The sequence below is a fragment of the Pan paniscus genome, chromosome 6 (assembly GCF_029289425.2).
Source record: "Pan paniscus chromosome 6, NHGRI_mPanPan1-v2.0_pri, whole genome shotgun sequence".
NCBI lineage: Eukaryota > Metazoa > Chordata > Mammalia > Primates > Hominidae > Pan > Pan paniscus.
Window position 1 is genome coordinate 50,265,638 of NC_073255.2, and position 72,089 is coordinate 50,337,726.

A 72,089-nucleotide genomic window follows, 5' to 3' on the forward strand; every position below is an offset into this window, starting at 1 on the left:
GACTTTTTTTGATAAACTAGATTTCATCATTTTGAAAAGCTTTGCATAGTAAAAGGCATTGTTAAGAAAAGGGAAAGGTAAGTAATAATTTGGGATAAAATGTTTACAAAACATATATAGTCATGTGTTGCTTAATGATGGGGATTCATTCTAAGAAATGCATTGTTAGGTGAATTTATTGTTGTGTAAACCTCATACAGTGTACTTACACAAACCTAGATGGTATATCCTACTACACACCTAGGCTATATGGTATAGCCTCTTGCTTCTATGCTACTAACCTATACAGCATGTTACTGTACTGAATACTGTAGGCAATTGTAACACAATGGTAAGTATTTGTATATCTAAACCTATCTAAACAGAGAAAAAGTATGGCAAATATGTAATATTATAATCTTATGAGACTACCCTTATATATGCATGCAGTCCAGCTTTGTCTGAGGTGTCATTATGCAGTTCACAACTGTACATAGAAACATCACTCAAATTAATAACAAGAAGACAAACCAATTTTAAAAAGAAGCAAAAGGCAGAATACACAATTCATCAAAGAAGATAAACAAATGGTAGATAATTTGTGTAAAACTGTTCAACATCTATAGTCAAAAGGGAAATGCAACCTAAGAAAACTGTGGGAAACTTCGTATTTCAACTCCAACATGTGAAAAGCTTGGATGCCATCATTCCTATACTTTCAACAAGACAAACCTGGACAAGCTGAAAGCTGATGACTTCTCTTTGGATCCATTGGAGAATCGAGGCTGCAGTACAAATTGCCACCTGAAATCTGGAGAGACAGGTAAATCTTGGGGTGAGAGTTGAGATCTGTTACCTGTAGCAGAAGAAGCTGGTGCCCTAAGCTGATGGTAACACATAAAAGATAATTTTGATAAATTGCTGGAGGCTGAGTATAGACCAGCATGAGAATGAAAAATTCCTGGAGGCCTGAGTCTTTCGGCAATTCCCCACTTCCATGAGTTCTACTTCCAGGAACCCCACCAGCTTCTCATGGTGAAAATCTGAGAAAGATCCCTTGGAGGAAGGGCTTCCTTTCTCTCATGCCAGCCTCTTCTAGCCTTCATGTCTAAGCAATTGGGAACACATAGTCATCAGAATTCAATACTTTAAGGAAATAGGTTGGGAATGCTGCAGTCAGGGGAGGGAAGAGGAGGAAGGGGGAAATTCTCTACCACTGGAGAAGCATTTGTGAAAGTCACCTCTAAGAGACGCACAGGCCTATTAACTGGCTGAGACTTAATTATGGTTATAGAATGCTTTCTTTCCTTATACCTTACTACCACACCAACAGACCTTCAATAAAGTCAGAGAGAATTATGGCTGAAAGAGATGTAAGACACAGACTCTTTCTGAGGAAGAGCATATAGAGAAGCCCAAGGTTACGAGGGAAGACACAAATAATGTCACTAGATGGGTTTATCCTCTGGCATCTGTAGATATATCAAGCATTAAACACAGTCCAGCTCCTAGCTAGATTAACATAAATCTTTACACTAAGAGCCTATTTACCAATTCCATTCCTAATACAAAATGTCTAGCTTTCAATGCAAAATTACAAGACATGCCAAAAGGCAAGACAAAAATGCAGTCTGAAGAGAAAAAGCAATCACCATAACCAGACTCAGATATGGAACACATGGTGGAATTATCAAACAGAGAATTTAAAATAACTATTATTAATATGTTATGGGCTCTAATGGAAAAAGCAGACAACATGCAAGAAGAGATGGACAATGTAAGCAGAGAGATAGAAATTCTAAGGGGAAAAAAGATAATGAGAAAATGGAAATTAAAAACACCATAAATGAAGAATGCCCTTGGTGGGTTCATCAATAGACTGCAAACAGCCAAGAAAATAATAAGTGAGCTTACAGACAGGTCAGTAGAAACTCTACAAACACAAAGAGGAAAAATTATGAAGAAATAAAACAAAATAAAGCAAAACCAAAACAGAACATCCTGTGGAGAAATTGCAAATAGTGTAGCATACACGTAATTGGAATACTAGTAGGAGAGGAAGAGATACAGAGCAGAAGAAATGCTTAAAGTAGTAACAGGAGAACTTTTTTGTTAAAAAAGTTAATTGCAGACCCCAAACCACATACATAGGAAATTCAAAGAGCGCCGAGCAGGATAAGTATAACGGACACCTACATACATCCACACACACCATATTCAAACTACAGAAATCTAAGACAAAGAGAAAATCTTGAAGTAAACCAGTCAGAAGAAAAACACCCATTCCTAGAAAGGAATGAGTACAAAAATTACAGTGTACTTCCCTTAAAGTGTTGACAGAAAAAAAACAAAACAAAACCCTAACCCAGAATTTATATTCAAGGAAATTATCTTTCAAATGTGGAAGAAAAATAGAAACATTTTCTCACAAATGAAAACTGAGGGAATTCATCTCAAGCAGGCCTGTCCTGCAAGAAATGTTAAGAATTTTTAAGGCGGTAGGAAAGTGACATAGGTCAGAAACTTGGACGTATAAGGAAAAGGATGTTGGAGAGGGCATAACTGAAGAAAAATATTTTATTTTTCTTATTCTTAATTTACGTGGAGATAATTATGTTTAACTCAATAATGATAATAATGTATTGGGTGACTGTAGCATATAGGTAAGGGAAATGAATGATAGCAATTCCATAAGGGATAGGAGGGAGGAATTGGAAATAATCTATTACAAAGTACTTGTACTATGTGTGAAGTGGTGTAGAGTTATTTGAAACTGGTCTTAGATTAGTTTAAAATTTGCATTGCAAACTCTAAAGTAATCAATTTTTTTAAAAAAACTGCAGTTGATATGCTAAGAGAAGCGATGAAATTCAGTAATATAAAATGCTCAAGAAATGCAAATAGAAAACAGTTACAAACATGGTAGATATTAATCCCGCTATATCAATAATCACTTTAAAAGTCAGTGGTGTATCTAAATACACTAATTAAAAGGCAGAGATTGGCAAACTGGATTTAAAAAAACCTGAAGTAACAAACCTAAATCTAAAATAAAAGTGATTAGTACCCACTGAATCTAAAATAAAAGTGAGAAAAAATGCTCAAGACTTTATGCTTTCTACTTTATGCTTTCTACAAGAAATCTACTTTAAACATAAAGACTGAGATAGGTTAAAAGAAAAGGAATGGAGAAGCTATGCCATCCTAAAACTAATCAAAAGAATGCTGGAGCAGCTATATTAACAAGACAAAATAGATTTCAGGATAAGGAAGATTATCAGGGATAAAGGAGGGAATTACATAATGTTAAAGGAGACCAATTCTCCATGGAGACATATGATCCTAAACATGTATGAGCCTAACAAAGTTTCAAAATTTATGAGGCAAAAATGGATAGAATTAAGAGAAAAGAGGCAAAAATTCATTATCATAGTTGGAAACTTCAACACCTCTTTGATATATGAAGCACACAGAAAAACAGGAAGGATATAGTTGGCATGAACTGTCAATCAAATTTATCGAATTGACATTTACAGAACACTGAATCCAACAATAGCAGTATACATATTTCTTTCAGTTCACATAGAACCTTCACCAAGATAGACCATATGGTAGGCCACAAAACACACTGTAATAAATTTAAAAAATTAGATATTAAATAAAGTATGTTCTCAGACCACAGTGGAATTAAACTAGAAATCAGTAACAGAAAGACAGCTGGAAAATTCCTAAATATTTGGAAATATTTGTTTAACATGTGTCTAGTGAAGAGATGGGTCAAAGGAGAGGTCTCAAAATAAATGAAAAATATTCTTAGTTAAATACAAATGAAAATACAACTTATAAAATTTGTGGAATGCAGCAACAACAATTGTTGAAGAGAAATTTATAACATTAAATGCATATATTAGAAAAGAAGATCTAAAATCAATAATCTAAGTTTTAACCTTCAAAAACTAGAGAAAGAAGAAAATGTTATGCATAAACAAGTAGAAGAAAAGGAATAACACAATTATAGCACAAATAGGTGAAACTAAAAATAAGAAAGCAATAAAGAGAAATCAACAAATTCAAAAGTTGTTCTTTGGAAAGATCAATAAAACAGATAAATCTCTAGCCAGGCTAACCAAGAAATAAGAGAAATGTAACAAATTACTAAACTCAGAAATTAAAGAGGGATCATTGCTACTGATCCCTTGGACTTGAAAATATAATGAAGGAATATTACAGACAAATCTATGCCAATAAATTTAATAACAGATGAAATGACTAATGCCTTGAGAGATATAAACTACAAAAATTCTACAAGTAGAAATAAGTAACTCAAGTAGACCTGTTTCTTTTAAAGTCATTGAATTGATAACAAATAACCTTCAGAGTAAAAAAAGTACCAGACCCAGATGGTTTCACTGGTGAATTCTACCTCAGATTTAAGGGAAAAAAAGTACCAATTCTACACAATCACCAAAAAATAGAAGCACAGAGAATACTTCCTAACTCATTCTATGAGGCCAATATTACCTTAATACTAAAACCACACAAAGATTGTAAAAGAAGAGACAACTACAGATTTATATCTCCACATCGACAGGCTAAAGAAGAAGAGTTATATTATCATATAAATATTGGCCTCATAGAATGTGTTAGAAAGTGTTCTCTCTGCTTCTGTTTTCTGGTGATTGTGTAGAATTGATACTTTTTAAATAATATAATATACATTGTTTTAGAAAAAGCATTTGACAAAATTCAAAACCTATTCATGATAAAAACACTCAGGAACCTAGGAATAAAGGGGGACTTCCTCAACTTGATAAATAACATCTAGAAAAATACTGTAGCAAACATTTATGTTTAATGGTGAGAAAATGAATGCTTTCCTCTTAAGACTGAGAAAAAGGCAATATCCTCTCCACCACTGCTATTCAATATCTTACTAGAAGTTCTAGCTGGTGCAATGAGAAAATAAAAAGAAATAAAAGGTACTAAGATTGGGAAAAAAACACAAAAAACATGTATTTATTCACAGGAAACATGATTGTCTGTGGAGAAATTTCCAAAGAATTGACCAAAAACCCTTCTGGAACTAATAAGCAGTTATAGTAAGGTCTCAGACTATAAGGTCAATATATAAAAGTCAATTGCTTCCCTATATATCAGCAAGGAACAACTGGAATTTGAAATTTAAAAATATCATTTACAACAGCATCAAAAAAGGAAATACTTAGGTATAAATCTAACAAAATATATACTGGATAAATATGTGGAAATGTACAAAACGCTAATGAAAGAAATAAACAAAGATGTAAATAAATGGAGAGATATTCTGTGTCATTGGGTTGAAGGACACCATGTTGCTGAGATGTCAATTCTTCCCAATTCAACTTATAGATTTAATATGCTCTCATTAAAAACTCTAGAGGATATGTTTTAGCTATTAACAGATATTGACAAATTGATTCTAAAGCTGATATGGAAAGGCAAAGGACATAGCATATTCAATACAACATACTGAAGAAGAAAAAAGTTGGAGAACCCACATTTCCCTATAGTAAACTTACTATAAAACTACATTAAGGAAGACAGTGGGTTTGACAAAAGAATACAGTGCAATGTAACAAAATAGAGTAAATATGGATCTACACAAATATAGTCAATCGTCTTTGACAAAGATGCAAAAGCAATTTAATGGAGAAGGAATAGGCTTTTAAACAAATTTTGCTGGATAAATTGGAAGTCCATATGCAAAAAAAAAAAAAAATCCTTGCTGCACGTTTTTCTCCTTTCACAAAAATTAACTCAAAGTGTAACATAAAGGTAAAATGCAAATGATAAGAAGAAAATGTAGGAAGAAATTTACATGACCTTGGACTTTGTGATGAGTTTTTAGATAAAACACCAAAACAAGATCAATGAAAAAAATAGATCTGAACTTTATTAAAGTATTTTCCTGGTAAAATACACTGTTAAGAGAATGAAAAGACAAAATATAATTTTGGAGAAAATATTTGTAAGTCACATATCTGATAAAGGACTTGTGTCCAAAATATGCAAAGAATTCTTAAAATTCAGCAACGAGAAACACCTAATTAAAAATCAGGCAAAAGATCTGAGCAGACATCACTCCAAAGATGATATACATATGGAAAATAAGCATATGTAAAGATACGTAACATCATTTGTCATTAGGCAGATGCAAATTAAAATCACAATGACAGTACAAACCTATTTGGATGGCAAAAACCCAAAGTCCTGACAGTACTAAATGCTGACAGTGATGTGGAACAGGAACACAACCACTGCTGGCGAGCACACAAAATGGTCCAGCCACTTTGAAAGACAGTTTGGCAGTTTCTTATAAAGCTAAACATAGACTCATCATGTGATCCGTCAATCATACTCCTAGGTATTTTCCCAATGAATTTGAAAACTTATGTCCACAAAAAGTCTGTATGCAAATGTTTATACAGCTTTATTCATAATCTTCAAAACCTAAAAGCAACCAAGATGTCCTTCAATAGTGTGAACAAACCGTGATATATCCATACAATGGAATACTATTTAGTGAATAAAAAGTGGACTAGCAAACTATGCAAAGACTTAAATGAATCTTAAATGAATATTGCTAAATTAAAGAAGCCAATCTGAAAAGGCTACGTACTGTGTGATTCCAATTGTACAACAATCTGGAAAAGGCAAAAAAAAAAAAAAAAAAGAGAGAGAGAGATGGTGGACAGATCACTGGCTGCCAGAACTTCTGGTAGGAATAGAAAGATCGGATAGGTGAAGCACAGAGGATTTTTTAGGGCAGTGTAACTATTTTATATGATGCCATATGCATTTGTCAAAACCCATAGTGAGCTTTAATGTATGCACATTTTAAAATGTCGTTGAAAAAGTCAGGTATCCCAGCATGGAATGCTGAATGTGACAGCAGAACCCAACTTTTACAAATGTATGAAACAACCTCACTGTAGAGGGTAGGATTAAAAAGTTGCCCAAGTAACTTCGGAAATTAATAGAGTCTGTAAGACTAAAAGGCAGTAGGAACTGTGCATAAGCACTGTGCCCTGGTTAGTAAAGTTGCTTCTCATCAGGGCACAGTTTAACAAGTCTGACATAACTGAACATATACACTGGAAATGAACAATGAAATGAATGGCTGTGGGTGATGGGAGCAGTTTTCTCATTGTTGGAATGGGAGGTGTCGACAAGCAAAGGGAGGAGATGTTCAGTGGATTGGATGAGGCCCACCACATTATGCAGAGTCATCAGCTTTACTCAAAGTCTACTGATTTAAATGTTAATCTCATCCAAAAAATACCTTTGCAGCAACATTTAGACTAGTGTTGGACCAAACTGGGCACCATGGCCTAGCCAAGTTGACACATATGATTAAGCAGCATGCTATTTTTCAGGAGAGAAGGAAGAGGGTTTAGAACAGGTGGAGTGGTTGCAGGTGTGGTGGGGGGGGAGTGGGTGTCTGTGAATGAACACAGGTACCAGAGGCAACAGATGCAGAGCCAAGGACAGGGCGGCCTGGGAGGGTCCTGGCTTGGGTGATTGGCAGGACATGAGTGCCTGAGGAAAGTTAGCTGCTGGGACTGCAGGGTGACAGCTAGCTCTCACTCAAAAACTTCCCCCTGACCAAAGAGCTGTTTGCTTTCTCAGACTAATTACAGGCACTGCCCTCAGGAAGAGTCCCATGCCGGCATTTGAAAATGAATCAATTTTCCAAGGAAGTGTTATGCAGAGAGTTCCCCTGTGGCCAGAGGAGCAGCTGCTCTCATTTAGAGGGCACAGGCTCCATCACCACCAGAATGTGTAAGCATGGCAAGTGGAGGCTGCTCACTGTGGCTCAGAGCAGGGCGTGAGCAGCTGCCCACGAAAGCAGTCTCTGGGCTGGTGCCCTGCCCATAATTGGTCCAATCATTTATGTTCTAAGTTTTATTTATCTGCAGAGAGACAGGGGCTTAGCTGGTCAAAGCAAATGAATCAGAAGCTGAGGGGACTGCCCCACCAGATACAGGAAAGAAGTTGCAGGCAGTATTCACGCTCACTCTGCCTTGCTGCTTGACCTTAGAGAAAACACACTGAGCCTGTCTTCCGCATGAAATGTACTTGCAGTGAGAGTTTGATTAGAGGCACCAATGCCTGGAAGTCACTGTTCATAAATTAATTTGATGCTCTTGGCTCCATTTCATAAATCTATGAAGTCACCTGCTTTGTCCCATCCCAATATTTATGTAACGAACATGCACTTTCTTCGGGGCTGAAGGAAGCACTGGTCATTTAGATGATGCAGACTATTCTTGTGCTTGTCTCTGAAGCTCAGTACTTATGTTTAGAAAATCCCCAGGATGTGGAAACCATTTGTAATAGCATTTACTATTTCCCAGATACATAGATCCTACATTTCATCCTTCCCTGAGGGGCGGTTGTTCTCGTCCTCGCTGTTATGCCATCGTCTCAGTGTGTAAAGGTGGTGGTTCTGGGGAGGCCATGCAGGGGTCCTGGTGACAATGCGGAAGCCACTGTCATTTCTATGGTGCTCCCTTGACCTGAACAGCAGCCTGTAGAAGAGGATCGCAATGATGCGTGTGCACAAACCCGACAGCATGGACAGAGCCCACCGAGCATGGTACTCAGTGTGGCGGTCAACCACAGGCCTGTCTCCACCATGTAAACAGTTAAGATGCTTCTCTGAAGTCGGGCAGCTAGAAAGTGGAGGTGTCAAGCTCTAACCCTGGAGATGGGGCCCAGGAGCCTCGGCTCACAACCACCTGGGGCCATCCCTCCAGGAAGGGACATCCTTAACCTGATAGCCACCTCTGCAGACGCCCTCCCTGCTGCCACAGGGAGAAACTGCCTTACAGTTCTTGTACTCATTAGGCTTTGAGACCCTCCTTGACAGGCAGGCAGGCAAGCTATAATCCTTGATTACTTTTTCTCTTAATTGGTGGGTAGACTAAGCTATAGTGGAGTAATGAATCAAAGCTTCTTTGGGGGAGAAGAGAGTTAATTTAAAAAAATTAGGTTATGCATGTAATTATGAATGCCCGGTAAAAATATGTGTCTGTATAAAAGTGAGTTTAGACCCAGACATGTTCCAAGAATGGTTGAGGCTACTGATGAGATAATATAAAATACGTAGAATCTGTATGTAAGACAGCAAAAGCAGAAGTAGAAGCCAAAGAAGGCAAAGCAATAAAGGCAAAACCCAGCAGTTTCTGGAACGAGACTAAAAATACCTACCTTATTTCCAAGCTTCCCAGTAGCCAAGGTGAAAAGAGGTGCAATCATGGACATAATTCACTTTCTATAAAACCATCACTAACTGCTCAGGAGATGCCCAGCTCTTCCTTGTTCTACGACAGAGTATTCAGGGTTTTCCTCAGCAGACCCCATCTACTACCACCCATGAGCTGACATTGACCTGGTTTTCAGGCTGTTTCTTGTCACTCCATGAGGGCAGTGCCCAGCCTGCTTATTCACTGCGTGTCACCAGCATCAGGAATGTGCCTGGTCCAGAGCAGACTCACAGCCCTTATTCATTGAATGAATGAATGAATGAACAAGTGGATGAACCGGACTCATTTGCAGGATTTTTTTACTTGACAGGGGGCCCTGGAGCTAAAATAAATAAATAAATAAATAAAATGCTTACAGTCTCTGGAGACAAGGTTTGTGTACATCAAAGGGGCCAATGACGAGAAACACAGGGAGTGATAGCACCCACAGGGCCACTGTGGGGTGTGGAGCTCACATCCCACGGATTTGGGCAAGGCCTACCTGGGGTGGTGGGGGCTGAGCCGAACCCAGATCATGGGCAGAGGGAGGGAAGACAGAATTTAGGGAGCAAAGACTCTTCATTCACAAGATCCAGAAGAGAGTTACGGAGGAACTTGAGGATGGCTGCCATAGAAAGAAAGATGATGTGATGATGGGATCAGAAGTTGGGATGATACACTTGGGCTTTCGTGGGGCAGGCCCCTCCCCATCCCCAGGCTTGGATGAACTGCCTGCCTGGGCTTCCGCTGCACCCTGCTCACTGCTGTTTATGCAGAGCCTTAGTAGGACAGCCTTCTTTATGGAACACCGGCTGTTTTTGTAAAATAAATAGGTAAGTGAGTTGCAAGCGTCTATGGCTGCACACTCAACATGGGCCAATACTGAGATGAGGCAGTGGTGAAGCATCTGGGCAGGCTTGGTGCGTCAGGCATGCTGGAGCATGGAACACATTTCTGGGTAGCAGCTTCAGGGAGCAGAGAAGGGTATAGACAGATGGGACCAGTTCCAAGAGGGAAAACAAGGATGCTGAACTGGATCGTGGGAAAACATGGAAAGAGCTGTAGATATTTAACCTGAAGAAGAAAAGCCTCTATGGGGTGGGAGTGGGGATGGGAATGGCAAGACAACTATTTCCAAATCTCTGAGGAAGTGAGAACCAACTTGCTTGGTGTGGCCTAGAGAAGCAGATGCTGCAAGGAGGAGACTGCAGACAAGAGAAACATTATTATTATTTTTTTAATGGTCAGAACTGCCTAGATGTGAGAAAGTCCTCCAGAAAGAAATTTATTTATTCATTCACTCATTCAATTCATCATTCACATATTCAGTGACTATTTACTGGCTGTGTTTCAGGTATTGGAAAGAGAGTGGTGAGCAAAACTGAGTGATGTCTGCTCTCATGGGGTTTAGTCACTAAGGAATAGTAGACCTTTCATAAGCGATAAAGTGTGAGGTGGGCAGAGGTGGTCTCCAGTGGGTGTTTCAAGCAGGCAGGGGTTGAGAAAGCTGAGACAGGGCTCTTCAGAGCTTCAGTTTCCCAGACAAATCCATTTTAAGTTATAAAAGTTTATGTAAGTGCTATGTCTACTTCTGGTCTTAACTACGAATCTCAAATTGAAATGCTCTCAAATTGCCTCCTGAAGGAGCCTCCCCTGAAAACACAAAGGTGGAAAAACAACTTCCATTGCTTGGTTCTGTGTGTCTTTGGGGACTCCAGTCTGGCTTATGTGCTAATGGAAGTTAATTAGACAAAGAGCCTTCCCCACTGCACAGGGCCTCTGAGCTCTGTTTGGGGTTGCTTAGTTCAAAAAGGGCCGGATGAAAGGATCCTGGGACCTGGATCACTTTCAAGATTTCCTGAGAGGAGTGACTTCCGACCCAGAGAAACAGACATGAGCCATGCCCACCTGGCTTCCCAGGTGGGTTGGAGCACCAGGGTGATTGGGCAGATTTATGCCGCGCTCCTGGGGAAGTCATCGTCCCTCGATTCTGTACCATTCCTTCCATAGTTCTTCTCTTTCCTCTCCTTCTCTTAACTTTGGGTGCTGAATTCTTTCTCCTCCTCAATGAACGCAACACCCTATGAGCTCCTACTTGGAGCAGACCATGGCCTAGGTTCTGAAAACTGGCAGGTCAATTTGGAGAGGTCTCTGCCGCAGCATTTGCCGTTGCTGGGGTTGTTCCTGCTTTCCTGTCTGTCCACTGATTACTCACACTCTACGTGTTTCAGAAGACACCATGGAAGAGCTCAGTGCATAAGCTCTGCAATGGGGCTCTCTCCATTCTGGCAGCTCTGGCAGAAAGAGGAAACCATGAAAACCCAGCTCTGTTACCTGACAATGGACATTCCTGCTGTCAAAGATAAACAGTGACAGACATTAGGCAGAGAGATGAAACAGGTTCTCTTCAGTAACTACTGACAGAAGGGGCCAGAGCCCAGCTTTACTCTGATTTGCACAGAGATGACTGGGCACGTTAAAGGGGGAGCGCGGGGTAGGGAGGAGGAGGGAACAGGGATCAAGCAGAGTTGGGGAAGTGAAAAGTTCCCAAAGGCAGTAAGAGGGTTGGTCAGTGTAAATGTGTCTGCCAGGTGGGAGTGATCAAAGTTAGGATTCTGTCCTCCCAGCTGGGAGACTGCACCCCTGAGTGGAGTGGGGTAGGGCCAGACCTTTGAGGGGTGCATGTGGAAACTCGGGACCCCTGGGCTGTTACCCTGGCTCTACCATTTACCTCCTATGTGGTCAGGGGTTGGTCACTCTGCTGCCTCCTGGCTCTGACCTGGGAGCTCTGGGGTCTCCAACCTTGGAATGTTCACCTTTGCATCATCCTATAATTCTTACTATCATTCTCCGAAGCCACAGAAAAATCACATTTGGATCTCAGTGGTTACTAGGCAGGGGGTCTGTGAAAGCCCTGAATAGTTGTGACAGGTGCCAGGGAGTTTGTTCTGGGAGCTTCCTGGAGAGGAAGGGTAATGGCGTACCTGAGAGAAGGGCCCTGGGCAGAGGCCTCTGCCCACAGCATTGAGGCTGTGGATGAGCCTAGTCAGTCCATGGGCACTTGCAAAGCTCCAGTCGGGTGTGCCTGGGCTAGTCCTTCTCTGGCCACCCTTTGGTCCCCTGAGTCCTTCTCAATGTCTCTTGCTACCAAATTGCTTTCATACATGGATCAATTTCTACTCCTCTTGAAGAGTGTGTCAGATCCTTTCTCACCCCCTGTGTTAACACTGGCATTATCCACACTTTTAATCCTTGCTAATTCCATAGGTCAAAAAGATAGCATCTCATTATTATAATCGGCAATGTTTTTGGCCTATGAGTGGAGGTCAAACAGTTGGTGGCGATTATCTTTTGAAGTCACCATTTAAAATGCCCATGTTTGAGGGTATTTTGTGTTATGATTTGTAACTGGAAGGTTTATAAAAGCTAATAGAAACTATTGACACACTGTAACTAATTTGGACTGGAAGGGAACTCTTGGAATAACTGCTCTTCCTTTCAGCATTGCTAGGGTAAAGCACTCCAACTTCATATTCTGTCAAAAGCAGTGTTAATATTAATAGATAAATACTGACCAGGCACACAGTTTAGGGGTATAGTGATCCCAAAACAGTGAGTGAGGAATTTGTTATTAAAAGATGCACACACGTCAAGAATATCCTCTAATGAATATGCAGTGTGTTAATTCTGTAATATCATTGTTCCAAGAAACTTGGTACTTCCTGGTGTCTAAAAGTTGATAAGTTTATTTAGCCTATTGTTTTGACTTTGCTATACTGTGAGTGATTTTACAGATCCCTAATTTCAGTGCCACACCAATGCCACAATCTCTAAGCAGGATGAAGTTGCTGTATTCTTCCAATCAATTAACCAACAAAATTAAATTTCACACTACAGAGCTCTGGAATAGCTACTGTTTACTGAAATTACCATTGCAAATAATGAAACTGAATGTTTAAAGAACCAGCGTTTAGTATTGTCAATTAAGTCTGGGCTAAATGTTAATAAATATAACACAGTGTGGAAAACCATCTGTGGAGCTTCAGCTTCATGAGGGAATGTGCCAGGAACAGCCTGGTTTAGACAGTTTGTTGATGTGACTCTTGTCCCCCAGAAGCCAATGGTCAGTTAGCAACTTGTGAAGCAGCCACTTCCATCTGGGGACCCTATCACTAAACTCACACAAAAAAAGTCGCTAGGGTATTTCAGATTTTAAACAGTTAGTCTATTGAATAATCAGCAATGTGACAACCATCTCATTTAAAAAACTTTGCATATGATTTTGCCATGTGTTTGTCTCTCAGGTACCTTTCCAGCTTTTGTCCCTGGGTGTACACATGTCACATGTGTGCAAATGGCACATATGCAATTTTCTGTCATTGCATCAGATGTATATTTGTTAATTGTGACTTGGTCTCTAAATTGCCATTTTGAATTACTATGATAATTTGTATAGTGAATGAGATATGATTTGCCTCACCAACCTTCTATTGTTGCCATTTAAATTGAGCCTTAATGCTGATGATTATCAGCTATGAAGCATGTGGATTTTTCACAGTTTGGTATTATTTTCTTAGAACAAATTCCCAGCAGTTGGAACATCAAAGGAAAAGGGAATTAACATTTTAATGGCTTTATGCTTCTCACCAACACAGTCCTGTCCTGCTTATCCTCTTTTGGACACCCTTCCCATTTATTTCTTTGGATACAAAGATATCTAAAATAAAGAGGGCTTTTGTTTTTGTTCTGTTTCTTTTCCAGGTTCTATTCTATCCCTTCTATCTGCTGCATTGCTCTACTTTCTCTAGTTTTCTGTTTTGCCTGCTGATCTTTCCCGTGGAGGCTGTCCTCCCATTTAAGAGTGGGGAGCTCTAAAGCTGGTGGGATTACTTACCGGTGATTGGCCACTGGCAAGTCTTCCTCCTATCACCATCAGAAATCTTCATCTCTGGTGATGTCAGTTCTAAAAAAGGCAGTATTCCAAGGGTGCCTTGCTGGTGCTCAGGGAACAGGCAGTGTTTGTACAAAAGGCTGCGGATATGAGGGTGCTTGTGTGTGTTCATGCATGAGACTTTGTGGGTACATATGTGCAGGTACATGTTTGTGCATGTGCATGCATGTGTGTGCATGAGGCTGTGTGCATACACATTTGTGCATGTATATGCATGTGCATATGTGCACATGTATATGAGGCTGTGTGCATGAAACTGTGTGTGTGCATAAGGCTATGTGTGCCTGTGTATATGCGTGTGTGTGTACACATGTGCATGAGGCCGTGCATGGCCATGCGTGGTGGGTGTTTGGGCTTCTCTGCAGCCCTGGCGAGGCAGCCTGGAGAACACCGTTGTTAGCAGCAGGACAACAAGCCCTGTGATTCCTGCATGATACCCATGGTGCTCTGAATTTGCAGTGATCCCAAAGGCCAGCTTCAGCCAGTCTGTGCCTACCAAATAAACTCATGTGTTTAAATTTCCAGGTTTGTGGATTCTAGGAGCCCCAGTAATTTTCTTTGTTTCATTTTGTTCATAACAAAAATTTCAAATGCAGAAAAGCAAAGAATATATTCATTTGTTTAAAATGAATAATTATTTAAAAGTACATAATTTATTTGTTTATTTTCCCATTGTTGGGCAATTAACTTGTTTAAGAAATTTTACTTCTATAAATCATGCCAGAAAAACACCTCTGCTGTGCGTTTTTCTCCCAATCGTGTGGCTGCTTGTGCACACGATCCTCTGAGTTGGAGTGTGTTGCCTAGTGACATTGCTAGATCACAGAATGTTTACCACTAATATGGCCAAGATGCTCTCCAAAGATTGTAGCACGTTAGACTCCCACAGCAATCCTGCGAGTTCTGTTTTTCTTATATTTGTGCCATTGCTTGGTATCATCAGATTCTCTGTGCTGGCCCCTGCCCAGTCTCAACTGGAATTTTCTTGATTATTTGCTCACTCTAAGTATTGCTTTTTTGTATATTGCCTATTTATTTCCTTGACTCATTTTTTTTTCTTTTGAAGGTTGAAATTTTCCTTATTAAGTTGTTATTCTTTATATATTTTGTCAGCAGTTTTTATTGTAACTATCTTTTCCCTGGATTGCACATCTTTCCACTTAAAAAAAATTTATTGTATATTTGTAAATTATAACTGTATGTATTTATGGGGTGCAAATGGTTTTGTGAAATCAGTGTACAATGTGGAGTGACTGAATCAAGCTAACTAACATATCCATCACCTCAAATACTTATCACTTATTCCTCCTGTCTTAACTGAAACTTTGTACCTTTTGACCAATATCTCCCCATTTCTCCCACCCACCCCCAGCCTCTGGTAACCACCCTTCTACTCTCTGCTTCTATGAGATCAATTGTTTTAGATTCCACATATGAGAACATACAATGTTTGTCTTTCTGTACCTGGCTTAATTCACTTAGAATACCGTCCAGTTTCATCCACGTTGTCACAAATGACAGAATCTTCTTCTTTTTAAAGGCTAACTAGTATTCTGTTGTGTATATTCACCAGATTTTCTTTATCCATTCATTCACTGATGGACACAGGTTAATTCCATGTCTTGGCTATTGTGAATAGTGCTGCAATGAACATGGAAGTGCAGGTATCCCTCCAATGTATCAATTTCATTTTTCTTTGGATATATACCCAGAAGTGGAATTGTTGGATCCTATGGTAATTCTATTTTTAGTTTTGAGGAGTTTCCATAGATTTTTTTTTCCAAAATGGCTATACTAATTTACATTCCTACCAACAGAGTGCAAAGATTCTCTTTTTCCCCACAACCTCACCAACATTTATGTTTCATCTTTTTGCTAATAGCAGTTCTGACAGGTGTGAAGTGATATCTCATTGTGGTTTTAATTTGCATTTTCCTAATGGCTAGTGATACTGAGCATTTTTTTCATATATCTGCTGGCTGTTTCTGTGCCTTCTTTTGAGAAATGTCTATTCAGGTCCTTTGCATATTTTTTAGTTGAGTCACTTGTTTTCTTAATATTGAGTTGTTTGAATTCCTTATATTTTTGGATATTAATTCCTTATCATATGTATGGCTTACAAATATTTTCTCCCAATCCATGGGTTGTTTTTTTCACTCTGTTTATTGTTTTTTTTTATTTTTTTATTTTTTTTTGCTGAGTACAAAATTTTTTGTTTTATGTAATTCTATTTGTCTATTTTTGCTTTTGTTGCCTAAACTTTTGGGATAAAATTAAAAAATTATAGTCTAGACCAATGTTGTGTAATTTTTTCCCTATGTTTTCTTCTAGTAGTTTTACATTTAAGATGTTATGTTTAAGTCTTTAATTCATTTTGAGTTAATTTTTTATATAGTTTATGATAAGGGTTCTATTTCATTCTTATGCATGTGGATATCCACTTTTCCAACACGTTTTATTGAAGTGACTATCTTTTTTCTCATTGTGTATTCTTGGCAACTTTGATGAAAATCAGTTGACTCTTAATACATGGGCTTTTTTTCTGGGCTATTTTGTTTTATTGATCAATGTCGGTTTTTATGCCAGTACCATGCTATTTTGATTACTAGAGCTTTGTAGTATAGTTTGAAGTCAGGTGGTGTGATGCCTCCAGCTTTGTCTTTTTTGCTCAAGATTGCTTTGGCTATTTAGAGTCTTTTGTGGTTCCACATGAATTTTAGGATTGCTTTTTCTATTTCTGTGAAAAATGACATTGGAATTTTAATAGGGATTGCATTGAATCTGTAGATTGCTTTGGGTAGGATGGTGATTCACAATATTAATTCTTTCAATCCATAAACATGACATATCTTTCCATTTATTTGGGTCATCTTCAATTTCTTTCATCAATGTTTCATAGTTTTCAGTGTACAGATCTTTCATCTCTTTGGTTAAATTTACTCCTAAGTATGTTCTTTTTGTGTAGCTACTGGTAATTAAATTGTTTTCTTGATTCTCATTTTGTTATTTTATTATTAGTAAATAGAAACAATGCTGATTTTTGAGTGTTGATTTTGTAACCTGCAACCTTACTGTATTCATTTATTAGTTCTAACAATATTTTGGTGGAGTGTTTAGGGTTGTCTATACACAAGATTATGTCATCAGCAAACGGCAACAATTTCACTACTTCCTTTCCTATTTGGATGTCTTTTATTTCTTTCTGTTGCTTAATTTCTCTGGCAAGGCCTTTCAGTACTGTGTTGAATAGAAGGGATGAGAGTTGGCATCCTTGTCTTGTTCCAGATCTTAGAGGAAATGCTTTCAACTTTTCACTGTTGGGTATGATGTCAGCTGTGAGTTTATCATATATGGCCTTCATTGTGTTGAGGTACATTTCTTCTGTATCTAGTTTGTTGAGTGTTTTCATCACGAAAAGTCATGAATTTTGTCAAATGCTTTTTCTACATCTAATGGGATGCTTGTATGGTTTTTGCCCTTCATTCTGTTAATGTGGTATATCACATAGATTGCATACATTGAACCATCTTTGCATCCCTGGGATAAATTCCACTTGATCATGGTGAATGATCCTTTTAATATATTGTTGACTTTGATTTGCTAGTATTTTACTGAAGATTTTTGCATCATGTTCATCAGGATATTGACCTATAATATTTTTTCCCCTTGTAATGTCCTTGTTTGGCTTTAGTATAAGGGTAATGCTGGCCTCATAAAAAGAGTTTGGAGGTGTTCTCTGCCCTTGAATTTTTGGAAGAGTTTGAGAAGTATTGTTATTAGTTCTTTAAATGTTTGGTAAAATTTAGCAGTGAAGTCATCAGGTCCTGGGATTTTCTTTGATGGAAGAGTTTTTATTACTAATTAAATCTCCTTACTCACTATTAGTCTATTAAGATTTTCGATTCCTTGATTATTCAATCTTGGTTGGTCATGTGTGTCTAGAAATTTATCCATTTTTTCTAGGTCATTTAACTTTTTGGTGTATAATAATTCATAGTAATTTCTTATAATACTTTGTACTTCTGTGGTATCAGTTGTAATGTCTCCACCTTAATTTTTTATTCTATTTGTTTGAGTCTTCTCTCTTTTTTTCTTCATTTAGCTAAGGAGTTGTCAAGTTTTTAAAAACTTTTTGAAAAATAGACTCAGTTTTGTTGATTTTTTTCTATTTTTTTCTAGTCTCTGTCTTATTTATTTCTACTCTGATCTTTATTATTTTCTTTCTTCCGCCAACTTTGGGCTTAGTTTGTTCTTCTTTTTCTAGTTCCTTGAGGTGTAACATTAGATTGTTTATTTGATATCTTTCTTTTTTGTGGGAGTGTTTATTTATTTTAATCATTAAGAATTTTATAGAAAAAAATTTTACATTAAGTTCTACCCCATTGATCTTCTTTTTTGAATATTAGGAATTATAAATTTCCCTCTTAGAATAGCTTTTGCTGCATCCTGTAAGTTTTGGTATGTTGTATTTCCATTTTTGTTGTCTTAAGACATTTTTCATTTTTCCTTTTGATTTCTTCTTTGATCCATTGGTTGTTCAGGAGCATGCTGTTTAATTTCCTTGTATTTGTGAATTTTTCAAGATTTTTCTTGTTATTGATTTCTAGTTTCATATCATTGTGATATTAAAGGATACTTGATATTATTTCAGTCCTCTTACATTTGTTCAGACTTGTTTTTTTTTTTGGCCTAAAATGTAATCTATCCTGGAGAATTTTCTGTGTGTACTTGAGAAGAATGTATATTCTGTTGCTGTTGGATGGAGTGTTCAGTGTATGTATGTTCAGTCCATTTGGTCTAAAATGTAATTCACATTTGATTCTTTTTATTGATTTTCTGTCATGGATGATCTGCCTATTGTTGAAAGTGGAGTGTTAAAGTCCCTGACTGTTATTGTGTTGCTATTTCTCCCTTCAGATCCTTTAATATTTACTTTATATGTTTAGGTGCTCTGTTGGGTATAGATATAATTGTAATTGCTATAGCCTCTTGATAAATGGACGCTTTTATCATTATATAATTATATTTTTGGTCTCTTTTTACAGTTATTGACTTAAAGTCTATTTTGTCTGATGTAATTATAGCTACTCTTGTTCTCTTTTGATTTCTATTAGCATAACGTATCTTTTTCCATCCCTTCACTTTAAGTCTATGTGTTTCCTTAAAGATGAAGTGACCCTCTTGTAGACAGCATATAGTTGGGTCTTGTGGGTATTTTTAAAAAAACACATTCAGCCACTGTATGTCTTTATTAGAGAATTTCATCCATTTATATCCAAAGTAATTATTGATAGGTAAGGACTTAACTATTGCCATTTTGCCATTTGCTTTCCAGTTTTTTACATATATTTTGTTTCTTTCTTCCTCTCTTTTTGTCTTCCTTTGTGGTTTGATGGTTTTCTGTAGTGGTATGCTTTGAATACTTTCTATTTACGTTTTGTGTATCTACTGTAGATTTTTGCTTTGTGGTTGCCATAAGGCTTGCATAAAACATCTTGTACTTATAACAGGCTATTTTAAGCTGATAATAAATTAACTTTGATTGCATACAATAACTCTATACTTTTATCAGCCAATAGGTGATAACATACATTTTATGTTTTTGCCATCAAAATTAACATTTTAAAAAAATAATTTGTATCCTTGACAATTTATTTTAGTTTTTTAAAAGTTTCATCTTTTTACCATAGTACTAGAGATGAAATTGCTTTACACACTAGTCCATTACAGTTCTACAGTATTCTGAATATGACTCTGTATTAGTTATACCATTGAGTTTTGTGCTTCCATATGTTGTTAATTTGCAGCCTGTTGTTTCAGCTTAAAGAATTCCCTTTAGTAATTCCATGCCCTTGACCCTTCTCTGGCACCAGAAAAAGTCTGGACATTCCTGGGGGTGAAGTAGGAAACCTATCTTTGCACTGATGCCAGGCAGAAGTTGACTGTCCCAGACACTGCACTGACACTTGGAAAAAATGTCTCTTAGTTGGGCATTGTGGCTTATGTCTGTAATCCTAGCACTTTGGGAGGCTGAGACAGGAGGATCATTTGAGCCCACGAGTTCAACACCACCCTGGGCAACAAAGCAAGACCCTGTCTCTACAAAAAAAAAAAAAAAAAAAAAAAAATCTGTCCCTGGCAGACAGGCAGGAAATCTGTATATGCCAGCATTCTGTTCTGAAATAAGATAGCATTTAGATAGTACTGGTAGGAGGTGCGAGCCCTATCTGCTCTGTAGGCCCTGTCCTGAGGAAGAGATAGTTTATTTTATTTTTATTTTTATTTTTTTGCCATAAGGAATACTGAGACATATATACCCAGAGGCTTAGGATCCAGAAACCCTCACACTGCCCCCACCACAAGCTATGCACTGAGTAGAAACAACAGCAGGACCTCTGTGAGAGGAAAAAAACTGATAAGGGTCTCTTCCTAGGTGCAAGTGTGTGGCTTCTAGGGTAGCTGTGCAGCTTATAGGTGTAGGAGTTCCCCTCCTAGGTGCAGGATGTTTAGCTTCTAGGGCAGGTGTGACCCTCCTAGCACAGGTGTCTGGCTGCTAGGTAGAGAAGTAGGTACCTCCTAGGTATAGGTGTGCAGCTCCTAGTTGTAGGTGTGTGGCTCCTAGTTTCAGGTCTGTGGCTCCTAGGGCAGACGTAGGACTACAGAAGCTGAAGTGGAGCAAGGACACTGGGGACCTTTAGACACCCCAGGCTTCACACAGAATAGTTAGTGGTTCTATTAGTCCCTTTTCACACTGCTGATAAAGACATATGTGAGACCAGGCAATTTAAAAAGGAAAGAGTTTAATGGAGAACTCATAGCTCCACGTGGCTGGGGAAGCCTCACAATCATGGCAGAAGGCAAGGAGGAGCAAGTCACATCTTACGTGGATGGTGGCAGGCAAAAAGAGCTTGTGCAGAGAAACTCCCATTTTTTAAAACCATCAGATCTTGTGAGAGCCATTCACTATTATGAGAACAGCACAGGAAAGACCCATCCCCATGATTCAACCATCTCCCACTGGGTCCCTCCCACAGCATGCGGGAATTATGGGAGCTACAAGATGAGGTTTGGGTGGGGACACAGAGCCAAACCGTATCATTCTGCCCCGGGCCCCTCCCAGATCTCATATCTTCACATTTCAAAACCAATCATGCCTTCCCAACAGTCCCCCAAAGTCACAACTCATTTCAGCATTAACTCAAAAGTCCACAGTCCAAAGTCTTATCTGAGACAGGGCAAGTCCCTTCTGCCTATGATCCTGCAAAATCAAAAGCAAGTTAGTTACTTCCTAAATACAGTGGGGGTACAGGCATTGAGTAAATACAGCCATTCCAAGTGGGAGAAATTGGCCAAAACAAAGGGGCTACAGGCCCCATGCAAGTCTGAAATCCGGTGAGGCCGTCAAATCTTAAAGCTCCAAAATGATCTCCTTTGACTCCATGTCTCACATCCAGGTCATGCTGATGCAAGAGGTGGGTTCCCATGGTCTCGGGCAGCTCCACCCCTGTGGCTTTGCAGGGTACACATCCCTCCCAGCTGCCTTCACGGGCTGGTGTTGAGTGTCTGCAGCTTTTCCAGCTGCATGGTGCAAGCTGTCAGTGGATCTATCATTCTGTGGTCTGGAGGATGGTGGCCCTCTTCTCACAGCTCCACTATTCCATGCCCCAGTATGGACTCTGTGTGGGGGCTCTGACTCCACATTTCCCTTCCACACTGCCGTAGCAGAAGTTCTCCATGAGGGCTCTGCCTCTGCAGTAAACTTGTGCCTGGGCATCCAGGTGTTTCCATACATCTTCTGAAATCTAGGCGGAGGTTCCCAAACCTCAGTTCTTGACTTCTGTACACTTGCAGGCTCAATACCACATGAAGGCTGCCAAGGCTTGAGGCTTGCACCCTCTGAAGCCATGGCCTAAGTTCTATGTTGGCCTCTTTCAGCAACAGCTGGAATGGCTGGGATGCAGGGCACCAAGTCCTAGGCCGCACACAGCACAGGGACCATGGGACCAGCCCACAGAACCACTTTTTTCTCCTAGGTCTGTGATGGAAGGGGCTACCATGAAGCCCTCTGACATGCCCCGGAGACATTTTCCCCATTGTTTTGGTGATTAACATTTGGCTTCTTGTTACTCATGCAAATTTCTGCAGCTGGCTTGAATTTCTCCTTGGAAAATGGGATTTTCTTTTCTATTGCACTGTCAGACTGCAAATTTTCTAAACTTTTATGCTCTTCTTTTCTTATAAAACTGATGTTTTTAACAGCACCTAAGTAACACTCTGAAGCTTTGCTACTTAGAAATTTCTTCCACCAGATACCCTAAATTATCTCTCTCAAGTTCAAAGTTCCACAAGTCTCTAGGGCAGGGGCAAAATGCTGCCAGTCTCTTTGTTAAAACATAATAAGAGTCACCTTTACTCCAGTTCCCAACAAGTTCCTCATCTCCATCTGAGACCACCTCAGCCTGGACCTTATTGTTCATGTAACTATCAACACTTTTGTCAAAGCCATTCAACAAGTCTCTAGGAAGTCCCAAACTTTCCCACATTATCCTGTCTTCTGAGACTTCCAAACTGTTCCAACCTCGCCTGTTACCCAGTTCCTAAGTCGCTTCCACATTTTTGGGTATCTTTTCAGTAATGCCTCATTCTACTGGTACCAATTTACTATATTAGTTTGTTTTCATGCTGCTGATAAAGACATACCCAAGACTGGGCAGTTCACAAAGAAAAGAGGTTTAATGGAGAACTCACAGCTCCATGTGACTGGGGAAGCCTCATAGTCATGGTGGAAGGTTAGGAGGAGCAAGTCACATCTTATGTGGATGGCAGCAGGCAAAAAGAGCTTGTGCAGAGAAACTCCCGTTTTTTAAAACCATCAGATCTTCTGAGACCCATTCATTATTATGAGAGCAGCATGAGAAAGACCCACCCTCATGATTCAGTCATCTCCCACCAGGTCCCTCCCACAACATGTGGGAATTATGGGAGCTACAAGATGAGATTTGGGTGGGAACACAGAGCCAAATTACATCAGTGGCCATTCACCGTGATAGGAATTTGAAGGCTGCATTTTGCTGAAAATGATGGTACAAACAAGAAAACTTGAATCCGGCTCAACTACAGACTGCATGGATTTAACCCCTTATACTAATAGCATGACAAAGGAGGTATGCCCATTTTCAAGCACAAATAGTATTTATCTCAGTGTTTACTATCTTTTACACACAATAAAATTTTACAAGTCGTATGAAATCAAGACAATAAGACTTATAAAGAGACAAAACAATCAAAGAGGCCAGACCCAGAGATGGGTCTGGTGCTGGAATATTAATATCAGATTTAACATTACTGTACACATTTAACATTACAATGGCTAATATGTTAAAGGAGATACTGGAAAAGGTGAACAACAGGCATCAACAAATGAATTTCATCAAAGTGACAGAAACTACAGAAAGAATCAAATAGAAATACTAGAAGAGAGAAAACAATATTGGATAAAGAAGTCCCTTTAAGAGGCTTATTGCATGTGGGCAGACTGGACGTAATACAGTAAAGAATCAGTGAACTTGAATGTTGGTAAATAGATAGTATCCAAACTGAAACACAAAGGGAATATAAAGAATGGCACATGTATACATATGTAAGAAACCTGCACGTTGTGCATATGTACCCTAAAACTTAAAGTATAATAATAATAAAATTAAAAAAAAGAATGAACAAAACAAAAGAGAATATCCATGATCAGCAGAACACAATAAAATGATTGAACTTAACATATAATTTATTGGAGTCACCAAGGGACAATGGATAGAGAGAATGGGGCAGCAGAATAGTTTAAAAGATAATGAGAATTTTCCAGACTTAATGAAAGATAATAAACCACAGATCAAAGAACTGTTAAAAGAATAAGCACAAAGAAGCTTAATGTTAAACACAGTCAAACTGTCAAAAACCAACATAAAGAAAAATATAAAGAGAAAAGTTTGAAAGCAGTTAGAGAAAAATGAAATGTCACACACATAGGATCTAATAAAAATAATAGCAGACTTCTCATCAGAAATAGTTAATGCCAGGCTGGGCATGGTGGCATGTAATCCTAGCACTTTGGGAGGCTGAGGCAGGTGGATCACCTGAGGTCAGGAGTTTGAGACCAGCCTGGCCAACATGGTGAAACCTGTCTCTACTAAAAATACAAAAATTAGCCAGGCATGGTGGTGGGTGCCTGTAATCCCAGCTACTTGGGAGGCTGAGGGAGAAGAATCACTTGAATCCAGGAGGCGGAGGTTGCAGTGAGCTGAGATTGCACCACTGCACTCCAGCTTGGGTGACAGAGCAAGACTCTGTCTCAAAACAAAAAAACAAAAAACAAAAAGCAAAAAACAAAAAACGAAAAACAAAAAAAAATTAATTCCAGATGACAATGAAATGACTTGTTTAAAATGCTGACCACTTAGAATTCTGTATCAGTGAAACTATCATTCAGAAATGAAGGCTAAAAAAGACTTCTCTAGACAGACAAAAGATGAAAAGTTCATCTATGGCAAAACCCATTGCTAAAAATGTTAAAAAGAAAGCCTGAAGACTTAAGGAGTGCTGCCATGTCCATGGTTCTATAAGATGGAATGAAGGACCCCAGAAAGAATTGATAAGTAGTAAATATAGAAGATCTTTATATAATAAATCTTACGTATATATGTAAACACTTTGGCTAATTAAAAGAAAAATAATAAGAAGTGATCATAAGTTATCCATGGAAACAAAGGGAAGATAGTATTAGAAATATATTGTCTTAAAGTTCTTAAATTGTTTGTGAACTAATATAATACTTTGGGAACATACTGTGATAAGGTAAAGATGCATGTTTTAGTATCTAAAGCAATCACTAAAAATTAACCCAGAAACATATAACTGTAACATCATTAGAGGAAATAAGATAAAATACTGAGAATATTTGATTCATCCACAAGCCCCAACTGAAAAAAGGTGGCTGTACTCCATTAAAAATAAAAAAAAAAACCATTAGGCACATGAATTTCACATAATAGAAAGCTGTAATGTCCAGTCTAGCTTATAAAAGCATAACTTTATTTATTTATTTATTTAATTTTTTTGTTGTTTTTACTTCTTTTTATTATTATTATTATTATACTTTAAGTTTTAGGGTACATGTGCACAATGTGCAGGTTAGTTACATATGTATACATATGCCATGCTGGTGCACTGCACCCACTAACTCGTCATCTAGCATTAGGTATATCTCCCCATGCTATCCCTCCCCCCTCGCCCCACCCCACAACAGTCCCCACAGTGTGATGTTCCCCTTCCTGTGTCCATGTGTTCTCATTGTTCAATTCCCACCTATGAATGAGAATATGCGGTGTTTGGTTTTTTGTTCTTGCGATAGTTTACTGAGAATGATGATTTCCAATTTCATCCATGTCCCTACAAAGGACATGAACTCATCATTTTTTATGGCTGCATAGTATTCCATGGTGTATATGTGCCACATTTTCTTAATCCAGTCTATCATTGTTGGACATTTGGGTTGGGTCCAAGTCTTTGCTATTGTGAATAATGCCGCAATAAACATACGTGTGCATGTGTCTTTATAGCAGCATGATTTATAGTCCTTTGGGTATATACCCAGTAATGGGATGTCTGGGTCAAATGGTATTTCTAGTTCTAGATCCCTGAAGAATCGCCACACTGACTTCCACAATGGTTGAACTAGTTTACAGTCCCACCAACAGTGTAAAAGTGTTCCTATTTCTCCACATCCTCTCCAGCACCTGTTGTTTCCTGACTTTTTAATGATTGCCATTCTAACTGGTGTGAGATGGTATCTCATTGTGGTTTTGATTTGCATTTCTCTGATGGCCAGTGATGGTATTTTTTCATGTGTTTTTTGGCTGCATAAATGTCTTCTTTTGAGAAGTGTCTGTTCATGTCCTTTGCCCACTTTTTGATGGAGTTGTTTGTTTTTTTCTTGTAAATTTGTTTGAGTTCATTGTAAATTCTGGATATTAGACCTTTGTCAGATGAGTAGGTTGCGAAAATTTTCTCCCATTTTGTAGGTTGCCTGTTCACTCTGATGGTAGTTTCTTTTGCTGTGCAGAAGCTCTTTAGTTTAATTAGATCCCATTTGCCAATTTTGGTTTTTGTTGCCATTGCTTTTGGTGTTTTAGACATGAAGTCCTTGCCCATGCCTATGTCCTGAATGGTAATGCCTAGGTTTTCTTCTAGGCTTTTTATGGTTTTAGGTCTAACGTTTAAGTCTTTAATCCATCTTGAATTGATTTTTGTATAAGGTGTAAGGAAGGGATCCAGTTTCAGCTTTCTACATATGGCTAGCCAGTTTTCCCAGCACCATTTATTAAATAGGGAATCCTTTCCCCATTGCTTGTTTTTCCCGGGTTTGTCAAAGATCAGATAGTTGTAGATATGCGACATTATTTCTGAGGGCTCTGTTCTGTTCCATTGATCTATATCTCTGTTTTGGTACCAGTACCATGCTGTTTTGGTTACTGTAGCCTTGTAGTATAGTTTGAAGTCAGGTAGTGTGATGCCTCCAGCTTTGTTCTTTTGGCTTAGGATTGACTTGGCGATGCAGGCTCTGTTTTGGTTCCATATGAACTTTAAAGTAGTTTTTTCCAATTCTGTGAAGAAAGTCATTGGTAGCTTGATGGGGATGGCATTGAATCTACAAATTACCTTGGGCAGTATGGCCATTTTCACGATATTGATTCTTCCTACCCATGAGCATGGAATGTTCTTCCATTTGTTTGTATCCTCTTTTATTTCCTTGAGCAGTGGTTTGTAGTTCTCCTTGAAGAGGTCCTTCACATCCCTTGTAAGTTGGATTCCTAGGTATTTTATTCTCTTTGAAGCAATTGTGAATTGGAGTTCACTCATGATTTGGCTCTCTGTTTGTTTGATGTTGGTGTATAAGAATGCTTGTGATTTTTGCACATTGATTTTGTATCCTGAGACTTTGCTGAAGTTGCTTATCAGCTTAAGGAGATTTTGGGCTGAGACAATGGGGTTTTCTAGATATACAATCATGTCATCTGCAAACAGGGACAATTTGACTTCCTCTTTTCCTAATTGAATACCCTTTATTTCTTTCTCCTGCCTAATTGCCCTGGCCAGAACTTCCAACACTATGTTGAATAGGGGTGGTGAGAGAGGGCATCCCTGTCTTGTGCCAGTTTTCAAAGGGAATGCTTCCAGTTTTTGCCCATTCAGTATGATATTGGCTGTGGGTTTGTCATAGATAGCCCTTATTATTTTGAGATACGTCCCATCAATACCTAATTTATTGAGAGTTTTTAGCATGAAGGGTTGTTGAATTTGTCAAAGGCCTTTTCTGCATCTATTGGATAATCATGTGGTTTTTGTCTTTGGTTCTGTTTATATACTGGATTACATTTATTGATTTGTGTATATTGAACCAGCCTTGCATCCCAGGGATGAAGCCCACTTGATCATGGTGGATAAGCTTTTTGATGTGCTGCTGGATTCGGTTTGCCAGTATTTTATTGAGGATTTTTGCATCGATGTTCATCAGGGATATTGGTCTAAAATTCTCTTTTTTGGTTGTGTCTCTGCCCGGCTTTGGTATCAGGATGATGCTGGCCTCATAAAATGAGTTAGGGAGGATTCCCTCTTTTTCTATTGATTGGAATAGTTTCAGAAGGAATGGTACCAGTTCCTCCTTGTACCTCTGGTAGAATTTGGCTGTGAATCCATCTGGTCCTGGACTCTTTTTCATTGGTAAGCTATTGATTATTGCCACAATTTCAGATCCTGTTATTGGTCTATTCAGAGATTCAACTTCTTCCTGGTTTAGTCTTGGGAGAGTGTATGTGTCGAGGAATGTATCCATTTCTTCTAGATTTTCTAGTTTATTTGCGTAGAGGTGTTTGTAGTATTCTCTGATGGTAGTTTGTATTTCTGTGGGATCGGTGGTGATATCCCCTTTATCATTTTTTATTGCGTCTATTTGATTCTTCTCTCTTTTTTTCTTTATTAGTCTTGCTAGCGGTCTATCAATTTTGTTGATCCTTTCAAAAAACCAGCTCCTGGTTTCATTAATTTTTTGAAGGGTTTTTTGTGTCTCTATTTCCTTCAATTCTGCTCTGATTTTAATTATTTCTTGCCTTCTGCTAGCTTTTGAATGTGTTTGCTCTTGCTTTTCTAGTTCTTTTAATTGTGATGTTAGGGTGTCAATTTTGGATCTTTCCTGCTTTCTCTTGTGGGCATTTAGTGCTATAAATTTCCCTCTACACACTACTTTGAATGTGTCCCAGAGATTCTGGTATGTTGTGTCTTTGTTCTCGTTGGTTTCAAAGAACATCTTTATTTCTGCCTTCATTTCGTTATGTACCCAGTAGTCATTCAGGAGCAGGTTGTTCAGTTTCCATGTAGTTGAGTGGTTTTGAGTGAGATTCTTAATCCTGAGTTCTAGTTTGATTGCACTGTGGTCTGAGAGATAGTTTGTTATAATTTCTGTTCTTTTACATTTGCTGAGGAGAGCTTTACTTCCAAGTATGTGGTCAATTTTGGAACAGGTGAGGTGTGGTGCTGAAAAAAATGTATATTCTGTTGATTTGGGGTGGAGAGTTCTGTAGATGTCTATTAGGTCTGCTTGGTGCAGAGCTGAGATCAATTCCTGGGTATCCTTCTTGACTTTCTGTCTCATTGATCTGTCTAATGTTGACAGTGGGGTGTTAAAGTCTCCCATTATTAATGTGTGGGAGTCTAAGCCTCTTTGTAGGTCACTCAGGACTTGCTTTATGAATCTTGGTGCTCCTGTATTGGGTGCATATATATTTAGGATAGTTAGCTCTTCTTGTTGAATTGATCCCTTTACCATTAAGTAATGGCCTTCTTTGTCTCTTTTGATCTTTGTTGGTTTTAAGTCTGTTTTCTCAGAGACTAGGATTGCAACCCCTGCCTTTTTTTATTTTCCATTTGCTTGGTAGATCTTCCTCCATCCTTTTATTTTGAGCCTATGTGTGTCTCTGCCCGTGAGATGGGTGTCCTGAATACAGCACACTGATGAGTCTTGACTCTTTATCCAATTTGCCAGTCTGTGTCTTTTAATTGGAGCATTTAGTCCATTTACATTTAAAGTTAATATTGTTATGTGTGAATTTGATCCTGTCGTTATGATGTTAGCTGGTTATTTTGCTTGTTAGTTGATGCAGTTTCTTCCTAGTCTCGATGGTCTTTACATTTTGGCATGATGTTGCAGCGGCTGGTACTGGTTGTTCCTTTCCATGTTTAGCGCATCCTTCAGGAGCTCTTTTAGGGCAGGCCTGGTGGTGACATTATCTCTCAGCATTTGCTTCTCTGTAAAGTATTTTATTTCTCCTTCACTTATGAAGGTTAGTTTGGCTGGATACGAAATTCTGGGCTGAAAATTCTTTTCTTTAAGAATGTTGAATATTGGCCCCCACTTTCTTCTGGCTTGTAGAGTTTCTGCCGAGAGATCTGCTGTTAGTCTGATGGGCTTCCCTTTGAGGGTAACCCGACCTTTCTCTCTTGCTGCCCTTAACATTTTTTCCCTCATTTCAACTTTGGTGAATCTGACCATTATGTGTCTTGGTGTTGCTCTTCTCAAGGATTATCTTTGTGGCGTTCTCTGTATTTGCTGAATCTGAGTGTTGGCCTACCTTGCTAGATTGGGGAAGTTCTCCTGGATAATATCCTGCAGAGTGTTTTCCAACTTGGTTCCATTCTCCCTGTCACTTTCAGGTACACCAGTCAGACGTAGATTTGGTCTTTTCACATAGTCCCATATTTCTTGGAGGCTTTGCTCGTTTCTTTTTATTCTTTTTTCTCTAAACTTCCCTTCTCGCTTCATTTCATTCATTTCATCTTCCATCACTGATACCCTTTCTTCCAGTTGATCGCATCGGCTCCTGAGGCTTCTGCATTCTTCACGTAGTTCTCGAGCCTTGGCTTTCAGCTCCATCAGCTCCTTTAAGCATTTCTCTGTATTGGTTATTCTAGTTATACATTCATCTAATTTTTTTTCAAAGTTTTTAACTTCTTTGCCATTGGTTTGAATTTCCTCCTGTAGCTCAGAGTAGTTTGATCATCTGAAGCCTTCTTCTCTCAACTCATCAAAGCCATTCTCCATCCAGCTTTGTTCCGTTGCTGATGAGGAACTGCATTCCTTTGGAGGAGGAGAGGTGCTGTGCTTTTTAGAGTTTCCAGTTTTTCTGCTCTGTTTTTTCCCCATCTTTGTGGTTTTATCTACTTTTGGTCTTTGATGATGGTGATGTACAGATTAGTTTTTGGTGTGGATGTCCTTTCTGTTTGTTAGTTTTCCTTCTAACAGACAGGACCCTCAGCTGCAGGTCTGTTGGAGTACCCGGCCATGTGAGGTGTCAGTCTGCCCCTGCTGGGGGGTGCCTCCCAGTTAGGCTGCTCGGGGGTCAGGGGTCAGGGAACCACTTGAGGAGGCAGTCTGCCCGTTCTCAGATCTCCAGCTGCATGCTGGGAGAACCACTGCTCTCTTCAAAGCTGTCAGACAGGGACATTTAAGTCTGCAGAGGTTACTGCTGTCTTTTTGTTTGTCTGTGCCCTGCCCCCAGAGGTAGAGCCTAAAGAGACAGGCAGGCCTCCTTGAGCTGTGGTGGGCTCCACCCAGTTCGAGCTTCCTGGCTGCTTTGTTTACCTAAGCAATCCTGGGCAATGTCGGGTGCCCCTCCCCCAGCCTTGCTGCCGCCTTGCAGTTTGATCTCAGACTGCTGTGCTAGCAATCAGGGAGACTCCGTGGGCGTAGGACCCTCCGAGCCATGTGTGGGATATAATCTCCTGGTGCGCTGTTTTTTAAGCCCGTCGGAAAAGCGCAGTATTCGGGTGGGAGTGACCCAATTTTCCAGGTGTCGTCTGTCACCACTTTCTTTGACTAGGAAAGGGAATTCCCTGACCCCTTGTGCTTCCCGAGTGAGGCAATGCCTCGCCCTGCTTCGGCTGGTGCACGGTGCTCTCACCCACTGACCTGCGCCCACTGTCTGGCACTCCCTAGTGAGACGAACCTGGTACCTCAGATGGAAATGCAGAAATCACCTGTCTTCTGCATCGCTCACGCTGGGAGCTGTAGACCGGAGCTGTTCCTATTCGGCCATCTTGGCTTCTCCCGCAAAAGCATAACTTTAAAAGAGAGGTGCTCAGCTCATATTTCTTTGGTCCAGAAATCACTAGAATACCAAAAAAAATTAGAGTCCAGATCCATGTGGTATTCAGAACTGGGTCTATGAGGATGTAGAGAATAAACCACCATTTTCTCAATGTGAGAAGATTTCAGAGATGAACCATCCCAGCCCAGTATGTCATATGTCATATGGTTAACAACTGGATTTAGAAAGTTTGCAGCTCCTCTTCCCTCACCCTCAGTTTTATTGAGGTAAATTGATGAATAAAAATTGTGTACATTTAAGTATACATGCGATGTTTTGATACATATATATGTCTTTCTGTGCCTGGCTTATTTTACTTAGCACAATGTCCTCCAACTTCATCCATGTTGTTGCAAATGGCAGAATTTCCTTCTTTTCTTTTCTTTCTTTCTTTTTTTTTTTAATTTTGAGACAGGGTTTCACTCTGTCACCCAGGCTGGAGTGTAGTGGTGTGATCATAGCTTACTGCAGCCTTGGACTTCTGGGCTCAAGCAATCCTCAAGAGAACTCCTGGGCTCAAGTCCTTCCTGCTGGGATCACAGGCACATGTCACCATGCCCATTAATTTTTAATTTTTTTCTTACAGATGGGGTCTTGCTATGTTGCCCAGGCTGGTATTGAACTCTTGGCTTCAAGTGTCCTCCTGCCCTCGGCCTCCCAAAGTGCTGAGATTACAGGTGTGAGCTGCTGTGTCCAGCCAGATTTCCTTCTCCTTTAAGGCTGAGGAGCATTCCATTGTGTATATATACACCAGATTTTCTTTATCCGTTCTTTAATGGACCTTAAGTCGAATCCATATCTTGGCTATTGTGAACATGGCTAATGTTGCAATGAACATTGGAGTGCAGATATCTCTTTAACAGACTGATTTTATTTCCTTTGGATATATACCTAGTAGTGGAATTGCTAGATCATATGTTAGTTCTATTTTTAATTTTTTGAGAAATCGCCATCCACTTTTTGAATGAACGGTACTTAATGGAAGAGTCTTTTATAGTTACCCACATGGTCCAGGAAACTCTTCCATCCCTCCCTTTCTTACTCCCTCCCTCCCTCTCTCCTTCCTTTCCTTAGGCAGGGCGACACTCCTCCAAGCTTCTCTCCTTTGTGACTCATCCCATTGCATATCTTTCTGCAGGACTTAAGCACTGAGCGGCCAGCTTCACACAGCTCCATGAGGTCACAGGAGAAGACTCAGCCCAGGATGTGAACGGACACCCAGCTGGGCAGAAGGGAGCCAGGTAAGAACTCTGGCCAACCACTGGCCATGCACTTCGCAGGGGCTGCTGATCTGTCCAGTCAGAAAATAATGGACCTGACTGGCTATTTTTCTCCATTCAAGTTTTCTGACTCCTGTTTTTCAACAAATACTGCTCCTTTACAAAAATGTGTGCCTACATTTGTTTTCACTGATGAAATTGTGTACAAAACAAATACACTGCAAGGATTGTATTTTGAAGCATAAATTGGTTATAATTCAAACAGTCATGTTTCTCAAACCCTGAGTCATGATTTTAGTAGCACTCAGTAGCTTGAAAAAGCTGTTTGTGTGTGTGTGAGGATGGGGGGATCCTTAAACCACCATACCACTTAGTTTAAAATCAAGTGACCCAGTTTATATTTTTCCAGTCTTTCTTAGTGATGAAATGTTAGTGATACCCACTTAAGGAATATCTGAGATGTCTGTGCACAAAGCATATCATGAGCCAGTACCTCAGCTAACACACAAGGAAGCCTGGTCCTGAGGCCCTGATCCTTCAGCATGAGCCCGGAGGTGATGCAGGGCTCCTGACCCACAGCTCAAGCCTGTCTCTGTGAAATATAATCCATGGATTTTAGCACAACAAGGGATCTCTGCACTCGGCCTGCTGAACTGTCTTCTGCAACTGCAGAAACTGAGGTCCGGGGTAGGGCAGGGACACAAGGCAGGCTTGCATGGCTGGCACATGGTGAAAAGGGGGTGTCCCCTCCTGTGATACTGTCCTGTATCCATCAAGCAGCAAGTGTCCCACAAGCATGTGGGGTCTTAATGGCTCATCAGGGCAGTTCTCAGGGCTTGAGGCTCAGGGGAGGGTGTGGTTGGGATGTATATGTTCCCTGGGGCAGGCAGAGGGAGATGGAAGATGGCAGAAGGAAGGCAGCCAGGCAAAGGGAAGCCAGGAGAATGGCATAGGGGCCCAGCATTTCTGGCACCTGCAGGGGACACAGGGGTCAGGAGTAGCTGGCTGGCTGGGGAGGGGAGAGAAAATGAGGAGATGTAAAGTATGTAGGGAATGGGAAGGTGGAAGGTTGAGCTGGGAGGGACATCTGAACACACTCAGGCCTGTGGACATGAGGGTCCCCTGGGTGTGATCATCTCCACGCCTTCCTTTTGTTGGTTTTAATTGTTAGTTTACCTGGTATCTGAAGCCGTGTGGACATTTGCACTGAGCTGTACTACATTCTGCGCAGGTGATGCCTTGTGTGGTTTGTGAGCAGAAAGGAATAGAGAGTTGTAAGGGCCCAGTGATGATTGAGCCAGCTGGATGCAGCTCACAGCCTTCCTGTGGTGCAATTGACGAGGGGAACCTGCGAGGCCACAACTGCTCATCCTGCCTGCTATGGTTTGAATGAGTTCCCCAAAGCCTCATGTGTTCATCCCTCAAGTGGCAGTGCTAGGAGGTGGGGCCTAGTGAGAGGTGATCAGGTTTTATAATGGATTAAGTTTACAGCAGGAGTGGGATTGTGAGAGTGGGTGCATTATAAAAGCGAGTTCAGTTCTCTCACCCTCTCACCTTCAGCCATGGGATGACATAGAGAGAAGGCCTTTGCCAGATGCAGACACCTTGGTATTGGACTTTCCAGCCCCCAGAACTGTGAGCCAAATAAATTTATGCTCATTATAAATGACTCAGTCTGTGGTATTTTGCTGGAGTAGCACAAATGAACTAAGATGTGCCCCTTCACCTGGTGCCCCTCCTTCATACTCACCCCCACCTACTCTGAGCCCTGATGCTGCGTTACCTGCCAGCTCAGCCTGTTAGGGGTCTGTGTACCTATCTATCTGCTCAGCTAACTTCAGAACGTCTGCCGATTCCATCCTGGCACCTGGAGCCTGTGCTGCACCTGGCACGGAGCAGTTCCCTCAAACCCAGATGTGGAGGCCTGAGCTGGCTGTTGTAGGGACCCTGGAACCCTGTTTTTCTTGTTGGAAAAATTGGTGAAGGCACATTCTCTGGCTATGTAGCAGAAGCCCAGGGTCCTCCTCATTGCTTAGGTTTTTATCTGCAGTTAGAGACCAATTTCTGGGATCCAGGAGAACTTGAGACTGTCTAGGTGGTCTCACAGCCCAGAAGTAGTTGCAACTCTTCCCAGTGAGACCAGAATGTCCACTGTGGAAATAGTCTATGCTTTCAAAAAATAAAACATATTCATTCTAGGTCTAACCTGTAGGAAAAGACCTGCTCCTATAGGCTGTGGGGCTTCATGTGGCTGCAGGAGGGCAAGCAGGACCCTCTCACAGCTCTGGGTTTTTGTCCTCCAGGCCTACCTGGGAGGGGGTCGGCAGCTGCCCAGGGTGAGTGGGAAGAGGCCTGGGAGACCCCTCAGAAGATCTTCAAAAATAATAGCAACAGTAATAATGATAATATCACTGCTGGTTAGATAAAAATTATCACAGGCCAGTTGTGCTCCACAGGCTCTAATCCACCACCCCCCATCCCACAGTGAGCTGATGCTGCTTCTCACCATTTTTATAGCCCCCCTCTCCCACGGAAGCACCTGCTGCCCCTGCTTCTGCCCCCAGAGCCCCTGACCATGGGAGAAGAGGCCTGGAGTCCAGCCCCAGGATGGAGCCGCAGTGGCCCATCTGCAAAATGGGCACAACAGGGACTGTCCTACCCACCCAAGGGGATGACCTGGCCTTGGCGTGGCCAAGGGTGGTGGGATTTCTGTTCTAGGACTTGTTTTAGGGAGCAGCAGGAGGGACCACAGGCCTCTGGGGCAGAGAGCAGCTGAGGGGCCCTGTCTTGAGGCTCTGTCTGCAGGTGAGAGGGCGTGGGGTGAGGGGGCCTTTGTGGGTTCCAGATTTGCTCATGCTTGGCTGGTCCAGAGGGTGTTACAGGTGTCAGGATGGAGCCTTCCAACCTGGTCCCCTGCCTCATCCCAAAGAGTAACAAATGACAAATGGAAGCTGTCTTTGTCTATGAACTCTGGCCTCTATGTCCCGAGCAGGTATCAGGCACCTGAGATGTGCGGATGAGGAGGAATGCTGAGTCCCACTCCCCCGGGGAGCAACCCCTGTCTTGGCCGAGACCTCTAGTGACCTTCCCCCACCCAACTCTGCTTGCTACATACAGACACCTGGATGCTCCTGAGGGCATCCTGAGGCCCCTGCCCAGATGACACTGGGCTTGGCAAGCACCCCTCCCTGCCTGGACACCAACACATCCCAGCACCCCCACCTCCTGCCATGAGTCAGGATGCCAGCCACACCCCTGATACACTGTGCTCCTGCTTTAACCCTGGCAATGAGACAAGGACGTGGACTTCAGCCCTGTTAGACACTCATCCTCACCTCCACTGTGTGGATGACAGAGTGGGAATGATTTGTTGTACCTTGTGGGTGTAGGACTCAAGAATGAGCTGACATCTCTGACAAGGAGCTGGACTTTCCATGGGTCCTTCGGGCCCCAGGTTGCTCTGCCCACCACGGTCACCCTGGCAGCTCCTGGGCTCCACCAGTATCAGCAGGGGTTGCACTCTTTCCATGATGGATGCCTGGTTCAGAAGCCTTGTCATGTTTAATGTTTTGGGTACCATGATAATTAAATGAGGCCAAAGTACTTGTTCCTACTGAAATGAAAATGATCTGAAGAAATAACCCACATACAAAGTTAATGCATAGACTGGCCCAGCCTGGTCTGTATTTACTTTGGGGGATCCCTGGGCCTGTATGGGGCCTCAGGTGGACCCCAGAGCTCCTAGCTGCACACCATCCTTCTTCTATCTCCCCGTCTACACCTCCTCCCAGCCCACATGTCAATTCGTCTAAAGGACCGAGGTGCTGCTCTTGGCTCCAAGGTCCCCAGCCAGTATAGAACAGCAAAGCCAAAAATAAGTAGACAAACAAATGAATAAACAAGCAAGCAAATAAATGTTATAAGGACTGGAAATAAATTTTAAAAAACTTTTAGTATTCATACATGATAGGAGTGTGTATGAAGGAGATACGAAGCAGTCTTAAATGAAGTGTGACAACTAATAATAGTGCTTAGTGATATCGCTGGAATTAAAATCAATATACAGAATTAACTGTTTCTATATGCTAGCAACATACATGTTGCGAAATAAATTTTTTATTCATTTGTAAACATGAAAAAATCTACTTACACTAAAAAATATGAATGACTCAAGGATAAAGTAACACATCTAGAAGATGTTCTATACTGTTATGAGAAAAATTACAAAAAAATCACTAGAAATAGGCAGGAAATCACTGAAAAGTACTGAAATAAATGTAGAGGTGTAATATGATCTCGGACTGGAAAACACATTTTTAAAGGGCAATTCTGCACAAATTGATCTATATTTAAAAAAACTCACTCTCTGAGCCCCACCCTGTGTTAAGCATGAGGACGCTGATCTTCGGGCTTGTGTTTTAATTATTTTTGTTCATGCCTCTTCTCCTCCATCAGACCAGGGGCCCCTCAGGGTAGGAACCTCACACAGGGCCAACAACACAATAGGAGTCAAACTATCATCTGGTATAGTTGCAAAACGCAATTTTCTTAATAGCAAATTGTTATAAAATGCACAGCTGTTTCCTGTCATATGTCATGAGGATAAACACCTGTTTGCACAGAAAAAAAAAGTGTCCTGTCCAAATGGATCCTGTAAGCAGAACCACAATGAGTCCCATTGGACTTGGACTAACAGCGGTCCTACAGGATAAGTTAATATGTAATCTCTGCTTTGTGCAATCAGCCAAGATGATGGGTTACAAAAGCCAAGGGAATTTTGATCAGACATCAGGAAGACCACATATTGGAAAACAGATAACACTCTTCCTAGGATGACTGGAGAGGCCAGAGGCATTAGGAATAATATCACAGGGTGTAAGTAATGAAGTCTTCAAAATGACTTCATGACTCCAGAGGTAGACATGGCCGGGGAGTGAGCCAGTGCCCGCCTCCAGTGCGCTACTCGGCCTGCCTGAGCCAGTGCCTAACGCGCCCGACACCTGAGTAACCAGACAGCCCATAGCCATCAGTGTTCTAAACTGATTGGCCAACCTTTTCTGCAAAACAGTGTAAACAAATGGGGCAAATGTGTTCTAATAAAACTTTATGGAGACTTAAATCTGAATTTCATATTGTTTTCATGTGTCATGAAAGAGTATTCTTTTAATTTTCATCAATCTGTTTAAAAATGTAAAAACAATACTAGCTTGTGAGTCATACAAAAACAGGTATGCGCTGGATTTGGCCCATGGGGCCATAGTTCACAGACCCATGTTCTTAGGTAATACCTCTTGTTTCTTTCCAGATTAGCCCCTTCTTCACCAGGCATCATGGGTTGTTCTAAGCTGCCTCTTGCCTTCAGAGTTTTCCAAGAGATAAGCAGTATCTTAGGTTGAGTTCCTCCAACGACTCTGTCTGCGTGGTTCAACCCCATCCTGGAGAGTAAAGTCCTGGTCTCCCCTCCTGCAGGTTCCCTGGTTATGGTTCCTCTGCATGGCATCTGAAGCCTCTTGGAGTGGCTTGGGCAACAACCCCTCTTATAACAGCAGAGAGCTTGGCTCCTTTTCCTCCCAACATGTTGGGGAGGAAAACAGACCTGGGAGCCATTGAGGAAGATGGGAAGGAGGCGGAGGAAGGTGGCCCAAGAAACCAGGCCTTCTTCCCCAGAGCAGGAGCCTGTGACAGAGTTCAGGACGGTGCAGAAGGAACAAGGAGACCTGCAATTGGATATTGGGTTGGTTTTGATTTGTATGAGATCAGGCTTTCAATGTGAGAGAGTGAGTCCTAATTTCCAACCGAGACTCTTCCAGCCATGGAATCTCCCTTAGCTATTATGTTGTGGGGACCTGGGGAAGGCAGTGAAGAGAAGAGGATGTTTGAGGTTGTGTTTGGAGGAAAACAAAGCAGTTGAGGAATGTTCAAACTGCTTGATAAATTGGTCACAGAGGCTTTTTAAAACAACTTTATTGAAGTCTAATTTACATACCATAAACTTTACCAACCATAAAATTCAATGATTCTTAGTAAGTTTACAGAGCTTTGAAACCATCGCCAAGATCTAATTTTAGAAATTTACATCAGCCCAAAAACATCTCTCATGCCCAATTGCAGTCAATTCCTTATTCCAACAACAATCTCCTTCCTCTCTATACAGTAGTTCCCCCATATCCAAGGTTGCACTTTCTGTGGTTTCAGTTACCCATGGTCAACCATGGTCTGAAAACACTGAATGGAAAATCCCAGAAATAAACCATTTATAAGTTTTATATCGAATACTGTTCTGAGTAGCATGATGAAATCTCAGGCAGCCTCACTCCGTTCTGCCCAGGACATGAATAACCCCTTTGTCTAGCATATCCATGCTGTACCCACACTTTATTGTATAGGAAAAAACAGTGTATATAGGGTTTGGTACCATTCATGGTTTCAGGCATCCACCGGGGGTCTTGGAAGGCATCTGTCGTGAGTAAGAGTGAACTAGCTCTTCTACTAGCACCGCAAAATGGAGACAGGGCTTCCTCATTTCCCCAAGAGAAGGCTGAGAAATAAAGGTCCTTCTCAAGTCAGACCCTGCTTGTCTCATCTTGAGGAAAAAGTGGGGAAGTGGAGGAGATGTCCCAACCACCCCTCTAAAAGGGTTGGGCCAGGCTCCTTCTAGTGGCCTTCAAAAAATGAAAACAAAAAACTGCCCCTACCGCTGAAATAGGAAACCCGTACGGGCATAAAGGCGGCTACTGGAGGGTTGACAAAGAAGGAAGAAGAGGGTTTTCCGTGGGAGAGTTAGGGAAAGGTCCTCCTTCTCAAGAATCCCCAACCCACCACAAACAGAGCTCAAAGCGGCCAGAGGCAGGCTGCCTCCTCCGCCTCCAGGCAGGCCTCCAGGGGCTTGGACGGTGGTGCTCCTGCTCCCCAAGGGGCACTGCTGCTTCTGCAGGAGCAGTGTTGGGGAGCACTGAGGCAGGCCAGGGATGAGGGAATGTCCTTGGATGGTGAAGGCGGAGGAGGAGCCCGCGCAGTATCAGGAGCGCCACCCCGTCCAGGCCTGCCATTCCTGCACCCTTGGGTGTGCATGGCTGTCAGGAGGCAGTGTCCCCAGGGCTGTGTGTACGTCAGCCTGGGCCACATTTGCCATGGCAGAGGTGATAGGCACCTTGGCCTGGGGTGGGCAATCCTCAGTGGAGCACCCTGCCACCTCGGCGGGGGACGCAAACTTGTAGGTGAGCTTCTGGCCGCTCCCTTTGCGGACGATGTTCTTGTCATAACAGCTCCGCGAGGCCCTGCTGAGCTGGTTGGAATTCGTGTCAGTCCTGTTCTTGCGCGGCCCCCTCTGCATCCACCGGCTTGAAATCATCACCATCCGGGGAGGTCCAGGAGATAACCTGGCCACTGCCTGGCTCAGCAGCTGCAGCAGAAACTGCCAGAATCACAGATGGGGCCCCCGCTGGGGGGCGCTCATGCCGTCCCGGGTGCTAGCGCGCTGCGTGGTGGGCGTTGGCAACGTCCGCAGTTCCGGGGGGCCCGCGCTCCATGCAGGGCCCCACAAACCCCAGGCCCTGGTTCCCAGGCGGCGGTGGCGGCAGCAGCAGTTTTGAAGCCCGAGTATTTATTTTGTGTTTATTAAGTTTTAAGGGTTCTTTTAATATCCTGAATAGTTCTTTATAAGATAGATGATTTACAAATAATTTTGTTCAGCCTGTGGTTTATTCAAATGGTTTAATAAACTGCTCCAATTTATCAAACCATTTGAATAAACCACAGACTGAACAAAATTATCTGTGGTTCATTTACTTAATGGTGTCTTTTGAAATAAAAAGTTTTGAATTTTGATGAAGTCCAATCGATCCATTATTTTCTTTTATAAATCATGCTTGTGACATATCTAAGTCCTCTCTGCCTAACCCAAGGTCATGAAGATTTTCCTGTTTTGTGTCAAAATTTTTATGGGCTTAGCTCTTACACTTAAGTCTGTGATACATTTTGAGTTACTTTATTCGTATGACGTTAAGTAAGAGTTTAGATTTATCTTTTTGCATGTGGATATTCAATTTCTCCAGTATCATTTGTTGCAAATTCCTTTCTCCACTGAATTACTCTGACAACTTTGTTGAATGTTAGCTGACCATAACTATAAGGGCTCATTATTTTATTCTGTTCTGTAGATTATCTGGACCCTATTGTTCTGTTTCATTGGTTGACACAGTTATCCTTATACAAGCACCACTGTACTGATGATTTAGATTTATAGTAGGTTTTGAAATCGGGAAGCATAGTCCTCTTTGTTCTTTTTTTTTTTTCAAGACTGTTTTGCTGTTTTGGGGAATTAAGTTGTTCATTCTACAGGAAAGCCTCTTGGGGTTTTATAGGGTTTATGTTAAATATATAGATCAATTTGGGAAGAATTGCCATCTTAATGATATTGTGCCTTTTAATCCATGAACGTAGAGCATTTCCTCTTTTATTTTGATCTTCCTTAATTTCTCTCAGAAATATTTATAGTCTTATACTTTTACATTTTTATTCCTAAGTATTTAATGTTTTTGATGATTTTATGAATAGAAATTTAATTTCATTTATATTCTTTATTGCTAGTATATAAAAATGCAATTGAATTTTATATAGCAATCTTGTATCACCCAACCTTGCTGAACTTGTTCATTAGGTCTTACAGGGATTTCTTTGTGGGGTGTGGATTACTTAGGATTTACACATATGGGACCATGTCATCTGTGCATAAAGACAGTTTTTCTTTTTTCTTTTTCAATTTGGATGCTTTTTATTCCTTCTTCTTGCCTTAATGCACTGGCTAGAACTTCCTATACAATGTTGAATAAAAGTGGTGTGATTGGATGTTGTTGCCATTTCCTGATGTTAGGGAGAAAACATTTGCTCCTTGATTTGTAAGCATGGTATTAGTGATGGATTTTTTTTTTTAACTTTACTTTAAGTTCTGGGATACATGTGCAGAATGTGCAGGTTTGTTACATAGGTATACATGAGCCATGGTGGTTTGCTGCACCTATCAACCCATCATCTAGGTAGCCATGGACTTTTCATAAATGTCCTTGATCAAGCTGAGGAAGGTTTCCCTTCCATTGCTAGTTTGTATCTATAAAAAAGTTTGTATCTAAAAAAAAAAGTTTGTCTAAAATTTGTATCTAAAGTTTAGACTTTAAAGTTTGTATTTAAAGTTTGTCTAAAGTTTGTCTAAAGTTTGTATCTTAGGTGGGTGTTGCATTTTGTCAGATGCTTTCTCTGTATCATGGGTTCCCCCTGCTTTATTCTATTTATTTTCTGTATTAATTAATTAATTAATTTCTGTATTAAAATTAATTGATTTTTAATTATTAAACCAACTTTGAATTCCTGAAGCAAAGCCCACCCAATGATGAATATAATCCTTTTTATATGTTTCTGGATTTGGTTTGTTAACATTTTGTTGAGGATTTTTGTGTCCATATTAATGAGGAATGTTAGTTTATAATTGTCTGTGGGGGGTCTGTCCTGCAGACCCCAGGTTGCACGACAGATGAATAATGTACCCGGACACCGATATTCAGTGAGAAAGCAGCTAGGAGTCTGAGTCACTCACAGTCACCAAGTAAGATGCTGTAAAGAGTCAGCAGCCAACGCCCTGACTAGCTGGCCCTGTGGGCATTTATTCAGCACAGATTTAATGACAAAGACTTTGAGTCAACACACCTGTGGATAATTAATTTGGTCGCCCCCACCCTGGGAGAGCTATCTTGCAGGTGAGTGATCAAAGGTTAGTTTTAGGACCACATGAGTAAACAAGCTCTTTAGATAAACTCCTCTACATTCCTATGTATCTATGCCCTAAGCTATTAAGTGGATTTGCTGCCTTCAGCCAAGCACTTTATGCAAACCTCCAGGCCTTCCAAGAGGGTTTGTATTTATATCCTTTAACTTCATCTTAAATTTTTTCCTACCAGCCTGACTGAACTCCCACAGTTGTCTTTTCTTATGATGTCTCACAGATTGGCCTCATAGAATGAGCTGGGAGCTACTTTCTCCTCCTCTACTTCCTGGAAAAGTTTGTAAAGAATTGGTATTATTTATTTTCTAAATGTTTGGTTGAATTCAACAATGAGGCCATCTGGGCCTGGGCTTTTCTTGTGGGAATATCTTGAATTATTAATGTAATGTATTCACCTGTTATATTACATTCCCCAGTTCCTTTCTAGTATCTTTCTGATTAGGGTGGACTATAAGGGATATTCCCTTGTGAAAGCTGGAGGAGGTAAGAGAGGAAGCAGCCATTTGTACACCTTCTCCCAATTATTCAATTGAACACTAATCCGGCTGCTGCTGTGAAGGAATTTTGCAGATGTAATTAAAGTCAGCTGACATTAGTTAATAAAAAGGTAGACTATTCTGGGTGGATCTGATTAAGTTGCAAGCCCTTAATAGGAGGACCTAAGTCTTCCCTGAGTTTAGAAACTCCAAGCAGCAGTGTGGAAGGGAAGTTGTAGACCTTTCTACATACTGGGGCCTCCATAGTCTTGTTGTTGTTGTTCATTTGCTTATTTACCTCACTGGTGTGAAGCAGCAGATGGTTCTGCAATTGCTCCCAAGTTGTTTTATGGCCTACCACATGGTGTTTTCTGCAGACTGCTCTGTGTGTGCTTGAGAAGAAGTTCCTTGACAGAGTTGCACCAATCTCCTGTATCCTTGGTTTTCTGTCTAGTTGTTCTGTCCATTATAGAGAGTGAGGTATTGAAGTCTCTAAATATTATTGTTGAATTGTTTATTTTTTCCCTTGAGTTCCGTTGGGGTTTACTTTTTCATATTTTGGGGTTCTGTTAAATGCATATATGTTTATAATTATTATACCTTCCTGATGAATTCACTCTTTCACCATTGTAAAATGACCCTTTATTTCTCATAAAAAGTTTCATCTTTTTTTTTTAGACAGGGTCTCACTCTGTCACCCAGGCTGGAGTGCAGTGGCACAATCTTGGCTCACTGCAACATTTGCCTCCTGGGCTCAAGCGATTCTCCCACACAGCATTCCAAGTAGCTAGGTCTACAGGTGCCTGCTACCATGCCTGGCTAATTTTTGTATTTTTTGTAGAGAGGGGTCTCACCGTGTTGCTCAGGCTGGTCTTGAACTCCTGGGCTTAAGTGATCCACCCACCTCAGCCTCCCAAAGTGCTGGAATTACAGGCATGAGCCACCATGCCTAGTCAATTATTTCTCCTTAAGGCCTATTTTGTCTGATATTTCTATAGTCATGTCAGCCATCTTATTGTAGTGACTTCCATAATTATATGTTGCCCCGGCATTCATTTTGAATATAAGTTGGACTTCTTTTTGGCAAAAAGGAACTCTTGACATATTTTCCATTTCTCTACCTCCTCCCAGTTTCTCAAGGTGATCAATCCAGACCTCTGCCGTATGTAACCACCTCCTGGTGACCACCTCCCTGTGGGACAGCTGGATGCAACCTACTTGACTCACCCTGATGACTCCCACACCGCGTATGGACTGTGCAGATATGTCACAATGACCACCTCTCAGTCGCAGTGTGACTCCATGGAGCTGGTGCTTGCTTTCTCTAAACTCAATTAGGACTCCCCTTGCGAAACCTGCCTTGGTAATGTCCTGGACCCCAAAGCCTCTGCCCACAAGTCCCTCTCTCTTGCTCCCTACCCAGAGGTTGAGTGTGTGTTTCCTGGATGACTCTCTTCTTCCCATCAGTCCTGGTGATGTGTCCTGCCCTTTTCTCTCTAGATTTGTAAGTAATAAACTGCTTCTGTTATTTTGTGTGTTTTGATGAATTGCCCAAATATAACTTCTTCTCTGGTCAAGGCTTTCCTGGAGAGTGGCTATCCTGGTAGGAATTAACTGGACACAGGTAAGACAAGAGCCATAAGCCTGCCAGCGTAAACAAGTTTCCTGTGAGAGAGACACCTGGCTTGGATCCAATACTTAGGCATTAGACCATTCACCAGGACAAAGAAGTATCCCACGGGAGTCATGGCCTACCATGGCTTCCTCTTCTTGCTCCATGTCTAAAGATTCTATGATATGACCACTCTTTAGGGTCTATCTGCCATCTCTGGAGACTGTGGATGAATGCTCCCTTGACAAGGGGACACAGTCCTCTCCTCTGCCACTTCATCTGAAGTGTGTACATACTTTCCCAATTTTCCCCAGAACAACTGTGGCTCTTACCAAAGCTTTAAGGAAAACTGGGGTTAATTGAGAATATGTTGTATGAGTTAGGGTCCTAAATGAGATGAGGCCCTAGTTGCAAGGAACAGAAACTGACTCTGATTCAATCAGACAAGGATTCATTGAAAGGATATTTGGCAGATTGGGAAATAAACAGAAGCAAAGGGAGGGCAGGAACCTGAACCACAGGCAAAACAAAACTGCCACCAACACATCAAAATCTGCTTTTTCCCAGCTTGCTTTCCTTCTTTCCTTCCTTCCTTCTCTCTCTCTTTTCTTTCTTTCTTTCTTTCTTTCTTTCTTTCTTTCTTTCTTTCTTTCTTTCTTTCTTTCTTTCTTTCTTTTTCTTTCTTCTTTCCCTTCCTTCCTTCCTTCCTTCCTTTTCTCTTTCTTTCTTTCTTTTCTTTCTTTCTTGAGACAGAGTTTCATTTTGTCACTCAGGCTGGAGTGCAGTGGTGTGATCTTGGCATCTTGGTTCGGCACAACCTCTACCCCCCGGGTCCTGCCTAGGCCTCCCGAGTAGCTGGGACTACAGGCACCTGGCACCAAGCCCAGCTAATTTTTTTGGATTTTTAGTAGAGTTTAGTAGGGTTTCACCATGTTGGCCAGGCTGGTCTCAAACTCCTGACCTCAAGTGATCTGCCTGCCTTGGCCTCCCAAAGTGCTGGGATTACAGGCATGAGCCACTGTGCCTGGCCTCCATTTTCAAGTTATCTGATTGGCCAGGGTAGGTCATGTACCTGGTCAACAGCTGCCAGAGGCTTGGCTTTGGGGCTACTGTAGTGGGCACAGTTGTAGCCCTCAGGCTAAGCCTGGAATCCAGAGTTTTTCATTAGAACAGGGTGTGTCTTATGCATCCTGCATCCCTGAATGCTCAACACAGTGACTGCCCCAGAGCATGTGCTCAGTCTACAGTTATTGAAATGGATCGAGAGAAATTAATCTTCTGAGATAACAGTCGACATGCCAGTGGAATTGGGAACATCTATGCTTCCTCATAGATGTTCAGTGCCTATTGCCCTGGAATCATACAGACCCTGTCACAAGTTAAGTTCACCTTAAGTACCCTATAGATCACAACTTCAGCATTGTGAAATGCTAGGGTTTCTTTTTGAGATGTGCTACCTTTACAGAAAGGAGGGCAGAGTCTTTTGTCATCATCTCATTCTAGTGCATGTACCAGTCTCAATCTTGGCTTCTACACCTTGGTATTGCCTCTGAGCCCCACCCTATTCATGTCATCCCTTCATAGTTTTTGTATCATTCCAACACAAACTCAAGGAGAACCCTTTCTCTGAGGCAGGGGTTTTTCCTTTCCTTGTAACAATCAGTGCTAAGGAGGAGGGACCCTACCTTCTGTACATATAGTGGCAGCAGGCAGAGCCCCCAGAGGCCTCTGACAGGTGGAAAGCCTACCCCCACCCACAAGGCTGAGTCCTGTGGCTCCTCAGAGCTCATACAGTGGTTTCTCAGGGAAGGTCTCATGAAAGGACAAGTCAAGATACATCTAGATGAATGGGTTTGCAGGAATTCAGAAGTCCAGGAAGCTGTCCGTGGCACTGCTTAAAAGTAGCTTCGAGGAAGACTCTCATCTCTTCCTGTGAAAAATAGCTTTAGATGAACAATTCCAGGGGATCTGTGACTTCTGCTCTCCAGCAATTTAAACAGTACCTTCAGATTCCTGCTACTAAAATAGAGCCCAGTGTTGGTCTTAGAAGCAAGTCTCTGGGGGTTTCTGTGGGTCGGTAAGCCTTCTTGCTGCTCTGAGGCCATGGGTGACTCTCACAATCTCAGCCCCACAAGATTATGATAGCAACTCCCTTTCCTTTACTGTTTCTTCTGAGGTTGGAGTAACTGCCAAGAACCAGGTGATGTTCACGTTACCACTCATCCCTAAGGTACCTGGCAAGGCAGGGATTATTATCCCTATTTTAAAGGTGAGGAGGCCAAAGTTGGGGTCATGACAGGAAGAAGGGCTTCTGAACCTCTGATACCTTCACAGTGGTTGGGCTTTCCTGGACAAGATAAACAGTGCCAACTAGTCAATTGTTAGTATTTATTTTTTATTCGTGCCTTCATTCACTCATCTCAAGTTCATGAGATGAACACCAAGCCTTATGCTGGAAGCGGGGAGGAAAACAAGACAAAAAACTTGTCCCCATGTGGTTAAGCATGTAGAGGAAGCAGTCCCATGAATGAGTAATGGAGGGCACAGTGATGACGGCAGCGGTGGCCCGTCTGGAGCAGCCACTGCGAAGATGCTGGCTGCAGTCGGGAAGGTGCGGCCAGGGCTGTGTGCTCCATGGAGCCGGGGGTAGCCAGGAACAGATCGGAGCCCCGCCTCCTTCCAAGTTGGCGGGTTGGGAGCCCCGCCCTCCCGGGAGCAACTGCAGCTACCCAGCCCAGGCTGGGGACCTGGGCATCCCTGTACTCTTGGGAGGCCCAGGAAGCACCCCCTCCCCCTGCAGGCTCAGAAGTACCTGCTTCCACTGCCTGGCCTCTCCTCACTCCTGGTTCCCGCTCTGATTTTGGAGCAAAGTTGAGGCCGAGCCTGGGCACTGTTGTGATCCTGCCAGGTGTATGCGTACTTGGGGTGGTGCTGAGACGCCAGCCCCCTGCTGCCTTGGCCTCCTCCAGACTTTGGGCGCTGACAAGCATGGGAGAAAGGCCGAGAGGAACTGAAGGAGGCTCCTCACCGCCCTGTAGATGCCCCTCAGAACGAACAGCCTGGGTACCATGGACGACAGGATTGATGGCGGCAGGAGTCAGACAGGCTCCTGGGTAGAAAGGAGTGGGTTTCGGCCGGGCGCAGTGGCCCACGCCTGTAATCCCAGCACTTTGGGAGGCCGAGGCGGGCGGATCACAAGGTCAGGAGATCGACACCATCCTGGTTAACATGGTGAGCCCCGTCTCTACTAAAAATACAAAAAATTAGCTGGGTGTGGTGGCGGGCACCTGTAGTCCCAGCTACTCAGGGGGCTGAGGCAGGAGAATGGCGTGAATCTCTCGCACCACTGCACTCTAGCCTGGGCGACAGAGCGAAACTCCTTCTCAAAAAAGAAAAAAGAAAAGAAAAGAAAAGAAAAGAGTGGGTTTCTGGTGAAGCCCCACCTTCAGGCCAGGGATGGCCTGAAGCATGGGGGCTGGGATGTTAGTTCCCCATGGAGTCTGCGGCCCAGAGTGAGAACTTACGGTGCTTTTTCCAGGTCCGCCCATGGCCACCCATAGACCGATCAGCACACACTTCCTCCCTTCTGAGGCCCATAAACCTCCCCCACCACCCCCCGACCCCAACCAGCCAGATACACAGAGATGTTGGGATGACCTGCTTGTGGATAGGAGCTACCTATCTCTGGTTTTCCTCTTTGCTGAGGGCTACAGACATTGGGATGACCTGCCTGTGGAAAGGTTACCTACTTTGGGTCTCCTGAGAGCCGTTATGTTGCTCAATGAAGCTCCTTTCTGCCTTGCTCACCTTCCAGTTGTCTGTGTACCTCATTCTTCCTGGACCCGGGCCAAGAACTTGGGACCCACCAAATGGCAGGACTGAAAGAGCTGTAACACAAACAGGACTGAATACCCCCCTCCCTCACTCTGCCACCTCAGCACGTTCAGGTGCTAAGAAGGAGAGAAGAGCTGCGGCCTTTCAGGGAGCCTAGACCTAGGGCCTCCCTGAGCCAGGGCTGTGACATCCTCTTTGGGGCTCTGTGGTTCCTGGTGGCTCCAAGCTTCCGGGTACCACTGCGTTCCCCTCATCCAGATAGGGGTGCCTGCAGCAGAAGCTGTGCAGTACATCTGGTCCAGCCACAGCCTTACGTGGAGCCAGTACCTGTGCTGGCTCTTGGAGCTGCTTGCCCTCCTACAGCAGCTGGCATGCCTGTGGCTTGACCCAGCACTTGCTTGCCCACACACCCCTCACCACTCTGCCTGGCTCACCCTTGGCAGGTGTGCGATCCAGGCCAGTAGCTCCAGCCGAGTGCAGCCTGCTGGGCTGAGTGGGAGGAACAGGCACAGCAGGTGTGAGCAATACACAGGCAGAAGGTGCTGCCGGCCACAGAGGTTTCTGGCTGGCGAAGCAACACCCCAAGAATCCCATGACAATGGGACCTGTGGAAGGGATAAAGCATGACTCTGCTGGGGACTCCAGGCTCTGCAGAAGAGTAAAATTTCATCAGAACAAAGGTGAGTGGAATAGCAATGCTGGCAGCAAAAACAGCAGAAGCCAAGGTGGCAGGACTTAAGAACAAGACACATTCAGGAAATGGCAAGATCCCCAAGTGGTCATCATACGGAGCTCAGTGCAGGAGGATGGTGGAGGGGGGCCACCAAATCATTTAACCCTGGGTCCTGAGCATGGCCTCCAGCCGGGCAGATCAAGGCAGGAGGGAGACTTAGGGGCTATCAACCCCAAGCACTTCACTCTATAGATAAACCATCTGTGTAACCTGGGGTGGCAGTAGACAGGCGAAGCCAGACCCTGGGGCAAGCCCAGATTTACTCCTGGTCCTGATACCCTGATCTCACTGCTGAGGACCAGGGCCCTGAGCGTCACACGGTCATGGGCAAGAATAGGTGTGGCTTAACAGCAGAAAATTCCATGAACCATAGGCTTATGTGTGGTCCCCCCATAGAGGAAGTTGCTGAGCAGGCCAAATAGATCCTGGGTTGCAACAATAGAGAAGAGTGTGTTGAACAAGGTAGGAGACCCTGGCTTGGTCTATGTGGACGCGCTGGAGAGCACATGGAGGAAAATGGCCAGGCTGCTTCTGCGGCCAGTGGCAATGGAGTGTGGAACCAGCCACACCTCTGGCATTTCAGACCCGGGAGGACATGGGGTTCCCACTAAAGGAGCTGGCAGGAAAGTGAGAGAGAGAGCTGCCTAAAATCAGAGTTTTCTTCTCACACTTACTATCCCCAAGTCTACAGAAGCATCGTGATGTAGCTCAGGACTCACTCAAAATTTAATTTCTCAAGATACCTCTCTGGCCAGCACAGATTCTGTAATTATAATTTTATTTTTTTAATGGCTTGTTTATTTCAGGAGACACATTCCAAAGGGCTACATTGTTGTGGGCTGGTTTCTTTAGACACTTATTTTCAAGTCTGTGAGAACTCTGTTACACAGCATCTATACAACATCTGTGCTTTCCTGTGCCCCTTTTCCAGTTATGGAAGTTAGCATGGCTGTGTTACTGGAAATGATTCCCAATTGGACACAGCCATGCACAGGGTAGATACCACTTGACCAAAAATAATTTTCTCTCCTGCCATGTTGGATTTCCAAACAGGCCAATCCTCACTGTGAAATCCAAGTAGGGGAAAACCAAGCACTGCATTCGAAGAAGGAAACTATTGTTGGCAGGATATTTACTTTCATTAGAATAACTCCTTATCATTTTAACCAGTTGCGATAATCATCTCAGCTTAACAGATGTAATTTAAAGAATTAGCTGTGTATTGCAGGGTGGAGGAAGAGGTGTCTGGTGTCTGGAGACAAAATTAAAGCTAACGGATCACCCCAAGAATCTATGTTAGCAGACTCAAAAATATAATTCTGATCTCCCAGTGTCTGCTGATCTCCCAGTGTCTGGTAGCAAGCCATGCTTTTTATTGCATGTATTTAAAAATTCATTCAAGTATGGAAAAAATTATGATCAGAGAGCTACGAGAAAGACTCCTATGTAACTCAATTTGGAGGGTTCTTCACAGGCTGTGGGACATAATGAGAGAGTAATAAAGTTGTTAGATTATGAATCAATTTGTCTCAGTCCCATTTCCAGGACCATGAAGTTCAGAAGCACACAACCTGCTGAACCACCATCACTGCCCTCTGCAGTACTGAAACCATCCCAATAAACTTTACAAGATTAATCAGGGAAGAAAGAGGGGAAGAAATAAAAATAAACCAAGCTTGCAGCACATTCAGCATTAATCCTTAGGTCAGCCTGCTCTCTGACCTGCTTCCTCATGGTTGTTCAGTGCCCATTGCCCCAGAATAATGAGGACCCTCTCACGAGATTAGAGTTCACCTGAACTGCCCTATACATAACAACTTAAGCACTGTGAAATGTGAAGTTTTCTTTCAAGGAGATATTCTTTCAAGGTCTTGCATAATAGTGAAACTACTGACACCAGTGCTCTGAAGGACCCCACAAGGAGCTGACTCACCAAACAACGCAGTTTCCACATCCTGATGATTTTATTCCCCATACCCTGACCAACAATGACTCCAGTCTTCTGGCCCCTTGCCCTCTTAAAACCCCCAGCCCAGAACTCCTCCAAGACATGGATTTCTCTTTTTTTTGTTTTCTTTTTTGAGATGGAGTCACTCTGTCACCCAGGCTGGAGTGCAGTGGTGCTTTCTTGGCTCACTGCAACTTCCACCTCCTGGATTCAGGCGATTCTCCTACTTCAGCCTCCCAAGGAGCTGGGACTACAGGTGTGTGCTACCACACCTGGATAATTTTTGTATTTTAGTAGAGACAGGGTTTCACCATGTTGGCCACGCTGGTCTTGAACTCCTGACCTCAGGTGATCCACCTGCCTTGGCCTCCCAAAGTGCTGGGATTATAGGTGTGAGCCACTGTGCCCAGCCCAGGAGATGGATTTGAGAGTCCCTCCTATCTCCTTGCTAGGCTGCTCTATGACCATTAAATTCTTCCTCTGCTGCAAATCCTGCTGTCTTGGTGTATTGGTTTGTTACTGGGCAGTGGGCATACAAAGCTGGTGGACTTGTAACACTGTCATTATCAATGTCTTAGATTCTTCTTAACTTACTAACCTCAAAAAGGTGGAGGTCCCCAGAGCCCAGTCCTCAGGCCTCTTCTCTTTTCTTTCCATATTCACCTTCCAGGTGATCTCATACTATCCAACGGCTTTGAACACTATCAGCTGCAATGATGACACTCATCTATACCACTTACCTGAACTCCTTCCCAACTTCAGACTCCACTCTTCCATCTCCACTTGGAACCCTGAGACACACTGCACATGTAAGTGTTCACACTTAATCTCTGAATTTTAGCTGTCTCCACACCTCCTTCCTATGCCCCCTACCCCCTCACAGCCATTCTTGTCTCAGTAAATGGCAGCCTGAAACTGAACTCCGTAACCAGCTGCAGACACTAAAACCTGGCATCATCTTTTACACCTAGCCTGAGCCAGATCAGCAGTGGGACATGGAAGAGACCAGATTCCTGGTCCCTTTATAGCCAACTTGCCACAACAAATGCCAGCTTCAGAGATCATTTTATCAGCAGCTATAAGTTCTCCTTGTTCCTCCTAAACGTAATCTGCCTAAATATCCCACTGCCTGTGGGACCCCACTGATCACATGGAGAAGCAGGACCTTCTGCTGTGTAAGGGCTTGAGATTCAGACCCTGCTGGGGGTGAATTATCACCCCATCCTCCAACATTTCCTTTGGAATTGGGGCCTTAGTTGCTAACAGATAAGACTAGATGGCCCCTTCCCCCAAAACACATAAACAAATTTGTATGGAAGAGATCCTTCTGGGAAGAAAGGGATTTGAATTCTGCTCTTACCCAATTCCCTCCTTGAATCGAAGGTTTAAAAAAAGAAAGAAAAAAACACCTGTATGAGAGATTCAGTGGCCCCAAAGAGATTCAGTGCTGCAATTTCATGGAGTTAGATCATTGAAAGGACTTAGCAGGCTCCATGTATTGTAAATGAAGTTAAAGGATACTGTGGGAGGAAGGAAGCAAAGGCAAGCATGGGAAGGTATGAAACTTCCAGAGGCAGACTCCAAGGATCCTTACTCAGTTGCACAAGACATTTTTCATCTTTGAAATAGGAATCACCGAGATATATATGAGATTTCTTGTTGGTCTTGTGGGAGCCAAAGCATAATTGAGCTGGGAATGAGGTGCAGGCTCCAGGCACATGGTCATGACTTGGGCAATAGAACAAGTGTCTAAAGTGATAAAATCTTAAACTCAAGAGTTGCAACACCTGCCAACTGGGGAGTTTTTTAAATTTTAATTTTATGTTTTAGAGACAGAGTCTTGCTCTGTCATCCAAGCTGGAGTGCAGTGGTGCAATCATAGATCACTATAACCTCGAACTCCTGGGCTCAAGTGATCCTCCTTCCAAAGTGCTGGGATTACAATGTACAACTTAATTCTTGAATTTGTTCACTATCTCTGCACCTGCTGTCATCATCCTATTCCAAGCCACCATCATTTCTCACATGGATTGTTACAATTGCCTCCTGCCTGGAGTTCCCACTACACATTGGTTACCTGTGGTGGAGATGGTGAATTGACACCCACAGTCATTCCAATTCTTGCCAGGTATGTCTTCTTCTATTACAGAGTCTGGGAAGCAAAAATTAAACTTTTAAATTGCTTTGCACCTGTTCCAAGTGCAAATTAGTTTCCACCAATTAGATGCATTCATGCAAGGTACAAAAGAAATTCAGGGGTCCTCTTTCTTTTGTTTCAGCTGTTTCTGTTGGCAAAAAATGGGAGATTTTTCAATAGCAGTAGTCCAGGGTCCTTTTACCAGCTTTATGGATATTTGGAGGCAGGACTTTAGTAACAGCAGTGGGCTTCTAATATTGGATCACAGCTCAGGTGTATTTTCCCCAGGAGGAAGTGCAGAATATGACATAATCATTTGGCTAGATTACAAATGTTTGAAACAACTTCACTGAAGGGAGTGGGGCAAAGGTGCTATCTAAGAAACTTTGGAAATGAGAGAAGTTTGTAAGGCTAAAGTCAAAAGGAACTGTATATAAGGATAGCATTTTAATTGGTGCAGTTGTTTCTCACAAGGTGACATGGGTTAACAGTTCTAAAGCCACTACGCATGGGCACCAGACCTGAAGAATTAAGTCAATGGATGGTAGATGGTGGGAGCAGACTTCTTACAGAGTTAGATGTCCCTGAAAAGCTGGGGGAGATGGTTAGAATAAGCCAAGTGGTACTGCACAAAAATTGAAGACATAATTATGAACTCTTGTTTAGCCTAAGAAAGATATGGATGGATGCATGTGTACATGTGTGTGCATGGATTACACACACATGATTCCTAGCTCTGTCTCCTAAGAAGGTCTAGAACCAATGATACCTCTTTATCAACAAGCACACCCAGTGCCCACTTCTTGGTTTCTGATATCACTCTTCAGGAAAAGCAATCAGGGATCCTTAAAGGAATGGATGACACCAGGGCTGGGGCAGGGAACATACAAGATTCTCCTGCAGTGTCTTGCATTGAAAAAGCAAGGAAATGCTTCAAAAAGCAAAATGAAACAAAGAAAAACAACGGAGGCATGTCAAAGGGACACAGGGGCCAACTAAAATAACTCCCAATGGTGAGGTTCCACGGTGTAGTGGCTAGGACTCTAGACTCCAAAAGAGCTCCCAATGGCCAATGCTGCAACAACTTGTGCAACAAAATAAATAATGTGCTTTAATCCAAAGTATAATATTTATAACCTTGAGTCCACACTGATGTGAATGATTGGGTAAATGAATAGATGGGTGAGAAAGGACAGGTCTCTTGTAAAGCAGGGTTCCCAAGTGTTGAGGTGAATACTCCTTCCTCAAGGCAATGGCACATTCTGGACCCCATACTTAACCCTTGCCCCCTGATGCCCTGTGGCAAATCCTGCAAGGCCCAGAGCCCAAACATCCAACACCACTCAACATGTATGTACGTTTCACACAGTCACCGTAACAGTGACAAAATGACTAGGGTACTGTCTGGACACAATTAATGTTAACACTACCCCCCCGCTTAGATTGGAAATCAGAATTACACCTCAGTACCTGTTCCCTAAAGCTCTGTCCAACCATGGAAAGACTATCCTACTTGGCAGGGCAAGTGAGGATAGGGCTTTGTTTCCAAATCACCTGTTTTCAGAATAACTAAACTCAAAGGAATTTTCTGGAACTCAAAATTTAGGCAGAAACCTCTCCATTCTGTCCATAAGGACAGAACCTCCCACCTTAAAATAGGCACAGTAGGGAGCAGTGTGAATACAAGGGTGCATTTGCATTGAAATCAAGGGAAACAGCAGCTGTATCTTGTCTATGGGGCACATCTGGACACTCCGGCATCCGTGACCACTCAGAGGACATCCGCCATTGGGGGCTAAAGAGGCAGGACTTACAACCAGGCAGACGCAGAGGAGGGAGCCCAGATGCACACCTGCTTCCTGAGGCAGAGGTTTGCAGCACCCTTCTGGACATAACTGAGAGTCTTTAAATGCTATTTTATTTTTTAAAAAAAGGTCTTTTCCGTTTTTTAACTAATCATTTAAAGTTATTGTAAAGGACGAGCTCTCTTATTACTTTTCATTTTTAAAAGTTTCTCAGCAATCTCATTATTTAGTCTTTCAGATGAATTTTAGGAGCACATTTTTTAGTTCAAATGAATTCCATTGGAGTGCAATTGCATTAAATCTCTATGCTAATTCAGAAAGACTGCATATCTTTATGAAATTTGCTCATCCAGAAACATAATACTGCAATGCAGGTAGCAGTATGAACAGGGTATTTCGGGAAGAGACGACTTAAATGAAGATTTGAAAGTGAGTGTCTGTGACATTTCATGCAGAAAGCTGCATTTCTTTGTATTTTGTTTTTAATAAAAATGGAATTTAAACCACTTTCATCACTCACTATGAATCTTTAAGCTTGTTTTCCTCATGTATTTAAAGCTTTTATTTTAACAGCATCTTCTAATCTGCTATTTCTCAGAAGGCTCAACTTCATTTTATTTGCTTTTTTATTTTGTGGTGATTAGAAGGCAGTGAGATGGGATAGGAAGGACGAGTAGCAGGCTCTGCTCTCTGGTCGCACAAGGGTGGAGTTTGAGATGGGCCAGAGCTGCGGCACCATCAGGGACTTCTTCAGCAGGGGCGCCGCCGCTGCCACTCCCTGGTCTTGTTTTCTCCTGGGTCAGTGTCAGCGCTGAGCACGTGGACAGCACATGGCCGACTCTCTCCTCAAAGGGCTGCCACGGGTAGGGGCATTTAATGTGTTTCCTATAAATTGAAAAGGCAGAACCCCCTCCCCCAGCCCTTCCGCGTCCCAAAGGTAGAGGGAGCACTCTCATCGCTGTGGAGTTGCAGGAGAGGCTCCACAGGCCCTGCTCTTGCCTGGTGGGGATGCTGTGACCATGCGGGGCCTCGGTAGGACTTGGCTGCACCAGGCTACCTCCGCAGAAACCAACAAACACTGGTTACCTTTCCGCAGTACCCATCTGCTTCCAAGCCCCGGGAGCCTCCGCCTTCCGCCCCTCTGCTCCTTCCCTCCAACCTCCTCCACTTGCTAGCACCCTCTCTTCCACGGCTCTGGGGACACCCTGCTCCCCGTCTCTTCAGCTTCAGGCCCAGAATAGCTACTGCTCCAGATGGCTGGTGCACGCAGCCCAGCGTTCCTCCAGCCTCTTCGCCAATCCTTCCATCTTCCAAGTAACTGAGATACAGCCTCCTGCGCGTAGCTAGCAAGCGGGAGCCGGTCCAGCCTCTGCTGAACCCCCCTTCCCCCTCCAGTTCCCTCCAGGCAACTGCCCCCAAACCCCTGCCCTTATCAAAACAACACCCCTTTGCCTCTCCTGGGAGCCTCCTCTGCACCAGGCCCGCCATGCTCCATGCAGCCTGAGGGAGTCCCCAGAGCTGCGCACTGGCCGCGCCACTGTGCCTGGTGCGCTCCTCTTTCAGCCTTTACTGTTTTCCAATTTGCTCCTATCTGATCCTCCTCTTCCTGCATCGTCTATTCTGTCTGGGGTGAAAGGAGATGAGGGTGACCATCTCCTGTTTAAAAATGACAAAAATGACAAGGGAAAAAGGGCAGGAGAACCTCAGGCAGATGCAGGGACATGGCGCTGTACAGGCATTTCCTCCCGCGAGGCTTACAAAACTCCCTCAAATACACGGTTATTTCTTGCCACTTTTCATAGGTGATATAATGGGAGCTTAGACTTGCCTGGTACTGGAATCTAGTGCTTCACAATGCCAGTGTTTGCATCTTTCTATTCTGTAGGCAATGCTGATTTTTGAACAAAAGAAACCGTAAAAGGAAGAGGCAGAAATAAACTGAAAATACAACGAAAAGGCAGTCATTTCACTCTTAGGTAAGACGTTTTAAAAGAATCATCACCATGCATGGTTTGGTACAAGTCTGCAGGAACAGGGACATTGTGTCTGACCAGCTATGGATCTGTATAAAGCACACCCCATAAAAAGATCAGTGTATTTTCTAATGTCATTGAGCACACAAATGAATTTTCATGAGGTCTAAGCATCAAAGACAGTGCCTTCAACTCAGCAGAATTCCATTAACCATCACAAAAATTTTAAGGCTCACTAAATGCAAATAAATTTCTCAGTTTGCCTTTGATTTAGTATCCATGGCTTGGGTTTGTAATTGGCCACCCTGCTTTATTTATTCTCATCTCCTTTGGTATAATTTTCATTAGGTGAAATTGCCAAGAGAGTCAGACAATGGGAAGAGGACTGGTAAGTTTCTTGTGACTGCAGACAGACCTCTCTGTGGAACAGCACTGGTCCTGGAGGGACTTGGGGACATGTGGGCAAGGTACAGGGGCACCCCAGCAGGACCAGGTAGGAGCTGGGTGACGGCCTAAGTCACCTGCCGGCAGTATAGACTGGGCTGGGAGCATTCAGCTGGGACTCTCAGACAGCGTTTTCTTCCACCACACTCAGCTACCTCCTGCACTTTCCCTAACTAGACTAGGAAGGTCTGTGCTTCCTAGACCTTCCTAGACCTTCTATGCTACAGGAAGGTCTATGCTTTTATTTGTAAAGATCTTTGGTAGATTTGTAGGACACTATAAGAGATATTGTGGCTGTAAGATTAACAATAGCCATAAGGCCCACTGAAACATCTTGCGGGGCTGACACTATGTGTTTCTTAGCAGTATGAGGCAACTTGGCTTGGAGATTTCCAACCCTGGCCCCAGGATTTCTAGGAGATAAGGCCACCTCAGCACAGATGAAGCTTTCATAAACCTTGAAACAAATCTTACCCTTACAGAAATAGCTTAAGCTGCCTTTATGAAAGAAATACCTGGTAATGGACCCAGACTGAATACAGGCTTAAGAAAGGGGGAAGAGGCCAGGCATGGTGGCTCATGCCTGTAATCCCAGCACTTTGGGAGGCCAAGGTGGGTGCATCATGAGATCCGGAGATTGAGACCATCCTGGCTAAAATGGTGAAACCTCGTCCCTACTAAAACTACAAAAAATTAGCCAGATGTGGTGGCACACACCTGTAGTCCCAGCTACTTGGGAGGCTGAGGCAGGAGAATCACTTGAACCTGGGAGGCAGAGGTTGCAGTGAGCCGAGATCATGCCACTGCACTCCAGCCTGGGCCGACAGAGTGAGACTCCATCCCCCCAGAAAAAAAAGGGGGGGGACGGAAGAAGCCAGGCATAGTGGCACACACCTGTAGTGCCAGCTACTTGGGAGGCTTAGGCAGGAGGATCTCTTGAGCCCAGGAACTTGGCTGCAGTGAGCTATGGTTGTGCTGTTGCACTCTAGCCTGGGAAACAGCATGACCCCACCTCTTAAAAAAAAGGTGTGAGGTGGAGAATACCCCAAACTCAGAGAATGGTCTGCAGACAGAGACCCTCTCAGTCAATTGGTCATCTGACCCCTGACTGAATCTAGCCCAGGCATCAGCCTGCTCCCAATATCCATCTTGTAAGAGCGATACCAGAATAAAGTGCTTGAGCATCAGACAGTATCTAAGCCTCATCTTTGACATGCATTGGACCAAAGAGGAAACATCGCCCCCAGGAAGCTGGCTAACTAGGACTACCTGAGAGCTCCGAACACAACAAAATTCCTTCCAACTCAAGACTGTCACATCCGGACAGGCCTCACAGGACCTTTCTGGGCAGATAGAAGCACTCAGAGCATGGCCAGTTCCATCTGGCTTGGGTTTGAAAAATGTAAATAGTAGAAGAAGCTGAATATTGATATTTCAGATAATTATGATTATAGAGGTTCAGAGATGAAAGAACAGGAGCTATTACTTGGTTAATTCCTTTGTCTAACTCCTTATTTGGCACCATCCAAGCTCCCTGGAGCCTCGAGCTCCTGGGTTCAGGCGATCTTCCCACCTCAGCCTCCCCAGCAGCTGGGACCACAGGTGGCAGACTGCTTTTTCTTTCTATATTGTATGAGTTTCCTGGGGCTGCCCTAACAATTGACCACAAACTGTGTGGCTTAAAGTAACAGACTCTTATTTCCTGTTGTAGGGGCTGGGAAGTCCAAAATCATGGTGTTGGCAGGGCCATGCTCCCTCTGGAGGCTCCAGGGGTGGTTCCTTCCTCACCTCTTCCAGGGTCTGGCAGTTGCCAGCTGTCTTTGGTGTTCCTTGGTTTGTAGATGTGTCTCTCCAATCTCTGCCTCCTTCATCACAGGGCCTTCTCCCTATATGTGTCCACACCTCTGCATGTCTCCAAATCTCTCTCTTCTCATAAGTCATTAGACTAGGCCTACTCTAATCCATCATGACCTCATCTTAATTTGACTGCATCTGCAAAGATCCCGTTTCCAAATAATGTCACATTCACAGGTACAGGAGTTAAGACTCTGCATATTTTTGAGAGGACACAATTCATTCCACAACACATATTTTTACATAATTTTTATCACATTTTTGATACAATTTGAAGCCTACACTTTCCACCTAACATTTTAATACATTTCAATACATTTTTTTGTTAGTTCTCATTGCAAATAATGACTTTTAATGCTCAATCATACTCTGCAGTGCACGTGTGTGCTTGTGGTGTGTGTCTGCCTGGTCACCTGTGCACATGTATGGAACATGTGGCTTAGCATGTACATGTGCCTAGGTGAGTGTGTGTATGTATATGTGAGTGTAGATGTCTTCACGTGCAGCAAGATCCAGTTAAATGTGCCATTTGTGTCTTTCTGTAGTGGGATGCTTCCCCAACACAAAAACATGCACGATCTTACCCAATCTTCACAACAGCCTTGGGAGCTGGGAAGGGAGGGGTAATTACATCTCCATCCAAAGGAGGAAAATGAGACTTAGAAAACCAATGGGTGCTTGAGATTATTAAGCTAGTGAGTGACAAAACGAGGACACAAATCCAGCTGTTCTATAAGCAAAACTGTTGTCTTGTATGTTCCAGTGGAGCCTTCAAATATGTCCTCATGAACATTGTCACATATGGGGCCCAAAAAGATCCACCCAAGCACCTCTGGTGCCTTGGTTCCAACCACATAAAAATGGAAGTTTCTGGAAATCACTGTGTGTTTTTTTCCACATCTCCTTGATTTTGTTCATGTGGCTGACTCTGCCTGGAATGCCCTATGCCCTGTTTGCTCATCTGACTAGATGTGGATCTGACAACATCTGGATCAAACATCACTACCTCCAGGGGGACTTCCTGACTCTACTGGCCATGCTTGGAAGCTTCCTGAGGGCTCTTCAGAAACTCAGCAGATGCTGGCATCATGCTTCCTGTGCAGCCTGCAGAACCATGAGCCAATTAAACCTCTTTTCTTTCTAAATTACCCATCCTCAGGCACTTCTTTTTTTTTTTTGAAATGGAGTCTCGCTCTGTCGCCCAGGCTGGAGTGCAGTGACGCGATCTCAGCTCACTGCAAGCTCCGCCTCCCGGGTTCACGCCATTCTCCTGCCTCAGCCTCCTGAGTAGCTGAGACTACTGGCACCCGCCACCACACTGGCTAATTTTTTGTATTTTTAGTAGAGACGGGGTTTCACTGTGTTAGCCAGGATGGTCTCGATTTCCTGACCTCGTGGTCCACCCCCTTGGCCTCCCAAAGTGCTGGGATTACAGGCGTGAGCCACCACGCCCGGCCTCAGGCACTTCTTTATAGCAACACAAGAATAGCCTAACACACAGCCTGTGCCTTGCTCAGCTCTGTGCCTGTAACTCTGTGCTCTGAACCCACCATGGGGTCGGGTTCAGAGACAAATGCTAACATTGCACAATCAGCTAGGAAGATGGTTATGAGGAATTTGGATGCAGAACTAACGTGAAACACTGGCTACTGATTCAGGGCTCTCCAAAGTGTTCCTGGGAGCTAAGAAGACACTAAAGCCCAGGTTCACTGTTCACTTCCTCCTGCCATGTTTACTGGCTTTTCCGTTTCTAGCAATAATCACCTCCCTGGCATCTAGAAGGTTCCCTGCAAACACTAAGGGTCCTGAAGTCCTGGGCGACATATACAAGGTGCACACAAAGGATCAGATACCACTCAAGGGCCAGCTGTGTGCCCTTGTGTTTGCAGCCCCTGCTGCCCCACGGACCTTGTGCATGGCATTGCCATATCCCAGGACAGGCTGGTGTCCACATGAAACAGGCACTTCACAGATATCACGTGCAACTGTGTTATCATTATCTTCCTGGCATCCCCTGGAAAGCTGGACAACTTTAGCTTGTGAAATATCAAAGAAGTTATTGATCTATTGATGGACACCAGCATCATGATTAACCAGCAAATACATTTGGACATGGTGTATGCTGGGGACTTGAGAAACCAATTCTACCCATTTAAACAGAAAAGGTATTTAATGCAGGATGGTAACAGCCATCTCAAGTTGAGCTGGGGGTGGCTGGCAAAAGGTTTAGAGCCTGTAGGGCCAGGACCACTGCCCCTTCCCAGTGCTGAGCTGCCCCAGAGCTGACACTATGCTAGGACCCTGCAGCAGGCACTGCCAGGGTGAGGCTCAGGATGCAACTGCTACCCTTGCCATAATGGACACCATACGGCACCTGCTTCTCCCAGTGGGCAGTCCCAGGGACCCGTGTCTATTACCCAGCTATAGAGGATCTGTGCTAGGAGGATGCTGCATCAGAAGGGGAGGATCCCCCAGCCCCATGAAGGCACTCAGTAACACTGGGTGGCCCACTCTCTTCAAAGCCTTCCTTTCATGCCCAGAACAGCCCAGCCTGAGAAAGGCGGCCAAGGGCTTTGTGGAGGAGGGTGGAGCAGAGACTTTCTCCTCCCAATTCCCTGGCATTGGCCCTTAGGGGCTTTGCCCTGATTCCTTCTTCTTGTGAGATCTCTGTGTCTTTGGACAATTGGCTGCCTCCCATTGGGACCAAGAAGGTTCTAAGTGTTCCCATAGCTCAGGACCAGGATCTCACTTGTGTCCTTTCAGATTTCATAGAGAAAACTGGAGCCCCCAAACTCACCGTCCATTGCTATGGTCCCAGAATTACCACAGGGAAGGCCGATTATGGCCAGGATGGTGGGAGTCTGTGAGCTGTCGTGGAACATCAGGAGAAGGGGAATCCAGAGCCCTGGCCACTGGGGGTGAGTATAGTCCCCCGAATCTAGGTACCCCTCCTTTCTACCACCTGATAGAACAAGGGAATACGTGCAAAATGCAGCCTAGGTAGTGGCGGTTAGTTTGTTTGATGTGGAAGTGGGCAGGTACTTGCACTGGTTTTTGGAACAGATGTGGGGTCAGGGTGACCTGGAGCCAGGCAGGTCACATGGCTGTGAGGCCCAGCTGGGACCTTGGACAGGGCATGGCCCACAAGGCTGGGCTGTAGACTCAGCAGGTAGTGGAAGGGAGAGGCTGTGGGACTCACCAGGGGCTGGGGAAAGCCCATCAGACCCTTGACTCTGTGGCTGCCCTCTCCTTCAGGCCGCACTGACACAGTGACGGGCACTGCACAGACAGGACCTGAGGTTCCTGGAGGGTGAGCATGCTGCCCAAGGTTGCACAGGACAAGAAGGAGGTGGGACTAGGGTCCAGATCGCATTCATAAAATGGGCACCAGCTACTGGCTCTGGAAACCATAGTGAGGTGACTGGTGCTGCCCTGGAAAGAGAAAAATGCCTCCTCCAGACCCTTGATGCCCACAGAAATGCTGTCTTCCAGAGCTGAGATGCTGTCTTCAGAATGAGGCTGCTGGCAAGACTTCTTCCAAAGGGCACAATCACATGCCTTATTGTTTATTTCTATAGCAACAGAAACAGCTCCAAAAAATTAAAAATAATAATCCAATGTAATTGGTGAAGCAATCCTATGGCTTCAGAAAATTTTAACATTTCTCATTCATTATTATTCCCTGTTGGCCTTTAATTACCCTACATTGGTAATGCCAGCTAAGCCAATCATGATAATTCCAAATAACTTAGTTAATCCCTCCTTTTGTAGGATGTAGTCAGGAGGAGTGAAAATGTCCTATCTAGATAATAAATGAGTCAGTGTCGGGGCCCTGCTATAAAACAGGGAGGGCAGTGAACATTCGAGCATGGACATGGCACGCTGCATGGTGACCCGCAGAGATTATCTTATTTTACAAAAGATTCTATAATGTGAGATATGCCCTTATACCCCTTCTAGGTCTCCCCAGTCACATCACTGTCTTCCCCTATGGAGCTAACTAGCTTCCTGAATTTTGTCTTAATCTTTTTTCCTTTCTTTGCTTTATAGTTTTTGAATCCCTGTATTTGAGTCCCTGAGCAGCATGTTGTATAGTTTTGCCTGCTTTTGACCTTCCCTGGATGAACTCATACTGTATTGATCATTGTGCGACTTGCTTCTTTTAGGGACATTGTGTCTCTTCCAGCCCTCCACACCTGTGCCTATAGCAACCGTGCATTTGGTCTTGCTGCAGGTCAGTCACCCATGTGTGAAGACAGGGCTATTGGTCCCAGAATGAGGCCAACTTGGAGCCAGCTGGGCCCCAGCCACCACTGGTATTTAGAATATCAGTTGAAACAAAAAAAAAGTCAAATCCAAAATAACATTTTCAAATACCTAATAAATTATAGGTAAACACAGGTTTTGTTTGATGAGAAAAGGAAAAAAAAAACAATACACATTTAAGATATTTAATTTAATGAATTCTAAGACTTGTCAAGCTTGCCTTTGAAAGTTAACAAAAACTAACAAAATCAGCTAATTAGATATACTATTTCAATAATGATATTGAAGACTTAGCTGATAAAAGACAAACTGATATACAAAAATCACAGGCAGTTATATAAGGACTAGAATTTTAAAAAATTATATTTAATTGTTTTAAATTGATGAATGACAGAATTGTATATATTTATGATGTAAAATGTGATGTTTTTACATACGTATATATTGTGGAATGATTGAATCAAGCTAGTTAGCATATCCATCACCTCACATATTTATTATTTTCATGATGAGAATATTTTCTACTCTCTTACTGATTTTCAGGTAGACAATACATTACTATTAACTGTAGTCACATTTTACATCATAAATATATACAGTTCTGTCATTCATCAATTTAAAACAATTAAATATAATTTTTAAAAATTCCAGTCCTTATATAACTGCCTGTGATTTTTGTATATCAGTTTGTCTTTTATCAGCTAAGTCTTCAATATCATTATTGAAATAGTATATCTAATTAGCTGATTTTGTTAGTTTTTGTTAACTTTCAAACGCAGTAGTGCAATAGATTTCTGAGTTTATTCCTCCTGTCGAACTGAAACTTTGCACCCTTGAAGTAACATCTCCCCAACTGGCTCCCTGCTGCCCCAGCCTGTGGCAACCACCATTTCACTCTCTGTTTCTATTAGTTTTTTTTTTTTTTAATATTTCACATAAAAGTGAGATCATGCACTATTTATCTTCCTGTGCCAGGCTTATTTTACTAAGTATAATGTCATTTTTACAGTTATTATGCCACAGAAACAGATAAGTTATTCAGAACCATAAGTAATTTCATTGATGGTAAGAGAAAATTTCTACTATTTATAACTACAAGTCACCTAATGGCTACCAACTTAATGGGGAAATTAGTGAAAGAGCTGGAAAAATTTCCAAGTTAAATCATGGCACCATTTTGCTTGTAACAGCTTCAGCAGACAAAATATTGAGCAAATAATTTATTTAAAAAATTAGAAACCACAGTGAGATATTACCTCACACCGATTAGGATGGCTACTATTAAAACAAACAAACAAAAACCACAGGAGGAAAATAACAAGTGTTGGTGAGGCTGTGGAGAATTGGGAACTCTTGTGCACTATTGGTGGGAAGGTAAAATGGTGCAGTTGCTGTGGAAAACAATATGGCAATTCCTTAAAAAACTGAAAATAAAATTACCACAAGATCTAGTAATTCCACTACTGGGCATATGCCCAGAAGAACTGAAAGCACACGGAGGAATCTCAAGGAAATTATGCTAAGTGAAAGAAGCCAGACATGAAAGGACAAATGCAGTATGATTCCATTCATGTAAGGTAATTAGTGTAGTGAAACCTACAGAAACAGAAAGTAGAATGGTGTTTGTCAGGGGCTGGGTGTAGGAGAGACTAGGGAGTTAGTGTTTAATGGGCACAGCTTCAGTTTTGCAAGATGTAAATAATTCTGGAAATGGATGGTGGTGACGGTTGCACAATAATATGACACTGAACTGTGCCCTTGAGAAGGGTTAAGATGGTGACTTTTGCTATCTGTATTTTACCACAATTAAAATTTCTTTTTCAATTAGAAATTGTTAGAGTTGATAAAAAGTTTGCAGTCTAATTTACATTGCTTGGTAAGCACTATGTAATATAATATTGTTCTATCTAAAAAAGGGAATTTTTACTTAGATTTATGTATTAATAACTTATACCATGCAAGTTGTTAAATATTGTCTCTCATCACTGTAAATACCACAACCACTTTTACCTATCACAGTTTTCTAGGAGAGAACTGGCCTCTACAACCTTCTTAAAGATAATTTCTGGTGCAGCGCATGTGCAAGAGTTTCTGTGTCTGGCATCTAGAGCTAGGATGAGAAGGACCTTGTTTGGGGATATGTGCACTTTCAACTTTACTAAGTCAGCACAGAAGTTATAAATTTCCACGTCAGTCATATTTTAACTGCAACCCACAAATTATGATAAATGTCATTCTCATCCTCCCTCAGTTTTAAATATGATCTTATTCCCATTATTTCCTTTTTTGTCCATAAATTCAGATATTGTATGAGGTTTTATTTCCAAATGTGTGATGTTTTTCTCATTTTCTTTTTGCTATTGATTTCTAACTTAATTGAATTGTGGTCAGAGAATGGGTTTTACCATTTGAAATTTATAGCAAGTGCTTAACAAGAATGCGTACTGCATAATTGCTAAGTGCAATGTTCTATAAATGTTTATTAGATCCAGATTGTTAACTTTGTTGTTCAGATCTACATTTCTGCTGAGTTTTTAGCCTGCTTGATCTACCTATTAATGAAAAAAGTGGTTTAAATCCTCCATTTTGATAGTGCATTTGTCAAATGTTCTTAGTTTCCCGACAATTTTTGCTGTGTACAATTCGAGACTATTTTATCAGGCACTTACAAGCTTAGAGATGTTATATCTTACTGCTAAATTGAACCTTTTCTCAAAAACTAATGTGTCTGATATTCAAATAACTGCATCAGCTTTCTTCTGGTTAGTATTTGTCTAATATACATTTTTTCTATCATTAGGTTTTAACTGTCTCTGTGTCCTTAAGTTTTTGTTGTCTTTTTATAAAGTGAAAAATTGTTAGGCTTGTTTTAAAAAGACACAGTCTGACATTTCTGTCTTGTAACTGAAGTTTATATAGTTACATTTATTTTGATTACTTATATATTTGTACATAATTTTATCATCTTAAGTTTTTTTTTTTTTTTTTTGGTCTGTTCTGTTTTCTATTTCCTTCTTTCATGCCATCATTTTCATTGATTTTCTTTTGTTTTTTTTTTTTCTGGTTCCATTTATTTCCTACCACCAGATTGGCAGTTGCGTGTTCTGTCCCTCTTATTTAAGTGGCTATGCCAGGTATATTAACATGTATACTTAATTTTACAGTGCAACATTAATTACCTTCACCCTAATAATTCAAGGACTTTAGAATGTTTTATTGCGTATCAGCCCTGCCCAACTTATGCTATTGTTGTTTTAATTTTTATTTTTCATTTTTATATTTTATCTAGTATTTTAGTTGATTCGGTCAGAAAGGTCATTTGGGGTACTTAATCCACCACACCACCAAAGTCAAAATTCAAACTCCCCTTTAATCCCCTACTTTCTAGGTCTTTCTTTGGTTCTCACAGAAAAAAAATCACGTGAAATTCTATAAATTTTCATTCTTTTAGTGGGCACTTACAGGAACTCTCCTAAATAGATGCACGCTTCCTTCTGTGCACGCACATGGTTGAAATTACCAAAAGTTGAGGAAATAATGCTTTATAATAACTGCCAGTTTATGTTGGTCATGAATTTCATGATTTTTTTTTTTTTTTTTTTTGAGATGGGGTCTCACTGTGTTGCCAGGCTGGACTTGAACTCCTGGGCTCAAGCGACTCCCCTGCTTGGCCTCTGAATAGGTGGGACTATAGGAGTCTGCCACCATGCCCATCTTTGATATTCTTATTTTTAAAATTTAAATTACTAAAAATATTGCTACATGATTATTGACTTAATTTGTTTACATTTGTTTGGTTAACTTTACAGTATATAGTGGTGCATTGTTGTATCAACTTCATTTTGGTTTATTTTTCAATAAGTAGACTAAAGACTTATGCACAGATCAACTATGAATCATCTTTTACTGATACAACATAAATAATAAATAACTTATCGGCAAAATTTAATTTATGCAGTGACAATTTTTACTCAAGTTCTGTCTTTACATGAAAATAGGAATAATGGGGTAGGTGGGTCATGGGGTTGTTTGTCCCACTTAGGTTAAAGACTCTGGTGTGGAGGAGAGATAGGAGATGCTGAATCAGATGCCTCAGACTCCAATTCTGGATCTACTGCTGATAACGGTGACACTGGACATGTCATCTCACTGTGCCTTGCTGCAGCAACTATTCTGAACATGATCTAAGTTTACACTCATCCATCATGAGTGTGCAGCTAAGTACATCAGGACCAAGACCAAGATATGTGAACTTGCACGAATCCCCAATGTTCGCTCTGCAAACATCAGCATTCCATCACCAACGGCATACAGGAAAAGCAAAGGGGAAAACGGACACCTACTACAGTATTGCTGGTGACCCTAGGGGCAGACTTCCTTTTCATGAAATTCAAGACACAGCCTGGACTAAGAGGAAGGAATTGGGACAAGGCAGGTCCTGTTATGACATACAATATGGACTTTAAATGGGACCTCAAGTCCAGCAGGTCCTAAGACCTCCAGCAGCCCCTATGTGACCATTATATTTCTAAATGTCACTAGTTTCAAACTGACACACCACTTGAGTAATTAAAACAACGGACTTCACACTGTTTTGTTTATGTACTCTCAGAATAATATTGATAGAATTTTTTTTTAGGTTGACATATAAAAACATTCATCATAAGGTTAAATATTGCAAAGAATGTAATTTTTGGAGTAATGTAAATATTAATATTTTAAAGTAAAACTGTGACATCACTTTCAAACATATCTGATGAAATAGGAATACAATAGCATTTAGATATGCACCATTTATCCATTTGGAAATGTATGGAAAAGACTGCCGTGTCTGGTAAAGATGGAGTAACAAAGACCAGCCTACTCTCCTATACAAACAACACCCCCACACCAAAACAACAACAACAACAACAAAAAACCAGATAAAATGTATGCAACACTGATTTTCAAGCCATTGTCTTACATTAGACATCAAGTAATGTAAGACAGTGATCTCCGAGAGGCAGAAAATAAGAGAGATAAGCCCCTGACTGCCCGAGTTCACAGCCCTTCAACAGTTTCCAGGCCATGGCACAGGGATGGGGATGCCAGGAGGAGCCTGGGTGTGGTATTGGCATTGAAATAGATCAATGGAATAGGTAGAATGTCCAGAAAAAAAACCCCAGACATATATGGTCAAATAATTTTTTGATATTTATTTTATTAAACTTATAATTTTGAGGTAATTTGATGTTCATGTACCATTGTATTAATACAAAGAGTTCCTTTTTGCCCCTTTAACAGTTTCCCCCAAAAGTAACATTTTACAAAATTAAGTACAGTAGCACAGCCAGGATATTGACATTGATATGGACAAGATACAGAACATTTTAATCAACACGAGTACCTCTCAGGTTCCCCTTTTATTAATATTTTCACAACCAACTTGCTCTTTCACTCCTTTAACTCTTGGCAACAACTGATTTGTTCTCTGTTTTGATAAACTACTAATTTGTTCTCCATTTTGATAAACTATTAATTTGTTCTTCATTTGATGATTTTGTCATTTTAAGAGTGTTATGTAAATGGAATCATACAATATGCAACCTTCTGAAATTGGCTTTTATCACTCTGCATAATTCTTTGGAGATTCATTCAAGTTGTGAGTCTCAGCAGTTCATTCCTTGTTACTGCTGGCTGGTATTCCCTATCATGAATATAACTGTGTATTTAACGACTCACCCACTTAAGGGCACCTCAATTGTTTCCAGTTTTTGGCTTAAAAATACAGTTGCTGTGAACATTGATGTAGAGGTTTTTGTGTGCACACAAACTTTCATTGCTCTGAGATTGCCCAGGAGTGCAACTGTTGGGCTGTAACAGCACACAAAACGTAATAGTTGCATGTTTAGGTTTGCAAGAAATTTCCAGGCCCTTTTCCAGAGTGACTGTACTACTTTACATTCCTATCAGCAATGTGTAAGAGATCTAGTTTCTCCATAACCTCACCAGAATTTCGTGTTATTACTAATGTGTATTTTGGCTGTTGTAATAATGTGTAATGATATCATATAGTGATTTTAATTTGGATTTTCTAATAGCTAAAGATATTGGGCATCCTTTCATGTTTGACATATTTATGTCCTCTCTGGTAACATGTCTGTTCATATTTTTTACACGCTTTCAAATTGATTATTTGGCTTTTACTTTTGCATTTTGAGAGTTCTTTAGATATACTAGATACCAATTCTTTGTCAGAAATGTGGTTTCCGTATGTTTTCTTGCAGCCTGTAGCTTGACACTTAATTCTCTGAGGCCGTTTTGCAGAGCAAAAGTTTTAAATTTTGATTAAGTCTAATTTAGCACTTTCTCTTTTAATGGATAGTGCTATTAGTGTCAGGTTTAACAACACTTTGCCTAGTGCTAGATTCCTAAAATTTTCTCCTGTTTTTCTATGAAAGCTGTATATTTAAGTCTATGCTATATTTTGAGTTAATTTTTGTATAAGATTAAAGTTGAGCTCTTTTTCTTGCTGATGGCTATTCAATTGCTCTTGCATCATTTGTTGGAAGGGCTATTCCTCTCCACTGAATTGTTTTTGCAACTTTGTCAAAAATCAGTTGCGCATATTTGTGTGAGTCTATTTATAAATTCCCTTTTCTGCTCCACTGATCTGTCTATCCCTCTGCCCATACCACATGTTCTTGATTACCATAGTATATAGTAGGAATTAATATCAGATAGAGTGAGTCCTCCCACTTAATTCTTTCCAGAATAGTTTTTGCTATTCTAGGGCCTGTGCTGTTCCATATAAATTTTAAAATAATCTTGTCTATGTTTAATAAAAAATATTTACTGGGATTTTGATAGGAAATGCATTACAGCTGTACATGAATTTGGGGGGAAGTGACATCTTTACTATGTAGAGTCCTCCAATCCATGAATGCAGTATATCCCTCCATTTATTTAGATCTTTTATTTCTTTCATCAGCATTTTGTAGTTTTTAGCATATTAGTACTAGACATGTTTTATTACATCTAAGTGTTTCTTTTATTTTTGCGTGATTGTAAATGGCATTACATTATTAATTTTAGTTTCTATGTGTTCTTTGTTAGTATATAAAAGCAATGGATTTTTGAATGTTTATCTTACATCCTGTGGCTTTGCTGAACTCATTAGTGTAGAAGTTTTGTGTAGCTTCTTTGGTGTTTTCTGTGTAGATGATCATGTCACTTGCAAATAGAGACAGTTTTATTTCTTCCTTTCTGATTGGTGTGCTTTCTAATTCTATTTTGTTGCCTTAGAGCTAGGATGTCCAGTGTTGTTATGACTAAGAGTAGAGAGAGCTGACATGTATACCTTGTTCCACATTTGAGAGGAAAAGCTTCCAGTCTTCCACTGTTAACTATGTTAGCTGTAAACTTTTTAGATTCTCTCTCAGGTTGAGAGGTTTTCCCTCAATGCCTGTTTTTCTGAGAATTTTTTAAAAAATCATGAATAGGTATTGAATTTTTTCAATTTTTTTCAACATTCATTCATAAATGTATTCCTTTTGTTAAATATTTATTAAACCCAAAACATTAAAATATTAGTGAAAATGTATTTCTTCCTTTTTTTTTTTTTTTGAGATGGAGTCTCTGTTGCCCAGGCTGGAATGCAGTGGTGTGATCTTGGCTCACTGCAACCTCTGCTTCCCAGGTTCAAGCGATTCTCCTGCCTCAGCCTCCCAAGTAGCTGGGATTACAGGCATGCGCCACCAAGCCCAGCTAATTTTTGTATTTTTTAGTAGAGATGGGGTTTCACCATATTGGCCAGGCTGGTTTCAAACTCCTTACCTCATGATTCACCTGCTTCGGCCTCCGAAAGTGTTGGGATTACAGGCGTGAGCCACCGTGCCTGGACGAATATGTATTTCTTGAGATACACAGGTTTGAGCTGTTTTTTTCTATCTGTTCATCTATCAGTGGTTAAATATTACCTATGTTTTAAATGTTTATTTTTCTTCATTATGGAAGTAAGCCCTGAGAAACTGTTCACATAATTAACTAGTTGGAACTGAGAAGTGTTTTTCAAGTAATGTTATTCAATTATTTCAACTCTTTTAAACTTCTGTGTCAAAAATCACACAGAATTTCTAATGATCTATAAGCTGATAATACCCTTGTGCTTTCTTTCAATTGTGTTGAAAGCAAACAATTGGAATTTCTATGACTTGCCAAGGGATTTTTAAGGTCTAGGCATTAGGATAGGCAAAATGTGATTTTTCTTTACACCTCCACGTGAAAGCTGACAGAAGGGAGTCAGCTCAGGTGCAAAGCAGCGCAGAGTCATCATCTCAGTGGCTGCTGGACAGATGTGGGGTAGGTACCAGTAGAGGCCACCGGCACCTACCCATGGGGGTGTGATGCAGTGCTGCCGCCTGGGCCAGGGGGTATCCTGTCTGTGCTTCAGGAAGCTCCAGTGTCCCTCTGGGTCGTCTCATACTGCCCTCCTGGCTCTGCCCCCATGCGTCTCACATCACAGACAACCAAGAGCATGGAGCAGTGCAGGACACACCATACCCAAGGCTCCTGACTACCTCTGCCCGTTCACATTCTTTCTTGATCCTTGATCTGCAGAACCC

The 72,089-nt window shown here is 42.0% G+C and overlaps 1 long non-coding RNA gene across 2 annotated transcripts; it reads left to right on the forward strand.

The window, feature by feature from the left end:
* The first annotated feature begins 14,166 nt into the window (after nt 1–14,166).
* Nucleotides 14,167–44,452, forward strand: LOC117980946 (uncharacterized). 2 transcript variants are annotated; one of them, XR_010112754.1, is made up of 4 exons: nt 14,167–14,742; nt 31,996–32,086; nt 32,548–32,650; nt 44,012–44,452. It is a non-coding gene; the product is annotated as an uncharacterized LOC117980946 (long non-coding RNA). The 2 variants fall into 2 exon arrangements; XR_004672454.3 differs by having other exon boundaries at nt 14,167–14,359.
* The last annotated feature ends 27,637 nt before the right edge of the window (nt 44,453–72,089 follow it).